Consider the following 71,734-nt stretch of genomic DNA (forward strand, 5'->3'; position numbering starts at 1 on the left):
AGATATCCAGATTGTGTGATTTTGGTGTTTTCCCATTGACTTGCAAGGGAAAACACAAACGGTCATAACATTTCCAGTTTTTATGATACAGGCATGAAATCTGGGGACCTCTCCACCCCCCCTGGAGAGGAGGCCAGCTGCCAAATTTCAGGCAGTTTGACTCAGGGGTTTATGTGCTACACGGAGTTAAAATCTGATCTAAAATCTGACAGCCCCACTGACACCAGAGCCACCAGCCTCCACGGCTCAGAGTTTGGGATCTTGTCGTCTTTCAACAGTTATGTCAATCCACTGGTACGAAGGTTACCCCCAGAAATCAAGCGGGGCTCCCCACTCTCTTCAGCAGGTGTGCCTTTGAATCTTGTTAGGACATGATTTTGCTGCAAGCTGACATCTAACCTTAGTTTGTCCACCATGCCCACTCCTCGCGCCAGCATTCAACAAAAGAGGCTTTATTTGCCTGCTCCACGGTGCACCCAGCCCTGCTTAGAAGGCTCTGAAATGAGCAGATTGAGGGAGCAAGGGGGCGAGGGAAGGGAACAGGCTGCTCAAGGCATGGAGGAAGAAGGCTGGCGGTAGATGTGGTGTGGAAGGAGCGGGAGACAGTGAAGAGCTGGAGTGAGGGAATCATAGCTGACAGAGAGGGAAGCTAAGGGAAGACTTCATGAGACGAAGAAGAAAGCAGTAAAAGAAGTCGAGAATCAGGACCTGAGACAGCAGAAGACTGAGCGTAAAAAATGTTAAAAATCTGACACAGAGAGAAGCAGTTCGTGTTAACAGAAGAAGCATTTGTTCCTGTTGGAACCAAAGATCTGTGCTTTGTGTCAGGCTTGGCTGAAGCAGAAGGGGCGACTTCTTGGGGGGTTGTGTTTCCTGAAGGGACACCCCCACAGCTTGGGCGATGGACAGACAGAAGTGCAACAGGCTCGCTGTGGTATAAATATCACCGCTTGCTGAAACTGCATTTAAATGCTGGAAGCACTTGTTTCTTCTGGCATCCTTATTACGCGTGCTGACTTCACTTCCTTTATTATCTGAATTGCATACTTATCCTTTCCTCTGTTTTATAAATTCGTGTTCATCTTGCCCAGTTGTTTAGATGTAATTACATTTCTAGGAACTGGAAGTTCGCTGCAGCCCCGACGCCAGCCTTGAGTTTAGGAAGCCACGTTATGCTGGCACAACCTTTTGTGGATTGGATGACAACATCTGACAGAACCACTTCTTCTGGCCCATGAAACACCCAGCCCACGAAAAGTGATGCCACAGTTCATCTGTTCAGAGACCAGCCCTGTGTCCCCTAGACAGCGCCTGGGGGAGATAGGATTTTTTGGTTTCCCAGCTCCAAGCTCGTAGCCGGGAAACCGTGCTCCCTGCCCTCTCCCCCTTGTAGCCAGGGCAGAGAGAACCATGGCAGCTGCCCCTCCATGCCTGCCCATGCTTGTAATGTGGAGTGCGGATAGGGCAAAAAGGGGGCGTTCCTGGGGCCAGGGAGGGGATGAGACAGAAGCTGCTCTAGACAGCTTCCTATGCAGTCTTCAGCCCCGGTCCCTCCCCGAAGTCGCTCTTAGACGCCCAAAATTGGGCATCTAAGGCCAACTGCAGGGCAGCCAGAGCACAGAAGGAATCCTGTCCTCCACGCTTCAGCTGCCCTGCACTGGATAAATGGTCGCCTCCAACTTCAGAGGGAGTCGGAGGCGACCATCTGTCTCAACAGGATTTGCGCCCTAAATCAGGGTGGGGGAGGCTGTGTTGAATCTTTAAGGTGTCACAAGCCCCCCTGTTATAGTAATGACTAAAAGCCAAACCTTTTCTCCACCTATGAGAAGCATTCTGTTTTCCTGCATGCCATTGATGCGCCATCTTTCATTTTTGTTAGCAGAGCTGGATTTATTTAAAACAAAGCAGCACTCTTGGGCTTTGCTTTCTCCATTTGTCAGCAAACCCCTTTCCGACACCACTGCAGCTTGAGTAGGTCCAGCATGCTGTCAAAGCAGGCCGCTCAGTTGAGACACCTGGCTGTGGTCCCCGTTACGTGCTGTGGGGGATCAGAACGCCAGAGTGAAAGAGGATCATTCTCGGCAGAGGCAGTAACGGGAAGGCAGTCCAGCAGATCTGGATACAAAAAGGGAAAAGCCACCCCTCATACACCAGCTACTTGGCATGCGAAGTGCAGAAGCAGACGTCGCTGGCTTCACCTCAGAGGCCATGTATGCATGCGTTTCACTCAAAGCATTTTCATCCCGCTCTTCAGTCAAAAGGCCTTCAGAGCAGTGTACAAGAACCAACAGACACTCCCTTCCCTCGGGGTTCAATCTAACAAGATACAAGACCCAAGGAAAGGCATTGGGAGGGAGGAGGGAAAAAGCATGACGGTGATAGGTGGGAATCCGTGGAGGCTGCTGGCTCCAATTTCAGGGGGGCTGTGAATCCATTCTTGGTTTTAGTCAGAACCAGATAGAACTCTAAAGGAGCAATCCAAGGTTCTGAACCCATTTTGGGGATAGGGTCCAGCACTCTGGATAGCTCCTTTAAAGTTCTGACTGAAACGCAGAATGGATCCACTCCACCGAAATCAGAGCCACCAGGTTCCACTGGTGGGAATATACCTATTTTGGAACCAACAGCACTCCAGTTTTGTTTGTTTGTTTGTTTGTTTATTCAATTTCTTAATCACCCATCTAGCCAGTCACCCGGCCACTCTGGGCAATGTTGTTGTTCAGTCATTCAGTCGTGTCCGACTCTTCGTGACCCCATGGACCATAGCACACCAGGCCTTCCTGTCCTCCGCTCCCTCCCGGAGTGTGCTCAAGTTCATATTCATTGCATCGGTGATGCTATCTAGCCATCTCATCCTCTGCTGTCCCCTTCTCCTTTTGCCTTCAATCTTTCCCAGCATCAGTGATTTTTCCAGTGACTTTTCTCTTTGCATTGATTTGGTGGCCAAAATATTTGAGCTTCAGCTTCAGTATCTGTCCTTCCAATGAGCAGTCAGGGTCGATTTCCTTTAGGATTGACTGATTTGACCTCCTTGCAGTCCAGGGGACTCATAAGAGTCTTCTCCAGCACCACAGTTTGAAAGCATCAATTATTCGGCGCTCAGCCTTCCTTATAGTCCAGCTCTCACAGCCATACGTCACTATTGGGGAAACCATAGCTTTGATTAGACGGACCTTTGTCGGCAAGGTGATGTCTCTGCTTCTTACTATGCTGTCTAGGTTGGCCATAGCTTTCCTCCCAAGGAGCAAGCGTCCTTTAATTTCATAGCTACAGTCACCGTCTGCGGTGATCTTGGAGCCCAAGAAAATAAAATCTGTCACTGCTTCCATTTCTTCCCCTTCTATATGCCAGGAAGTGATGGGGCCAGATGCCATGATCTTAGTTTTGTTAATGTTGAGTTTCAAACCAGCTTTTGCATTCTCCACTTTCACCTTCAACAAGAGGCTCTTTAGATCCTCTTTGCTTTCTGCCATTAGGGTGGTATCGTCTACGTATCTGAGGTTGTTGATAATTCTCCTGGCAATCTTAATTCCGAGCTGTGATTCATCCAACCCGGCGTTTCTCATGATATACTCTGCATATCAGTTAAATAAGCAGGGCAACAATATACAGCCTTGTCGTACTCCTTTCCCAATTTTGAACCACTCGGTTGTTCCATGTCCAGTTCTTACTGTTGCTTCTTGACCCTCGTACAGGTTTCTCAGGAGACAGGCAAGGTGGTCTGGTTCTCCCATCTTTTTAAGAATTTGCCACAGTTTGTTGTGATCCACACAATCAAAGGCTTTAGCGTAGTCAATGAAGCAGAAATAGACATTTTTCTGGAATTCTCTTGCTTTCTCCATGATCCAACGAATGTTGGCGATTTGATCTCGAGTTCCTCTGCCTCTTCGGAACCCAGCTTGTACTTCCGGTAGTTCTCAGTTCGCATGCTGCTGAAGCCTAGCTTGTAGGATTTTGAGCATCACCTTGCTGGCATGTGAAATGAGCGCAATTGTGCGGTAGTTTGAACACTCTTTGGCGTTGCCCTTCTTTGGAATTGGAATGTAAACTGACCTTTTCCAGTCTTGTGGCCACTGTTGAGTGTTCCAAATTTGTTGGCATATTGAGTGCAGCACTTTAACAGCATCATCTTTTAGGATCTTAAATAGCTCAGCTGGAAGACTGGCATCTCCGCTAGCTTTGTCGTTAGTAATGCTTTCTAAGGCCCACTTGACTTCACTCTCGAGGATGTCTGGCTCAAGTTCAGTGACCGCACTATCATGGCTATCAGGGAGATTAAGATCTTTCCTGTATAGTTCTTCTGTGTATTCTTCCCACCTCTTCTTAATCTCATCTGCTTCTGTTAGGTCCCTGCCTTCTTTGTCCGTTATCATGCCCGTCTTTGCACAAAATGTTCCCTTGATATCTCCGATTTTCTTGAAAAGATCTCTAGTCTTTCCCATTCTATTGTTTTCTTCGGTTTCTTTGCATTGTTCATTCATCTTGTCTTTCCTTGCTATTCTCTGGAACTCTGCATTCAGTTGGGTATATCTTCCCCTTTCTCCCTTGCTTTTTGCTTCCCTTCTTTCCTCAGCTACTTGTAAAGCCTCATCAGACAGCCACTTGGCTTTCTTGCATTTCTTTTTCTTTGGGATGGATTGAGTTGCTGCCTCTTGAACAATGTTACAGACCTCCGTCCATAGTTCCTCAGGCGCTCTGTCTATCAGGTCTAATCCCTGAAATCTATTCCTCACCTCCACTCTATATTCATAAGGGATATGATTTAGGTCCTACCTGAATGGTTTAGTGGGTTTCCCTTCAATTTAAGCCGGAATTTTGCAAGAAGCAGCTCATGATCTGAGCCACAGTCAGCTCCAGGTCTTGTTTTTACTGACTGTATAGAGCTTCTCCATCTTTGGCTGCAAAGGACATAATCAATCTGATTTCGATATTGACCATCTGGTGATGTCCATGTGTAGAGTCGCCTCTTGTGCTGTTGGAAAAGTGTGTTTGCTATGATCAGCATGTTCTCTTGGCAAAACTCTATTAGCCTTTGTCCTGCTTCATTTTGTACACCAAAGCCATGCCTGCCTGTTATCCTGGTGATTTCTTGACTTCCTACTTTAGCATTCCAATCCCCTCTAATGAAAAGGACATCTTTTTTGGTGTTAGTTCTAGAAGGTGTTGTAGGTCTTCATAGAACCGATCAACCTCAGCTTCTGTGGCCTCAGTGGTTGGAGCATACACTTGAATTACTGTGATGTTGAATGGTTTGCCTTGGATTCGTACTGAGATCATTCTGTCATTTTTGAGATTGTACCCCAGTACTGCTTTTCCCACCCTTTTATTGACTATGAGTGCTACTCCATTTCTTCTCAGGGATTCTTGCCCACAGCAGTAGATATAATGGTCACCTGAATTAAATTTGCCCATGCTTGTCCATTTTAGTTCACTGATTCCCAAGATGTTGATGTTCAATCTTGCCATCTCATGTTTGACCACCTCCAGCTTACCTTGATTCATTGACCTTACATTCCAGGTTCCTAAACAATATTGTTCTTTACAGCATCGGACTTTCTTTTCAGCACCAGACACATCCACAGCTGAGTGTCCTTTCGGCTTTGGCCCAGCCGCTTCACTCTTTCTGGCACTACTTGGAAATTCCCTCTGCTCTTCCCCAGTAGTATATTGGACACCTTCCGACCTGAGGGGCTCATCTTCCGGCGTCATCTCTTTTAGCCTTGTGATACGTTCCATGGGGTTTTCTTGGCAAGAATACTGGAGTGGGTTGCCGTTTCCTTCTCCAGTGGACCACATTTTGTCAGAACTCTCTGCCATGACCTGTCCGTCTTGGGTGGCCCTGCAGGGCATAGCTTATGGCTTCACTGAGTTACGCAAGCCCCTTCGCCACAACAAGGCAGTGATCCATGAAGGGAAAAAAAGGTTCCTCCTGTGCAAGCACCGGGTCATTACTGACCCCTAGAGGGACGCTGCTTGCGCTGGCGTTTTTGTGGCAGACTACAGCAGGGTGGTTTGCCATTACCTTCAGTAAAATTACACATTAAAACATATTTCTAAAATTACCCTAGCCCACCCCAAATGCCTGCCTGAACAAACACATTTTCAATGCGTGGTGGAAGCTCATTAAAGAGGGGGCATGGCGGGGTTCCCTAGGGAGGGAGTTCCACAGGGTGGGGGCCACCACAGAGAAGGCCCTCTCCCTTGTCCTCACCAGCCTAGCTGTCCTAGCTGATGGGGCAGGGAGAATGCCATCCGAGGCTGATCTTGTTGAGCAGCCTGTCTGGTGTTGCTGGAGGCGCTCCTTGAGATAGGCTGAGCTGGAACCATATAGGGTTTTAAAGGTCAAAACCAACACCTCGAATTTGGCCCGTAAAACAACTGGTAGCCAGTGCAACTCCTTCAGCCCCGGAGTGATGTGATCTCGCCGGCAGCTGCCTTTAATCAGGCGAGCCGCCGCGTTCTGCACCAGCTGCAGCTTCCGAACTGTCGTCAAGGATAATCCCACGTAGAGCGCATTACAGTAGTCCTCTGGTAGGCTTTTTAAACAATACAGCAACCTGCCAAACCTGTTTAACAGAGAGGAAACTGGGATGTGCATATACTCCACAAGCAACATTCCCTCTTTCAAACTTCATTCAAGTCTTAGGGGGTGGACTATTTTCTGCCTGCACCGTTTATTTTAATAATTCTTTGATCATCCTTGAAAGCTGATACTTTCCCTGTAATTGTCTGTTAGAACAATAGCCCAGCACACCAACACAGCAGAACCTAATTATTGAAACAATCAAGCATTAGCTACATTTTGTGAATTCCGCTGTTGTCATTTTCCCAACTCCACAGGAAGGAATATAAACATAGTTACACAAATCATGGCACTCGGAGGTGGCATGTGTAATTAATTTCCTTGCTGAATGTTAGCAATGATAAGGAGTTCTGCGCTTCATTATAAACCTCTTTCTCTTCTCACCAGAACAACATACACATTAATTAATTACTAGGCTTGTCTACCCTGGGTGACTGAAATTATGCATCTAGGACTGCAGTGGAACCTGAACCCTAGTTCAGAGTCTGGTTACACACCAAGCCCAGTGTGTGGCCGACCATCCAGCCTTGTGTGGTGAACCCAAGCCTGCAACGACTTCAGTAAGCCGCTGCTTCCCTAGGATTACAAAATGTTGCCCTGGGAGACGTAAAGCTGAAGGGAGGCATGCTCTGGCCCCTGCCACCAGCCAGGAGACTAAGAACCACTGCCTTCCAGGAAGAAGATTGTGGCAAGGGGGAGGCCAGAGAGGGAGAAGCTGCAAGGAGCTTGCTTCCCCCCTCCCCTCTAGAAAGAACATTTGGTTCCAACTGTAAGTGATCCAGGGATTGTTCTGAATCAGTGCCTGGGCATGGTAATGGACTGGATGAGGGCCAATAAACTGGAACTCAATCTAGACAAGACGGAAATATTGTGAATGGGGTAGTTTGTCTGCTGGGCTAGGTGATGTTCAACCTGTTCTGGAGGGGGTTGCACTCCCCCTAAAGGATCAGGTTTGTAATTTGGGGGTCCTCTGGGACCCAGAATTGTCACTTGAGGCACAAGTGAACTCAGTGGCACAGAGCACCCGTTATCAGTTTAGGCTGATAGACCAATTATTCCCTTATCTGGACAGAGATAGCCTAGCTACAGTTATCCATTGTCTCTCTCGTCTGGATTACTGCAATGCATTATATGTGGGGCTGCCTTTAAAAACGGTCCAGAAACTTCAGGTAGTTCAAAATAGGGCAGCAAGATTGTTAACAGGGAATGGCCAACGAGATCACATTATGCCAATACTTTTCCAGCTGCACTGGCTGCCAGTCCATTTCCAGGCCCAGTTCAAAGTGCTGGTATTAACATCCAAAACTCTTAATGGCTTGGGGTCAGGTTATCTGAAGGATCACCTCCTCCCATATGTACCTGCCTGAACCCTAAGATCATCTTCAGGGGTCCTTCTCTGGGAGCCCCTGCCAAAGGAAGTGAGGCAGGTGGCTAACAGGAAGAGGGCCTTTTCTGCTGTGGCACCCCAGCTGTGGAATGAGCTCCCTAGAGAGGTTCACCTGGCACCTACGTTGTACCCCTTCCAGTACCAGGTGAAGACCATTTTATTATTCCAGTATTTTGGCATTCTAGCTTCCTAGCCTTTTAGCTCTGGTGTTTTAAATTTGTTTCTTAAATCTCTGGATTGCTGCTAGGTTTTATTCTGGTTGTACTGTTATATTCCCCTTCAATGATCACTGCCTTGTTGTGGCGAAGGGGCTTGCGTAACTCAGTGAAGCCATAAGCTATGCTGTGCAGGGCCACCCAGGACGGACAGGTCATGGCAGAGAGTTCTGACAAAATGTGGTCCACTGGAGAAGGAAACGGCGACCCACTCCAGTATTCTTGCCAAGAAAACCCCATGGAACGTACCACAAGGCTAAAAGAGATGACGCCGGAAGATGAGCCCCTCAGGTCGGAAGGTGTCCAATATACTACTGGGGAAGAGCAGAGGGAATTTCCAAGTAGTGCCAGAAAGAGTGAAGCGGCTGGGCCAAAGCCGAAAGGACACTCAGCTGTGGATGTGTCTGGTGCTGAAAAGAAAGTCCGATGCTGTAAAGAACAATATTGTTTAGGAACCTGAAATGTAAGGTCAATGAATCAAGGTAAGCTGGAGGTGGTCAAACATGAGATGGCAAGATTGAACATCAACATCTTGGGAATCAGTGAACTAAAATGGACAAGCATGGGCAAATTTAATTCAGGTGACCATTATATCTACTGCTGTGGGCAAGAATCCCTGAGAAGAAATGGAGTAGCACTCATAGTCAATAAAAGGGTGGGAAAAGCAGTACTGGGGTACAATCTCAAAAATGACAGAATGATCTCAGTACGAATCCAAGGCAAACCATTCAACATCACAGTAATTCAAGTGTATGCTCCAACCACTGAGGCCACAGAAGCTGAGGTTGATCAGTTCTATGAAGACCTACAACACCTTCTAGAACTAACACCAAAAAAAGATGTCCTCTTCATCAGAGGGGATTGGAATGCTAAAGTAGGAAGTCAAGAAATCACCGGGATAACAGGCAGGCATGGCCTTGGTGTACAAAATGAAGCAGGACAAAAGCTAATAGAGTTTTGCCAAGAGAAAACGCTGATCATAGCAAACACTCTTTTCCAACAGCACAAGAGACGACTCTACACATGGACATCACCAGATGGTCAATATCAAAATCAGATTGATTATGTCCTTTGCAGCCAAAGATGGAGAAGCTCTATACAGTCAGTAAAAACAAGACCTGGAGCTGACTGCGGCTCAGATCATGAGCTTCTTGTTGCAAAATTTCGGCTTAAATTGAAGAACGTAGGGAAAACCATTAAACCATTCGGGTATGCCCTAAATCATATCCCTTATGAATATACAGTGGAGGTGAGGAATAGATTTCAAGGATTAGACCTGATAGACAGAGTGCCTGAGGAACTATGGACGGAGGTCCGTAACATTGTTCAGGAGGCAGCAACGAAATCCATCCCAAAGAAAAAGAAATGCAAGAAAGCCAAGTGGCTGTCTGAGGTGGCTTTACAAGTAGCTGACGAAAGAATGGAAGCGAAAAGCAAGGGAGAAAGGGGAAGATATATCCAACTGAATGCAGAGTTCCTGAGAATAGCAAGGGGAGACAAGAAGGCCTTCTTAAATGAACAATGCAAAGAAATCGAGGAAAACAACAGAATCGGAAAGACTAGAGATCTCTTCAAAAAAATCAGAGATCCCAAGGGAAGATCTCAAAACAAGTCTTTGTTTTGTGCAAAGACGGGCATGATAAAGGACAAAGAAGGCAGGGACCTAACAGAAGCAGATGAGATTAAGAAGAGGTGGAAAGAATACACAGAAGAACTATACAGGAAAGATCTTAATCTCCCTGATAGCCATGATAGTGCGGTCACTGAACTTGAGCTGGACATCCTCGAGAGTGAAGTCAAGTGGGCCTTAGGAAGCATTAGTAACAACAAAGCTAGCGGAGATGCCAGTCTTCCAGCTGAGCTATTTAAGATCCTAAAAGATTATGCTGTTAAAGTGCTGCATTCAATATGCCAACAAATTTGGAATACTCAACAATGGCCGGAAGACTGGAAAAGGTCAGTTTACATTCCACTTCCAAAGAAGGGCAACGCCAAAGAGTGTTCAAACTACCGCACAATTGCGCTCATTTCACATGCCAGCAAGGTGATGCTCAAAATCCTACAAGCTAGGCTTCAGCAGCATGCAAACCGAGAACTACCGGAAGTACAAGCTGGGTTTTGAAGAGGCAGAGGAACTAGAGATCAAATCGACAACATTCGCTGGATCATGGAGAAAGCAAGAGAATTCCAGAAAAATGTCTATTTCTGCTTCATTGACTACGCTAACGCCTTTGATTGTGTAGAACACAACAAACTGTGGCAAATTCTTAAAGTGATGGGAGTACCAGACCACCTTACCTGTCTCCTGAGAAACCTGTACGAGGGTCAAGAAGCAACAGTAAGAACCAGACATGGAACAACCAAGTGGTTCAAAATCGGGAAAGGAGTATGACAAGGCTGCATATTGTCACCCTGCTTATTTAACTTATATGCAGAGTACATCATGAGAAACGCCGGGTTGGATGAATCACAGCTCGGAATTAAGATTGCGGAGAGAATTATCAACAACCTCCGATATGCAGACGATACCACCCTAATGGCAGAAAGCGAAGAGGATCTAAAGAGCCTCTTGTTGAAGGTGAAAGAGGAGAGTGCAAAAGCTGGTTTGAAACTCAGCATTAAAAAAACGAAGATCATGGCATCTGGCCCCATCACTTCCTGGCATATAGAAAGGGAAGAAATGGAAGCAGTGACAGATTTTACTTTCTTGGGCTCCAAGATCACCGCAGACGGTGACTGTAGCCATGACATTTAAAGACACTTGCTCCTTGGGAGGAAAGCTATGGCAAACCTAGACAGCATAGTAAGAAGCAGAGACATCACCTTGCCGACAAAGGTCCATCTAATCAAAGCTATGGTTTTCCCAGTAGTAATGTATGGCTGTGAGAGCTGGACTATAAGGAAGGCTGAGCGCCGAAGAATTGATGCTTTCGAACTGTGGTGCTGGAGAAGACTCTTACGAGTCCCCTGGACTGCAAGGAGGTCCAATCAGTCAATCCTAAAGGAAATCAACCCTGAGTGCTCATTGGAAGGACAGATACTGAAGCTGAAGCTGAAATATTTTGGCCACTTAATGTGAAGAGAAAACTCTCTGGAAAAGACCCTGATGCTGGGAAAGACTGAAGGCAAAAGGAGAAGGGGACGGCAGAGGATGAGATGGCTAGATAGCATCACCGATGCAATGAATATGGACTTGAGCACACTCCGGGAGAGAGCGCAGGACAGGAAGGCCTGGCATGCTGTGGTCCATGGGGTCACGAAGAGTCAGACACGACTGAACGGCTCAACAACAACAACAACAAGTTATATTGTGGTTTTAAGCTTTCATGTTTTATATTGTTTTATGCTGGGCTTTGTGGTTTTAATGTCTGTGAACCCAGACAGCTTTGGCTATTGGGTGGTATAGAAATGAAATCAATAAATAAAATAAAGTTCTGCCAAATAAATAAATAAATAAATTTCTGCCCCCTCCATCAGCCAGGGGACTACGGGCTCCTGGGTTGTATGGGTTCTGTGTTGTGCCTGTGTGCATATTATTGCAATCTATTGTAAGCTGCCTTAGGGATCTTTTGATCAGAAGATGGGATACAAACAAATAAATACGGGCACAATCCTATGCATATTTAGACAGAAAAAAGTCCTACAACTCCCAGCATTTCCCAGCCAGTGGGAAAATGCTGGGAATTGTGTGACTTTTTCTGGCAAAACATGCATAGGATTGCAACTTAAATGTATTTATTTAAAAGAAGGGGGTGATAAGCACCTGACAGGATACAATACACAGCTGATGGGCTGTGTTTAGTTGTGTGCTTCTTGTGTAAAGCAGCTTTGCATTTTTTCATCCCCCATTTTCTTGTTCGACACATCAGCATGAAAAGCACAGAGATATTTGCTTTGAAGACCACCAGCTCTAAGCAGTTTCTTTTCTTTCCCCCAAACAGTACTCTAATCCCCTACTTGCAACATTTTTATCATCACCACAGTAACAAAGGTGCCTTTTCAGCATCCTCCCAGCCATATGGGAACTACTTACCCATGAGCAAACCCCATGTGGCTGTGTGGCTTCTGAACCACCTATCCACGTGAGAGAGACTTTCCCACGGAATAGACACTGGACTGGTTTGCATGACACGACAGCCTATCATGGGTTAATTTAGCCATGAGGAGCAGTGGCATGTGCTGGCTGCCATCATGAATATGTAACGCCAACCCTAAAACTTACAGTGGGTTATGCGAGGGTTGTTTAACCCTCAAATCACCCCCACTGGCTGAGTTCACATGACATGACAAGCCACAGCACACCCAGTTCGGGGTTGCATATTCTTATTTATTTATTCAAAACATTTCTTGTCCACCTTTCAGGGCAGAAGCCCTCCCAAGCTGGCTTACAGCAATAAAATACATAAAAACTATTAAAATATTAAAAGCGATAAAAACATAAACACAATAAAAACAACATCAAAACCAGCAACAATGTTAACAGCAGTAACAGCAACAATAGCAGTCATTTCAGGAGAAGGCCAAGGTAAAATAATATGTTCCCAAGGCCTTCTTAAAAGTCTGCGATGATGGAGTATGGCTGACCTCCAATGGCAGCTTGTTCCAAAGGCGTGGGGCCACTGCAGAGAAGGCCCTCTCACAAGTGGTCACCCACCTGACTGCTTTCAAGGGCGGGCAAATGAGAAGGGCCTCTCTTTCTGATCTTAAAGTGCGGGCAGGATGATATGGGTGAAGGCGGTCCTTCAAGTAACTTGGTCCCAAACAATTTAAGGCTTTAAAGGTCAAAACTGTGTAACTTCAAGAATTACTGCCTGTGTTTGTTTTCCTCTTCTCCCCCCATCTCTTTTCCCTTTTGTGTTGTGTCTTTTAGACTGTATGCCTGAACAAACTCAGGCACCAATTTTTCAAGTTCAATAACAGCTCTTGGAATGACCAGCTGGAAATTATGGAAACAGTTCGAGGAGAAGAGGAACCCAATGATGCTGGTTTTCCAGCAGAGCTGATGGAATGCTCCTGCAGTCAATGTCCCCCTGCTGCAGCCTGATGGGATGAATCTGGGGCCTTCTGCAAGAAAAGCATGTGCTCCACTTCTGAGCTATGGCCCCACAATGGGGCACATTCTTCTCACACAAAACCCCATTGGCAGGCCCAGCTTCAGGGGACAGCCAAGCACAGCATCCCCGCTGACCCCTCAGACCCTCCACTCACCACCACCGCCGCCACCTGTACTCTTGAGAGCCCTGCTGGCAGGAGAAAGTGGCCAGCATAGCTCTTCAGAGAGCCATCCAAATTCAAATGCCCCGTAAACTTTCTGGAAATTTTGAGACCATGTGGGGAAAAACGTGGTCATTGTGTGTTTTTCAGGAAAAAATAGAAATTTTGGGGAAATTGAAAAATAAGCAATACCTATTTTTTTAGCACTCTTTGCAGATTTCAAGTCACTTTGTTGCTTCAAGACAGCCTTCCCTAATCTGGTGCCCTCCAGATATTCTGGACTTCAGCTCCCATCAGCCTCAGGCAGCATGGCCAAACTTCAAGAATGCTGGGCACTGTAGTTCAAAACATCTGGAGGTCGCCAGGTTGGGGAGGGCTGCCTTAGGAACACAAAGCAGCCTTTCTGTGCCTAAAGTTATTTCATGTATGACTTAGTTTGCTCATAAAATTATCATTATATTTTAAACGTTTTAAAAACAAACTCAGCAAATTTGTAATTCTTGTCTGAATAGATTAGAACTACATGCAATGACTGCTACAGCATCAGAAACCCAGGACTCCATAGAACAAAACCCAAACTGTCAAGAATGCACCTTTACTGTCAAGAATGCACAACGGTGACTCTACTCACATGCTGAGCATAAATGTCTATCAGTAAAATATATTTCAGATCAATAATTGCAATAAAGAATGAAAGAACTAACTATGCTGGGAATCTTACAGAGAGGATTAAAAAATGTCTTCCCCCATGGCTTCATTATTTCCAGACATTTTACATCTCTAGACTTTCTATAAAAGTGTTCTTTTCATGTCATTTTTAGAATGCTTGCGGGAATGCCTGCGAGCCCTGGGATGGGCGTGCTCTTTTACGCTCTGTTTCCTTTCACGGAGACTTGCAGATGAGTGCTGCCCGTGGGTGAGAAAGGGTAGCGAAGATGAGAGCTGGCGTGGTGTGGTGGTGAGACTGCTGGACTGGGAGCCAGGAGATCCAGGTTCTAGTCCCCACTCGGCCGTGGAAGCTCACTGGGTGACTTTGGGCCAGTCACAGACTCTCAGCCCAACCTACCTCACAGGGTTGTTGTTGTGAGGATAAAATGGAGAGGAGGAGGAGGACGAGAATGTAAGCCGCCTTGGGTTCCTTGCAAGAGGAAAAAAGGCGGGATATAAATGCAATAAATAAACAAAGATCGGGGCTCACTCATGCCCCCACTGCCACCCTGTTCTCTTTCTTTCTCTTTCTTTCCTGGCTCAGTTACAGGAACATTCTGAAAACTGACCCTGAGAAAAGCTGCTGAGAGTTCTCCAGTCTCTCAAACAAGTGCAAACACCGCCATCTTGTGGTGAGGATGGCACTAAGCAAGGGGACTTGAGAAATCAGCTCACTTCACACCAGTCAGCGCATGCGAGGGCACCCCAAAAGCCGAATCCTCTGTGGTGTTGTGGTTACAGTGACAGATCGGGGCAACAAGAGAGCAACCTTCCGATATCGGAAGGGATGGCATTCGGAAGATGGAGCAGGCGTGTTCTCCGAGGGCAGGGCTCAAACCAGTGGATGGAGATTGCAAGGAAGCAGATTTCGGCTAAACATTACAAGAAACTTCCTAGTGGTGAGAGCTGCTCCTGCCTCAGGAGGCAACGGACTCTCCCTTGCTGGAGATCATTAAGTAGAAGCCGGAGAGCCATCTGTCAGAGACTCTGCAGTTGCATCCTCCATCATAGACCCTAGACTGAGCAGGGTTTGGGGCTAGATGACGTCCAAGGCCCCTTCCAACTCTGATCCTATCAAGACTTTGCTCAGCCGTGCAGCTCACTGGATGATCTTGGGCCAGTCTTAGCCTGACCTACGTTGCAGGGTTCTTGTGACCATAAAATGGAAAGGAAGGTATCCATCTTTGGAAAATCCAAAACCAAAATCAAGGATGCAACGGATGAAAACAAACAGACCCCGCAACATGCCCATCCCGCAGAAAACATGGACTCCTCTACAGCTACAAAGAGCGCAAGGAGCCAATGTGTCAAGGGGAGCAGGGAGAATGATTCGGGAGGCCTTTTGGATTGTGGGAGGAAATGGCCAGATGTGGGAAACTGATGAGACACTGATTTTGAATATGCATGAAGCGTCTCTGTGACAAAATCACCTGCTTGTTATGTCCTTCTGTTTTGTTGTACTAATACTGATGTGATTAGCTTGTGCAGGGAAGAGGAGGCTAACTGTGAGCAGGGCAGGGCGTGTGCATGACTGGCGGTTTCGGTTCTTCCCGAGGGGAGCGGGGACTGAGTGATGTCTGAGGCATGTTTTCAGTGTTGAGGGAGCTGGTTTTGGAGAGGAGAATTTAGAGGGGTAATGAGGTAGGGTTAGGGTAATTAGCAATATCTATGTAAGATAAATAACAACAGCTATAACACTGGAATAACACCTCGTAAATAATAAGCTTTTATTTTATTTTATTTTCCTGAGTTAAATCCATGTGCCAGCTTGGTCGACGTTTACACTACCTTATTCATAGAATCCTAGAATAGTAGGGTTGGAAGGGGCCTACAAGGCCATCGAGTCCAACCCCCTGCTCAGTGCAGGAATCCAAGTCAGAGCATCCCTGACAGGTGGCTGCCCAGCCTTGTCTTGAATGCCAGCACTCACGTCCCGAATTAGCAGTCACAGTAACAGCGATAGAATCAACATACGTTGGCATTGACTGTGGCTGGGTAGAAGAGCAGCCAAGTCAGCAGGTGCAGTTGACACGGCAGTGACGCCCCGCTTTGGGGGGGCGTATTATCCAAGGTGTGAAGGGATAATAGGGGAAAGCCTGAGTAAAGGAGCAGCAGATGTCACAGTCCCCAAGGGAGTTCATCACATATATTGACTCCTGCCCTGATACATGGTTCCAAAACAGCTGAATGGACCACTCTGTTGTAAAGTGAAGGGGAAGTGTGGGATGCAAGTTGGGATGTGTGGATTTTGTTAAATCTGTTCCATCTGTGTTTCATGGATTGTCCAGTGTCTTTTGTTCCATCATCTGTTCATTGATGGAATCAGATTTTTTAAATACAAAATGTGTTGCACTTCCACTATTTCGCATTAGCGCTAATGCTCACTTGTGAAAACGCACTAATCCACAGTAGTTCATGCTCATGAGAATTAGCACAAATGCCCCAGGTGAAAGAACAGCCTGCGGAATCAGCCTGACTCAGAAAAAAACGGTCCACTGAAGAATGCACAAGTCAGATGCATAAAAATCCAAATGTCTTTGAATCCCTTATGGATTTCTCCAACACCCCCAGATGTGAGGGGTGTGATATTGGATCAGAAACAATTGCTCTTTCGGACTGTAGGATTACTATACATAGGCACTTTGGGTGACTGTGCTTATTGTACATACAGTTAAACTTTAAATGTCACAGATGGTCTTTTTTGCAATTCATTTCCATCTCACCTCAGGTTATATTTTTGTTTTCTGAACCTGTGTGTTGATGTATACCTGCCAACTATACAACGTACATGCCAACAACGCTTCATGCATCTGATGAAGTGGACTCTAGTCCACAAATGTTCAGGCAGGAATCAGCATGTTGGTTCTTTAAGGTGCCGCAGCAAGACTTTCTTGTATGAACTTATGGAGTACTGATGGTGTTAATTATCTGGTTATACTTGATTGTTTTCAAGTGTGTTTGGTATATTTGGAATATTTTCAAATATTATAGTTCAGGTCAGGACTTCCAGTCAGAGCCAATGTCGCCCTTGCAGCATCCCGCGGGGTCTCCGTGGGACGCTATCTCAAACAGCTTTTTTAAAGGTTGAAAAACCTTTTTATCTCTCCCCTTGGAATCAAAGGGGGAGGCGGGAGCTCCTCTGGATGAAGTTTTGGAAGAACAGCTCTCTCGGTGTGGTAGCAGGGGGGCTGTACTCCCGGGCTAGTCTGCCAGAGCTTAATCATTGCTCAAAGCTGTTTGAACCTCCTAATTAATTAGGAGAAACTCGGGCTGACGTGCTCCATTGTGGTTTTTGGATTAAGAAACGCCAACAACATCTGAGGAATGGATTAAGAAATATCAACAATATTTGAAGACCTGCAAGACTTGTTTGAAGAGAAGGATGACTACACTAAGGCAAAGAAAAGGATATCTGCCCACCCACCCCCACACACACCTCCCTTGGCAAAGGCTTCGATAAGTGGAGATACAGAGGAGTTACTTGCTCTGATAAAAACTTTGTCCTTGCAATTTGCGGAACAGGCTAAGAGGCTGGATACCATCCAAAATTCCATCACTGCCCTGCAAGGGGCTGTGGATTTAATTAACACTTTTTGGCAAAAAATGGAGGCGAAGGTTAACGAGTTGCAAGATCGGCTGGCAGGGAATGAAACTACGTTACAAGCTTTTTTCAATAATTTTTCTGACACAATTTCTCAACAGGAGGCGTTAGCTCGCAGGGCAAATGTACGTATTACTGGTATTAAATATTTACCTACTGATGTAAATCTGTCCACTTTTGTAGATAAGTTCCTGCATGAGATACTCCCTGTACCATCTGATTATTCATTTGATATTGAGCAGGTATTCCGTGTGTCAAATGCCAAAGGGACTGGTTATACGATTATAATTCAATTTGCAAGAATCTCCACAAAAAATTATATCCTGCATTTGGCAAGAGAGGCTGGAAACAAGATAAATTTATGCTATTTCCATATTACATCAAAGAAAGTGTTGATAAAAGAAGGCAATTTACCAAGGCGAAAAATATGGCAAAGCAAATGAACTTACAATATCACTTAAAATATCCTGCTACATTTTGCATTTTTTCTGAAGGTCAGATGAAGAAGTTTCTAAACCATGAAATTGCAGAAGTGTGGCTAAATGGAAAATCAGATGAGATTTCTGTTCCAGCACCTTGAACTGAAATCTACAAACATGTTTTGCTAACTGACTATGTTTAGTCTAGAAGATACAGGTGAAGTCAGATTTTTTTTTCTTTTCCCTCTCTTATTTTTTCTCTTTTTCTCTTTTCTTTTAATCCTTTCTTTTTTAAAATGGATATGATATACTGTACAATGCATACACTCATTCATATAACTGGTACAAAATATATTACTGATTGTTGTGAGGTTGATTTTAAGCTTTATTATATAACATTATAAAATTTATTAGTGATTTGTTATTATATATCCTTTTAAATCTTTTTAAATTATTATTGCCCTTATTACTGGTTAGTAAGATTTTAGGCTGGTTAAATTGTTAAGCTTTATTACTACATGTTAGCTGAAGGGCAATATATGGTTACTGGAAATGAATTGTAGGCCTGCTGCCTTGTTACAAGGCTGATGATATGATATTGAAATGTAAGGTTCATTATCTACGCTGTACTGAATTGTAATATTGGCAATGTTATAGGTATAACTTTTAAGCAGAATGGGATTTGAAGTTTCTGTGTAATGGGGTTTAAATTTAATTTCTTTAAATAATTCTTTATATATTTTTCCTTTTTTTTTTTTCTTCCTTCTCCTTCCTGTTTTCTCTTTCTTTTCCGTTATTGCTGCGTCCTCTTAAGAATACTGTATTGTTGGAAAATTGTAGTTATTGATTAGGTTGTTGGTATTGTTTATTTCATTTATAAAGTTAAAAAATAGAATAAAAAGTATTTAAAAAAAAAGACAAAGGAAGTGGGATGGTTTCGTTTCAAATTGTATCTGCTGAAAAGGAGGTGGATGGTTTTAGATCTGCCCATCTCCCTCCAAGCTCTTACAAGAGTAAACGACACCAGGGATAAGCAAGCAGGCACACCCCCCCCCGATGTTTTGGACTACAACTCCCATAATCCCTCAGCAGTGACCATGCTGGCTTTGGCTGATGAGAACTGTAGTGCAAAACATCTGGAAGCTGCTTAACTCCATACCTGGGGGTTGACACTATGCTCAACATCTAAAACTCTCCTCCTACTGTCTACTCCAAGGGAAGCTCGGAAGGCAGCAACAAGGGAGAGGGCCTTCTCGGTGGTGACCCCCCAATTTTGGAATGATCTCCCCAACGAGGCCCGCCTGGCGCCAACATTGCTATCTTTTCGGCACCAGGTCAAGACCTTTCTCTTCTCCCAGGCATTTGGCAGCACATGACCAGTTTTAATGGATCTGTTATCTTATGATTGTTTGCTTGTTTGAAGTGTTTTAGATATCTGTTCTCTTGTGTGTATTGTCTGTTCGTGTGCTTTTTTATGGATATGGATTTTAATCTCTGTATGCTATATTTTTAATGTTTTTAATTTTTGTAAACTGCCCAAAGCTTTGGCTATGGGGCGGTATAGAAATGTAATTAATGATGATGAAGAAGAAGATGAAGATGACGACAACTTCTTTCAGTCCAAATGAACTCCATTTCGGAGACGCTCTCAGGGGCCACATTTGTGGTGGGTGGGGCTTGAAGGCAAAAGGGGTGGGACTAAAATACCAGTGTGGTGTAGTGGTTAGAGTGTTGGATTGGAGTTCCAGTCCCCACTCGGCCATGGAAGCTCACTGGGTGCCGCTTTGGGCCAGTCACAGACTCTCAGCCCAACCCACCTCACAGGGTGTTGTTGTGAGGATAAAATGGAGAGGAGGGGGACGGTGTACAAGGGTTCCTTGAGGAGGAAAAAAGGTGGGATGTAAATGTAATAACAAAATAAAAATTAAATAAGATTAAAATTAAAATACAAACATACAAAAATACTGGCCTATTTTAGCTTCAAGCACTCTCCCACACTGGAGGCATCCAAGATGAGGCTGGGCAGCCATCTGCCGGGGATGCTCTGACTTGGATTCCTGCACTGAGCAGGGGGTCGGACTCGACGGTCTTGTAGGCCCCTTCCAACCCTACTGTTCTATGATTCTGTCGGTAACTGAGCCTTTGGAGTGGCATTTTAACCTCTTAGAATGGGGAGGGGAACTGCACAAAAGCTGGAAAACCCCTAATCAGTGATTGGGGGAAGGGGTGGGGCCAAAGAAAAGGGGTGTGGCCATCTAGGGAATCCCAGAGGGGCAGGTCTGGCCCCTGTGCTTGAAGTCCAGCACCCCCTGCTCTGGGTCTACGTCTAATCACGCCTACATCGTAACAGAATGGTCTTTTTCCTCGTTCCGTGCGCTGTTTCACACATCCTTGACAAGTTAGGTGAAAAATCCACAGATCTAGTCCCACCACAGCCTCAAGCAGAGCTGAAATTACCCCCCTCCTTCACTTCCCAATTCACAGGCGGGAAGATGGAGGGGGCGTCCTGATGACCCTTGGGGGCACAGGGAGGGCTTTGCCAGGGGCGAGAGCACAGCTCCTCCGGGCAGCTGGCAGATGCTACTTTTACTTCCTACAAGCCACGATGTAGAATCATTCTCAAGGGACTTGTGGGACACTAAAATGGCAGTGGCCGCTGGCTGGGGGCAGGCCTGGCGCTCTCCAGAAGCAGAGCGAGGCAGCCTGTAAGGGATCCATTTATTCTTTGGGGGCTGGATCTGGTCCTAGCTTAAGTCCGATTCATTTCCATGGCTCTACTCAAAGTAGAGTTGGGGGGGGGCATTATGCCCACAGAAAGCTCCTCAGGCAGACCTCTGCCAGCGCCATTACTCCCACCTGTCATGGATCCCCAAATGGGACAGACCGGGGGTGAGGTGGGGCAAAGGTGGCCACGGGGTTGCTGGATCCAAGAGCCCTTTGTTCCCTCATGTGGGCCACACAGTTATTTACCCTCCTGTTGGGACCCACAGGAAGAACCCGCCCCCCAAATAAAGCCAGGAGAACCAACCAAAGCAGATTATCCACTGCTTTACTTCTCACCCCTTTATAGTGGCGATTATAGCACTGCTACCTTTTTGCTAAACTAGACCGCTCTCAAACATTTCAGGCTTTCCTTACAGCACAGATACCGAATCTCAGGCCTGTGGGCTGAATCCGACCTTCTAGGCAGGGGTATTTGGAGAACCCTGGCCCCGCCCCTTTCCCCTGGCCCCGCCCCTTTCTGCCACTGGCTTATGGTTTCCTGATTTTGCCACGTTTTTTTCTCCTCCTTTCACTTAAGAAATTTCACTCACCTTTCAGAGGCTGAACTGCCTCTCCTAAGGCTTCCGTACTGGCAGGAAAAGCTTTACGCTAAAAGACGTTGGTCTTTGTGGCCCCGTTTGCTTCTGCCCCGCCCATCAGTGGAACACCATGCCCAAGACCCTCCTCAAAACTGGATTTGGCCCCCGGACTGAGAGAGGTTCGGCGCCGCTGCCTTATAGCGACAGCACTCAGCCACCGTTACTCTAACCCCCCACTTCTTTCCTGAAATTACTTATTTTTAAATGCTATTTTGGATTGAGGGTCAAGCAGAAATTTCTCAAACTATTTTGAGCAAAATTGAGGGGGGAGTTACAGAGTGAGGGCGGGAGGTGTTGCCCTCGCTTGGACTGGCTTTGTGACATCACTCTGTAATCAGGAACCGTTGTTCCAAGTCATCAACCACCGAAGGGCAGTCAAGCCCCAAACGTGCTCAAGGCAGAAGGTTAGGGATGTTGGAGAAATCCGCCACGGATTCCAGTGAGGCCAGATTCTTTGGACTCTGGCCCCCCGGAGTCCGTGGCGGAAGAGACTACCCCCCCCCACCACCACCACCCCAAAATCCCCCCGGGACGGACCCTACCTGGCAGCAGATGCTCTGGGTCGGGTCATCCTCCTTCCGCAACCAGCCTGCGGAACGAAATGGCAGCCGTCGTAGTGGCCGCCATTTGCGTTCCTGCCCATGGCCATGATTGGCTAAGTAAATATTTATGTAGCCTATCACAGCAAAGAGCAGGGATGCAAATGGCGCCCTTACACCATTTGCGTCCCTGCTCTTTGCCGTGATAGGCTACGTAAATAATTACGTAGCCTATCACGGCCTAAGGCAGGGACGCAAATGGCGGCCGGCATAGCGGCCACCATTTGAGTCCGCAGCGCAGCAGCAGTGGCCAGAAGTCTGGCTGCAGCCAGCCCTGGGAGGATTCCAGGGGGGGGGATGGATCACCTCCCCCCCCCAAGCGGATGCCCCGACCAGAACCAGGTAAGGGATTCATACATCCCTATCAGAAGGTTAGCGAGTAGCATGTGAGTCTCTGAACCGCACAAGACACAGCTCACACACTTTCAGGCCTTTACAACCCTATGGGCTAGAAACCGGGTTTTATTTTTAAACGAAAACTGAGATTCTTGGGATGATGAATTCTGTACCCAATACCAGTCAGCAATAGCGTGGTAGTTATGTGCATAGAATTACAAAACACATAGCCCTGGATGTATACGCCTATTATCTGAACATTTATTTCTAAATATGGCACAACTTATTCAACTGATGTGCAAATAGGATGTTTCATTATGAGCAGCCATAGCTGAGTGGAGGAGCACACGTTTTGCCACATTCAGTCCTCACCCTGTCCAGCTTAGGGCGCCATTTTAGGCATGTTTAGACTGAAAAAAAAAAAATCCTACAACTCCCAGGTGGGGAAAGCTGGGAATTGTAGGACTTTTTTCTGTCTAAACATGTACAGAATTGCACCCTTAAAGGCTCACCAGAAGCAGAACTGGGAAAGGCTTTGGGGAAACTGCTGCCAGTTAGTGCAGACAACACTGGGTTAGATGGGCCAAGGCTTTGAGTCAATGCAAGCTAACTTCACCCAGTCATGTTCAAACTGTATCATAACAGACAATACAGATGCCTGTGTAGATCTGCCCATCAATTGGAACTAAGACTTGGTTGTTTCTGCTCCTGATGATTAGGAAAGAGCCTTATGGAATCTGCAAGACTAACAAATTCATTCTGACAGCTTTTGTGGGCGCTGTCCACTTCATCCGACGCAACAAATCTACACATCCAGGGGTGGGGGTGAGGAAACAGACACAAGCTGCATTGTCAGAAGGAACTGAAATAATCATTTATACTCTTTGCATTTCAATTCCCTCTGACAACACAGCCTACGTTCCCACCCCACCACCACCCCTGTGTGTATATAAATCCACCAATTTGAGGTTAACCCTTGGTGCATCAGATGAAGTGGGCAGTGTTCACAAAAGCTCATGCCAGAATAAACTGGATCTGTCTTTAAGGTGACACAAGACTCCTTGTCGTTTTTACTGCAACAGCCTAACACAGCTGCCCCTCTGAAAATGGTTAGAGCAGCAGCGCTACTAAGTGGCTGCAGGCGCTGTACTGTCTACTCAGGAGTAAGCCCCAGTGCAACAGCTCCCATGCCTCTGAGGCAGAGCTCAATTCTGTGCAGGTATTTAAAGTTTAAATGCCGTTAAAGTCGGCCTTATCTTGGATCAAAGACCACAGCAAAAGAAACTTGCCAGCCAGACAGGGAAGTCCCAGGACCCGCGTCCGGCCCGTAGGGTTCCCAAGCCCCGGTCTGGGCTGGCAATCAGGCTCCGCTGCCAACCATTGCCCTGTACTGGGTGCGACTGAATCGTTCAGTCACTTGCTCCCAATGCACAGGTGTGACAGAAGGACCCAAAGTGGGACCCCGGCCGCCCCGCTTCTACATGGGAGTCATTTGCTGGAGGGCTTGCCTGACTCCAATCGAGAGCCATGCAAAGATCTGCAATTAATACAGGGGGGAGGGGCTGTATTAATTAAATGATTCTTTGCCCTGACTCCCTTAAAGAGTAAACCATTTGGGGTTGAAAGGTGCGACGTGCTTCCAACTTAATTTGGGGGATTGGGGAGGAGGAGGATATACTCCGGCGATCAGATGTTCAGGAAATGGTGCATTGGCCCCAACGCAAGCCCTATCACAGCAGGACTCCTTCACTATTTCTGCCTATGGAATTGGCAGGGTGGGTAGCGCCCCACTGATTGGAGATGGAGCGTTCCTCCTCCTTGCTGAACACTGTAGCACTGGATTGAGCAAGCAGACAAAACTAAATGAGATTCAGATGAGGAAAGGGATCCTGGAATGGCAGAGATGTTTTACAGTACGAAGTGCAACCTGGAGATCCTCAGCAAACCTTGAAGTTCCCCTGCCGGAGAGGAGGAAACTATGGACTCTTCTGTCTGTTCCTCACCAGCCCTGGCTGTGCAGTGAATCAGCCCTAAGCGTAAGCTAAAATCACTCCCTGATCTCACTGATGATATACGGGCTGGGCTTATTATCTTTGTGCATCTGCAGGCCAGCTGGAGAGGAGATTATGTTCAGAGCACTCCTTGCTTGCCACTAAGCCAGCATTTACTTGCCAAGGCTTATGGCACCCCTTTGCACAAATGGAGCCCCCCACCCTGCCCTCGCACATTCCAACAACTTTTGTTGTGCCTAGAAAGTATGGATGAGTTGGAATGGAACCAGGTCCAGAACGACCAGATACAAATCTCTGTTTATGTGAACTTTGTTCCCTACTGAGGTTATTTTTTTTTAAGCATAAGTCATTTGCATACCACACCAAATACAAAGACAGTTCAAAGCTCAAGAGTTTCTTAAAAAAGATTATATGTTCCTGGTTGTAGCATCCTGCTGCTTTTCCCGGGGGGGGGGGGGGGGAGCGCATGCCTGAAAGTGGACAGTCAAAACACTGAAGTGCAGCACGGCTGCAGTTCAAACATTGTTTTGTGCCTTGTCCAAAACGTTACATGTCTCTGAAAGCCACGGAGGGTGGCTACAGCTTGGTGTTCCGGTGGAAGGCAGGCACGTGGGAAGAGGCGTAGGCTGGCTGGCTGTGCCATGTCGAGACTGGATATAGCCGATGGCGTAGCGCGCTGTCGTAAGACGTGGGGTAGTGGACTAGGGTTGTACCCAGGGGCTGGCAGAGGTCAGAGGGCTGAACAGATGCAGTCAGTAACGGGGTTGGAAAGGCGGGGATAATAAACGGGCTGATGGACAAAGATGGGATCAGCGAGGGCGGCTGTCCCTTTAAATGCTCCCCTGGGGTGCCAAAGTTCTCGGGCAGCCTCAGCATCGTCCCTTTGTACATGTCCTGAACCTGAGGCACAGGAGCAACCGGGAAGCCTGAAGTTGGCACTGCTGCCTTGGGTTTTGCCTGGCCGCCCGGGGAAGTCCCCTGCTCCAGCCCACTGTTGGATTCCACTTCCTTGACAAAAGGGGAAACGGCCTTTAGCTTCTTGCCGTGCAGGAAGAAGTCCTCTTCCAGGGCTCGTTTCTTCTGAACCGAACCACCAGCCTGGCCTTCAGGAGCGGACTGACCGCCATTCTTCGGGACCTGTGGGCTGACCTTCGCCAGGTTGGCCACTGGGGGCACCCAAGAGGCCTTGGCATGTGGAAAGGGGGAGGAGCCTCTCTTCCCGCCGGGACTACTTATCTGGAAGGCCGAGGGTGGCGGGGTGTCCCCTCTCCAGCAGGGCAGAGGCTGACTCGGCTTCCGGCGGAGATCTTCGGGCTGGTCTTCCGAGGCCTCCTGCCTTTTCTGCAGTAGGCTGCCCAACAGCGCATCCTTCCCAGGCTGCTGATAGGCAGAGGAGGATTCTGGGAAGTCCTTGAAACCAGGATAGTATTCTACCGGCCCACAGAGAGAGTGGCAGCTTTGGGGGTTCATGACGTTGCTTCTGGACGTATGGAAGTAGCCCCTGAAGATAAGTGGACCAGGTGACGGATGACCCCCAGAGCTTCCATCGTCCACTTTCTGGGGCACTTGGCTCTCCTTGAGGCTCGGATACACCTTAGGCATTCCTTCATTGGCTTTCGAGACCTGAGAGGACCCCGCTGGGCCTCTGGAGACCTCTGGCCTTGCGTTCTGCGTTTCCTGGTGATGGTGACTGACCAATGGATCCTTGGGTCTGGCCTCTGGGTCTAAGCCAGGACCGTCTCGGATTCGGACCTTCCTGTATTCCGGGCAGTGGCTGAGGTGCTTGTCGTGACAGTGTAAGGACTCGTCCTTGCTCACCTGGGCCAGCAGCTTCTTCTTCGCCAAGGGCGACATGATCCCGTGGTTCCCCTTGAAGTAGAAGCTGGAGAAGAGCCGCTTGTAGGCCTCGGAGCAGCCGTGGGCCCTGCAGTTGCCCTGGCAGCCATCAGGGGGCTGGCTCTCGGACACCTCCCTGCCGTTCGGAAGGGGAAGGCAGCCCTCGGCTTGTTCTTGGGGTTGATTCTGCTCAATGCCATTGCTGGGCTTGACCGTATCAGGCTTCAGTGTCTCCAACAGAACCTGCAACCAAAGAGACGTTCACCATACAGATGGAGACTGGGAAGAGGCATGGTCGAAAAAAGGGGGAGGAGCTGTGGGATAAAGCAGCTGCTTCCACTTATCTGCAAAGGGAAGGAAAATGGGACTCTTCTTTTCATCCCAGAAGGTTTCACCCCACTTCGGATACAAAGAATCTCCCTGCACGATCTCCCCATTACAAATAAACACAGGGCTGGGCATCTTAAATAGGTTTACCTAGGCTAGTAATTATTTTTATATCTGCATATATACACACATAACTCAGCATCTGCAAGTTTTGTGTCGGGCTCCACCCCTCACAAGCCTCCATTTTGCAACTATCTCTGGCTGGTGAACCTCAAGCCCCTGGAAAAAAAATAGAAATCCCACAAACCAAGCGTCTGGCCACCTCTGATCTAAACCCTTGGCTTGGATTCTCACCCCAAAGCACGGAAAGGTTATTTGACGATTGCCTGGTGCACAGTGTGAGCGGCACCAAGAGCTGCTGGGACATGCTTGGGAGAGGGGCGTCAACTCAAGCCCATCTCTTTCAACCCCCCACTCCTGTGCTTAACATCATCATCACTTTTAACCGCTTTGGCTGTAAAGCGACAGAGCTTGCAAATACGTTTGTTTTTTGCTTTTGATAAAACTGAGCATTGCTGAGAGGAACAGCAGCAGCTGTTGTTGTTATACAGTAAAGAGGAGAGAGAAGGAACTAAGGAATATTGGGCAAAACCATCAACTGGTTATTCTTGGTCAGCCACCAGAGGGCAGTCAAGCCCCCAAAGTGTTAAATGTTCTTGTTTGGTGGCTTTTAATAATAAAGCAAAATCATTGGCGGGGGGACTTTTCCCCGCAAACAAAGTTTTGTGCACCTGAACCGCCCCGCCCCCCAATCTGGGTGAGCACCGCCTTACCTGGTCCCTCACTTTCTCCTTCTTGGCTCTCTTTTTCTCTGCACCGCCACCCCCTTGGTCCCCTTTTGGCTCCCTGGGGACCTTATACTGCTTCCGGGGCTTGACGGGGGGCAGGGGCTTGTCATCTTCACCTTTCAGGTGCCGCACATACGGAAGGACCAGCCTGCAAAGCAAATGCCAAACCCGTGAGACGCCTCAACACCACAACAAAGCAGGCTTGTTTTCTGCAAATCTACACTTGAGAAATTTCACACGGTGGCAGCATCTGGACTCCTGAGAATCTCAGATGGCATTTTAAAGCCAGTGCCTCGTCCTGTGGGTTGTGAAAATGTGTTTGACACATGCAAGCTACATCTCAATCTAGTGGAGGCTGGTGGCTCTGATGTCACTGGCGCAGTGAATCCACTCCAGGTTCTGACTGAAGCCCAGAGCGGATTCACCGCCCCACTGCCATCAGAGCCACCAGCCTCCACTGTCTCAGTCCAAAGCGACCAGTGAAAACTCTGTTTTTGGCATGACCAACCCACCCTTTCTCTCACCCACCTTGCTGCATTATTCTCTCCACTAGGCTACTCCTTGCCAAAAATAAAACCAAAGACCTCCCAATATTGAAACCAAGATGAACCATGCTAAAAACTGAATAAGCCAAAGTGATATATTTCTGCATATGCTTTATCACAGAGCAGTCAGCTACTTTAACAGAGCAGTTAATTACATTTAAATAAAAATCAGCAGGTTGCCAGAAGATACTGAAGGAAATGCAAGATAGCTTGCAATCTCATAATTGATTTTAGGAGAAAGCAGGCCTCTGCAGTAGGCTCCTTTTCAAACACAACACCAGAAGCAAAACCACCTGACGATGAGCACAAAATGCATCCTTAACTCACAACCCCAACAATAAAGATCTGTCTTCATTCATTCATTAACATGCTCACAACCACTTAATCAACTAAGTTGGAGGCTTCCAAGATTCCTATGTCCTGCTGGGCTGAAGGCGGGAGGAACAGCAGAGACAATATTTGCCTCTCCATCCTCCAATCTAATTTTTGCTAGGTGGGCTTTTCAGCCCATCTAGTGAGGGCACATTGGAGGGAGAGGGAAGGAGGCTGGAAGTGTCTGAAAAAAAAATTGTATCACAGCCTCTATGGTCTCCTCCCCTCTCCACCCTCCGGAACGCCCCCTTTTCCCCCTCTCCGAGGTTGATTTTCCAACCTCAGAGAGGCAGCTGGCACGGTTCTCTCTACACCGGCTACAAGGGGCTAGATCTCCGGCTCCCCCTTCCGAGGTCAGCACACTGTCTCCGCTGTCGGGGGGTTGGATCTCCGACTCCCCTTTCCGAGGTCAGCACACTGTCTCCGATGTCGGGGGATTGGATCTCCGACTCCCCCTTCCGAGGTCAGCACACTGTCTCTGACGTCAGAGGGGTTGGATCTCCAACTCCCCCTTCTGAGGTCGGCACACTGTCTCCGATGTCGGAGTGACGGATCTCCGCCTCCCCCTTCTGAGGTCAGCACGCTGTCTCCGCTGTCGGGGGGTTGGATCTCCACCTCCCCCTTCCGAGGTCAGCACGCTGTCTCCGCTGTCGGGGGGTTGGATCTCCGCCTCCCCCTTCCGAGGTCAGCATGCTGTCTCCGCTGTCGGGGGGTTGGATCTCCGCCTCCCCCTTCCGAGGTCAGCACGCTGTCTGTGACATCGGAAGAGTTTTCCGAACTGTCCTATGGTCCCTGGGACGCTCGCCCAGGAACCATAGGATTGCTCTCTAAAGCATTACTTGATTAATCAAATACCTTTTAATCAGCAGATCAGAGGCTTTATTTAGTTGCGTAATTCATTTAAGTACAAAATTTGAGAGGAAGCCTTCTCAGGGCCACATTTGGATCCATCATCTTGCCCACCCCGCCCACCCCAAATAAAAGCCCGTGGCACCCATGGCGCTCCCTTTGCTGGCAGGACTGGCGTAAAGCGAGGAAGAAGCCCGGCACCTCTCGTAATGTCTCCGGGTGCAGGTAGCAGCACTGGTGCTCCCAGGGCTGCCCCCCAACATGTCGTACACGTTCTTCCAAAGACGTCTTCCTGTGACCTGTAACGAGGAACAGCGGGTGAACCCCCGAGACGCAGACTTGGGGTGCGGTAGAATCGCCCATAAGAATTCACACACATTCACAATTTAGAAGTAAGAAGTAGCTCTGAAACTCTTGGTCGGAGGAAGGAGGCGAGGAGAGAAAATATCCAAGGTTTGAGATTCAAAATGTCATTTGTAATTAAGGAGTTACTCTGATAGAACAAATGGAGTGGCATTATTCTGCGTTGGCCTCTTGGCCCATCCAGCCTGGTGTTGCCAGCTCCAACTGGCACCTGCTACGTGGGCTCATTTTAACTGGAGATTCTAGGACTGACTCTGAGCCTTTCCACCACCAGGTCCAGGCCCCTCCTTTCCCTTCCTTAGCTGCATCTTCTCAACCGGGACAACATCTTGGGGGATCCAAACACGCCACCTTTTGCAACAAGCACAAAACCACCTCTGGGATTAACTGACTCCACTACAGGATGAGAATCATTGCAAACAGCAGGGGTCTGTCTACCAATTGTGCTCATCTTGACCGTCCAGCACGTGGAGACTTCAGTCCTGTCCATCTATCCCCGAAGAAGGGCATAAACCAGGGGTGTCAAACCTCTTTCAGCCCGGGGGCCAAATTCAATTTCAGAGCAGCTCTTGAGGCCTGCATTCCAGTGGCGGGTGGGGCTGAAGGCCTGTTTTAGTGTAAAGCTCGTACTGCCAGTAACTAAGTCTCCGAAGAGGCATTTCGACCTTTTAGAAGGGAGGGGGGAAGCTACAAAACCCAGGAAAGTATCGGTGGTTGGAGGAGGGAAAGGGGGGTGGCCCTTGGGGAACCCCAGGAGGGCTGGATTTGGCCCATGGGCTTGAGGTTCAACACCCCTGGCATAAAGAAATCAGTCACAGAGAAGAAATTACCCCAATGCTGGTTACTTATACACCAGTGGAGGCTGGTGGCTCCGATGTCAGTGGGGCGGTGAATCCGCTCCGGGTTTCCATCAGAACTTTAAAGGAGCTATCCGATGTGCTTGGATAGCTCCTTTAGAGTTCAGACTGGTTCTGATGGAAACCCGGAGCAGATTCACTCCCCACTGACATCGGAGCCATCAGCCTCCACTGTTATACACTTCATCAGGGAGAAGCGACAGGATGTAGAACTCTACGCATCTTACAATCAAGCTCATCCTTGATGGCGTACAGATCTGCTCGCTGCGCAAGACCCTCTCCTCCCCCAATGGCTACTTTTAAACGAATGAACGAATAAAGACCCTGGGAGGCCTGATCACAGATCTCCCAGCTTGCATGTGGTCTGGCACTGACACCCCCCACACCCCCCCTCAAGGCTGCCGAGGAGCACAGGCCTGCGGAGAAGGAGAGAAGGCGGCCCACATTCTCCCCTGCTACCCAGTTAGTGATGGAAGTAGATTTAGGCCCCCAAGACTCAGTTCTCACAACTGGCCTGAGTTCGACCGACTTCCGCCTGAGGGATCCACACCTCTCCCAGGAACCGTTTGAAGAAGAGGCTGCAACGCTGCGCCTGCTTGAGGGGAGCTGACCTGAGGAAATTGGCTCTAGCAAGCTCACCTCAAGACAGCCAGAAAACACACGTTTTTCTTTGTCTGGGGTTGTCGTGCTGTTGGTCAAAAAACAATAAAAGTGTTTGCACTCAGATGTGCTGCGGCCTCCCACTCCCATTCTGAGCCTAAGAGGGAGCCCTCCCCGTGCACACAAGCACACAGGGAGGCACACACGCTTTTGCCCAGCACAGCCAGCCCCCCCCCCCCGCACACCCCGCGTGCCGCACGGATGTAGCCTCAGTCACTTCCTTGTCCCTCTCTTGGTAGGCAACCGATGGAAGGGGGAGCGGGCCACCCCACCGTCTCACGAATCTGCCAAGGGCAAGAAGAAGATGGGGGGTGTCCTGCCTCCACTCAAGAAGGTTCAGCCTCCTCCATAAGGTGCCAGCTCTGTTCACGCAGAGCCCCCGTCTCCAGTGCAGGACGGGGCTGCAGCTTTTTGGCGGCAAGCAAAGTGCAGCTGCAGAGACTGTAGGTCGACCTTCTCCAACCTGGTGCCTTCCAGATGTGTTGGGCTACAACTCCCAACATCCCCCAGCCAGGCACAGTGGCTGGGGGACTGCTGGGAACTGTAGTTCAACTAGGGATGTCCATCACTGGGAAATCCAGTTTTTTGGCTCGACGGAATTTCATGACGTGTTCAACTCACTTTGTGTCTGTGAGCCCAGCTGCGGGCTGTTCCCTAAACTCTGGAAATTCTTTTGCACATTTTTTAAGTTTCTGCACTTAGTGCAATTTCAGCTGTGCATTGCGCAACATGCGGCTGAAATTGCGCAATTTCAGCCATAACCTGCACAAACTGCAAAAAAAAAATGTGCGAAATTCCCAAAATATCCATGAACTGGCCTGACTCACTGCAAAGAGCTGGGCTCTGCAGTGGGAACCAAAATGAAGTCCAGGGAGCTGAGCCTAGGAAAACTCGTCAAACTTCACCCCCCAAATGGATTTCCCTGACATCCCTAAGTTCAACAAATCTGGAGGGCACCAGGTCAGCTAAAGCTGGAGTAGGTGACTCCAGATCAACATTTATTTCTGTATTTGGACATTTTATAAACAGCGCCTTCATCCCAAAAAGGATTTCCAGGCAGTGTACATAAAAAGACCTAAAACCAAATACAATAAATTTAGTTCAAGAAGAATGATCTAAAATCTACACATCAAAAACTACTATCAAGAAGCATGAAACTATTTCAACCAGCTAAAAAGGCACAAACCTGAATCTAAAAATGTATTTTAAAACGGTTTTCACCTGGCACTGAAAAGAGTGCAGCATTGGCACCAGACAGTCAGGAGGCCACCACAGAGAAGGCCCTTTCTTTTGTAGATGTTAAATGTACTTGTCTTATAGAAGGAGTTTGAGAAGGGCCTCTTCTGATGATGTTAACGCATGGGTATAGCACAGCAGCGAAAAGGGTCAGTCAGGACATCCCCAGTTCAAATCTTACCTCAGCCCTGAACTTGCTCAGGGGCTTCAGGCAACACCCCCCAACCTCATCTGCAATATGGGGCAGGGCAAGGATAATATTATCCTATCTTCCTAGAGTGATGTAAAGCTTTCCAAGATAAAGATATGATCTCTGGCCTCCATGACCCACCGAGTGAAACGCAGACATGCATCATGGCCTGCCACAAACTCGATAACACCTCATTTCCTCAGATGTAGGCAAGCAGCAAAAAGAGGGGTGGATAATAGCCCCTAAGGGACCATCACACACAGGGCTGGTATGCGGCGTTCGCCATTCAGCATGACGGATCATACATTGAGCAGTTCTGCATCAGATTATTATTATCCCTGATTCTCAGGACATTCCTGGGATGAGGGACGGAGGCACCTCCCTGCACCCTAGCCAGAACATGCCGGGACTGGGCCAGATATCAGAGTGGCAGCCCTTGCACTGCCCATTTGCAAACTGCCTTACAGTCTTTCACTGATTTTGCTCTCATGATAGTTAGATTGTAAGCTCCTTGGGGCTTACAAATGGGGGGGGGGTGGCTTTTTTTATCCTATAAAGTGCCACTTATATTGGCATAACAGCCTTAATACATTATTCAGCTGCAGCTTATTAAATTCAGAATGTGTTTCATTTTAATTGTTTTAACATGGTGTTTAATTCTTTTATCTTTGTTGTTCACTGCTCCAAAATCTTCTATGTGGAGCAGTATATAAATATTGTAAATAAAATTAAAATAAATACATTATTCTTTCCATTTTCCAGAAGGGAAACTGAAGTTACGAAACATTTTTAGGAGAGGTCTTCAACAAGTGTCAACCCCACTTGCAATAAGCTAGAATTTCTTTTTCCTTACCAGTTCATAGGCTCCAAGCTTTTCCACAACTTTGTAGATCTTAAACAGGTTAACTAAAAAAAAAAGAAGCAGCACAAGAAGGAATTAGAGTAGCAAGACACAAAACAGGCCTTTGGCCTAAGAACTATAATAGCGCTGCCTTTGGCTGTAAAAACACTGCCTTTCCACAGAAGCACAGAAAAGCAAAAGAATATAGGGCTGGGCACAGAGCCAGGCTTCTCAAGAATCCATTGTTTGATTTAAGCAAGCTGCTAGTCCTTATGGCTGCAAAGATATGCTTGAAAGTGTGCAATGGGGGAGAAAGGGAGAGAGAAAAAGTTCTTCTGTTTTCCAAGGAGGTCACTACAAGCAATCAAGCAATGCTAATATGCACATGGACCTGTCCTAAGAGATCACAAGGGAAGAAGGTGATCTGAAGGGAAGGTGTTCCATTTTCCAGGTGAACAGCCTCTCTTCCTCCCCTGTGGTAGCATCACCCACATCCCTACCCTCAAAGAATGGAAGGGGCCAGGATAACTGGCTCAGGGGACAGCAGGCTAGCCTGTCTTTTTGAGGAGGGGGGGCTGCTTTCTCAGCATGAAAAGGGCATTTGAGAAAGTGTGTGCACAAACTCCAAAACAGGCAGGGGGGAAGAGGTTTGGCAACAGAAGAATTACAAATTGGCCAGCCATTCAAAATGGCACTGTCAGCGTGCCTCATGGTTGCCCTTGATATTAGTTTCACTTCCATCCTCTCTCTCACCCTCTCTCTCACACACACCAGAGCTGGCCCAAGGCATTTCGCTACCTGAAGCAAAAATAAGATGGCACCCCCTCCCATTCCATGTACAAAAGCCAACTGGAACAGCAGAAGACTCTGACCAACACAGAATATGGGGCAGCCTCCTCCACTGCACCTGAACGCACCAGGCTAGTTCAGGGGGTACACGGAGGCCGCATGGTCCAGAGCTCTCTCCTCCACTGTGTTGCCGCCGCCTCCCGGCATCCATCGCCTGAAGCAATTACCTCATTCTGACTAATGATAGGGCTGGCCCTCACACACACACAGCCTGGAGAAAGAGGAGGGCATCTGAGAATGCAGGCCCCCACCCCAGAGAAGGCGGCACAGGACATACTCTGCTTGAAGCCGAGGTGAGGCACCCTCTCGATGGGCGTGTGACGTTCCTTCATGAACTTGTAGAGGCTGACCAGGAAAGACTGCTCCTCTTCCTTCTCGCTGCTCGGCGTCTGCTCATCTCCTGACTCCTCTGCAGGGCTCTTCTGCTCAATTTCGGAAGGGCTCTCCGGCTTCGTGGCTGGAGATTCCTGAGGGGAAAACGGCACACTGTCAGGCAATCCCCAACTGCAGAAGAGAAGCCCAGAAGGTGCAGCTAGGTGCTGCAGAAGCCCCAGCCGCTGAGCTGAAGACACACCCTGGCAGCAGTCCAAACTTCGGAGGACTCCAGCAAGAGCTCGCCCACACAAGCAAAGTACAAGGGCTTGTCTATGCTACAGACAGACACAGGTTTACGTCATCTGAGCGAGAGTCTGGGGGTGGCTCAGGCGAAGAGCACCCGCCTCGCATCCAGAAGGCCTCAGGTTCAATGCCCCACATCTCCTCTCAAAAGGATCTCGAGCACCGAGGATGGGAAAGAACCTTCTCTGCCTGGATTCTGGAAGATCCATCGCCACTCAGAGCAGACACTACCGGGTAGCAGGGATGTGCAGATTTTGTAAAACCCGTTCCATCTGCGTTTCCCGGATTGCTCGGTGCCTTTCATTCCATCATCTGCTTGCTGATGGAACTGGATTTTTCCCCAATTTCCTGAACTTACACAAATTCACACTTGCGCAAATTTGCAAATCCCTCCCAAAATACACCAATCCCCCCCCCCCCAAGCAAATGTGCATTTTCATGCATTAGGCTATGGGGAAAATGCACATTTTTGACCAGGTTTTTTTCATTTTATGTATTTTTTTCTATGGCTAAATTTGTATAAAATTCTGGAAAGTAAAACAAAAACAGTCCACAAGGCTGTGGAACCCACGCAGCTCAGGAAAAGCTGGTCCACTAAGGAATCTGTGGGTTGGATACACAGAAATTCGAACTCATCTGATTCTGTGGCAGGTTTCTCCAACATCCCTACTGGGTAGATGGATTGATGGTCTGGCTCCTAAGAAATCTCCAGTGGACAACTTCCCTTCACCTTCACCAAACTACAACTCCCAGGAGTCTTTGGGAGAAGCCATGACACTTAGAGTACAAAACTGATGCATCTTTGAAGTAGAAATGTGTCTCAAGTCTTAAGTGAAGAATACGTGGCATTCTAAATGCTTGGCCTGTAATCCTCTTCTAACCAACCTCAAACGTGTGGGTACCTGAGGCAGAAAATTTAGCTGGCCTTCTCCCAAACCTGGAAGAGGAGCACCTAAATGCATACGTTGCTGGGATGAGGTGAGCTATTCAAGCCGCCACAGAACCTGGGATGCTGCTTTACAGCAAGTCAGACCATTGATACATCTGGCACAGTACTGACACAGTACCAGCCTTCCCCAAGCTGGGGCCCTCCAGATGTGTTGGACTACAACTCTCATCACCCACATCCAGCATGCCCAGGCTGGATGTAGGTCATATCCGATACATCTGTAGGCACCAGGTTTTGGAAAGGTGGTGTACACACCAGGTTTGGGCAGACAGTAGGTCTCCAGAGGTTTGGGACTTCAATTCCCAGCATCCCATTGGCCATGCTGGCAGGGACTTCTGGGAGTTGATGTCCAAAAAATCTGGAGCTCTACCTTCTACCCAACCGGTCTACACTGACTGGCAGTGGCTCTCCAGGGCTTCAAACAGGGATCTTCTTTTCCAGCCCTGTCTGAAGATGCCTGGAACTGAACCTGGCAACTTCATTCATTTCATTCATTCATTACATTTCTATACCACCCAATAGCTGAAGCTCTCTGGGCAGTTTCCAAAGAGCAAAACCTTAAAAATACATTATAAAAACAATTTACATACAAACATATAAGCAGACAGCACGCGCGCATGCACACACACACACACACACACACACACCTAAAACAATTTTAATCAACAATAAGAAAAAATCATGGACCTGATTAAAACCTCATCATATGCTGCCAAATGCCCGAGAAAAGAAGGTCTTAACCTAGTGCCAAAAAGATAACAATACCGGTGCCAGGCAGTCATTCTATGGTCATTCCATAATTGGGGGGCCATCACCAAGAAGGCCCTCCTTCTCCTTGCTGCCGCCCTCCAAGCCTCCTTTGGAGGAGGCACCTGGAGGAGGGCTTGATCTTCTGCATACAAAGCAGGTGCTCTACCACTACACTACAGCCCTTCCCCTGCATCCCCTCTTCAAACATTGTAAAGTGCCAAAAAAGCAGTTTTAAAACCCAAACACACTGCAACATGCAGAGCTGAGAGTTAGGGTACATACAAGTATGCACAAATGCAACCAATGGGCAAAGCGAACAAAGAAAAGCCAAAAAGCTACTTGTTGCCATTTCACAGTGCCAGAGTTTTGCCTCCGGAGCCAGCTGTCTCACTCCATCAGAAATGGCCCTGCTGTTAACCATTAGACAGCATATACCTTAACCCCCCAGATCAGGGCTAGAAGTGTAAACTCAATGTCTGCCCACTCCCATTCCTGGTCCACCCGATCACCCCGTATCTGTAAAACAGCTTCAGAAGGGCCAGTTTTTAAGTCAGTTTCTAATTTTAAGAAATCTGCTTCTTATGGGACCAAAATCATCAGCTCTGGTAGAAACAGAAAACAGATGGAATCCTGTTTTCATTTTGAACAGCTGCATAAGCCAGAGCACTGGAACTCGTGACCTGCAACCCCTGAGTCAATTAGCAGGGGAAGGGAATAACAAGGAGCATGTTTCTCCAGACAGCACAGTGAGGGCTGCAACAGAAGTTTAACGCAGCCCGCAACCGTCTTCTTTTCCAACAACCTCAAGTGCATTTGGACTATTTCATGGGGAAGGACAACAGCTTGGCAGTAAAGCACCTGTTTTGCATGGAGACGGCCCCAGGTTCAGTCCCAATGTCTCCAGCTGAAAGCAGATCAGGTAGCAGGCCTGGAAGGGGCCAGAGAATTCAGAACTGGACTGTGGTAACGCTGCAGCGGTGGCGGTGAAATAAATTAAGCTGGGGGTGGGGGTGGAACAACAACAAACAACCCCCCCAGTAACTCTCAATTTTGAGCCGAAGTAACAGTTAATATATTTATACCCCACCTTCCATGGTAAAAAATCTCCTGAGGCAACTCACAAAATTTAGGAAACAATAAAGCACACAATATTTAGACTACAATTAGACCCAGTCACAACTACAAACAACAGCAGCTAACACGCCAACGTGCACAGAAAGTCATTAAAATGCAGAGCAAAACAAAATAGTTCAAGGTCTGCTTAAAGGAAATTACTGAACCCGTACTTTCAATTTGGTTTTCATTTTTAGGTTCTTTGCCACTTGTTTTATCGTGGCAGCATCAATTGTTTTTAATCAGGAACGGGGAGTGTGGGGGGGGACAGACGTGTGCCTAAACGTACATTCTGCATGCAAGACACGCTCTCTCCCCCAAGGTATGGCACTTGCCGAAGAAATGCCTCCACAGCTTGGATCGGTCTCCTTTCCCCCTCCATACAAAAAGACTGCGGCTGCTCAATCCCGTCAAGAGCTGTTTTGTGGTCGGAGGCAATTTATTAGCTACGAAGAGTAACCAGCTTGTTCAGCTTAAAGAGAGATGCTGAGTGTATTATGTTGGGTTGCTGGGCAGGCCTCCAACTTGGTCAGAGCGCTGGAGATGTGTGAGAACATGAGAGGCTGTTTCCAGGAAAACAGAGCAGCACAAATTCTCGCTCTCACACTCCCTCGGCTAAAAAAACGTTTTGCGTTTGTTTGTTCTAAATTTTCCAGAGTTATAAAACTTGTTGCTATTTTTGGTCAAGGCAGCTGCTCAGCTCCCAGAACTTCTGCTCCTTTCTATTATTTTCCCCGCTCACGATAGACGTGTTATTTTAGCTGTGGCGCTATTTATGGGACTGGTTTTCTTTTCAAACGAAGCTAATTCTGAACCAGCAAGACTGCCAAGCTGACAGCATTTGAAGTGCTCTTCCATGGTATATTTCCCACCGATGGGATGGGTGTATCCAGATTCTGCCCTTAGGAAATCTGGAGTCTGCAACTCGGCATAGATTATGAGAATTAGGAAGCGTTGCTGGAGAGAGAAAACAGTCCCTTTCCACCCCAGTCTATCAGAGGTAATATGATACAGGCTTCATTCCCACCATCAGCTCTGGTCAAACAGCTCTTGCAGGTGTTTCTATTGTTTCCAAAACCTGCTTGACCAGCGCTTCTGGCAGCTCAAAAGAAACATACATTCATGTGTACACTAAAGGCAAATATTCCTGCATCACACTACTTTCAACTCTTCTAAAATCACTGTCTGCTATGAACCACGCTGATCTAACAATGACACTCAGTGTGGCCCAGGGGACGACTGGGTCACAGTATTCCAGGGTCCAACTCCTGCTCAGGCATGAAGCTCACTGGGTGACCTTGGTTCTGCAATCAGCAGAACAGAAAAGCACTGGATGCTGCACAAAAACAAGAGAGAAGCATTTCTCAAAGTGCCCAAAATACTTATTATTCTGCCCAACACATTTCGGAAATGCAATTCCTTCTTCAGGGGCTTTCACTCACCCTCCCACAAATAGGCAGGAATGAGCCCTTCTGTTCCTTCCTTTGTTGAAACTAATTCAAGGAGGAGTTCCCCTGAAGAAGGAATTGTATTTCTGAAACATGTTGAGCAGAATAAATATTTCAGGCACTTTCAGAATCACTTCTCTCTTCTTTTTTGTGTGCGCTTGGTTCCAGTCACTGTCTCCCAGCTTAACCTACCTCACAGGATTATTGTGAGGATAAAACAGGTGGGGAGGGGGGTGATGCCACCCTCAACTGCTTGAACAAAAGGTACTATACAACTGCGAGGTGAGAGATGAATTCTGCAGTACCTTCCTAGGCCTGGATCGTTATAAATGGACGCTAAGACAGGAATCTTATGGACCTGAGAGAATGACCTCGGGAGGGGGATTCTGGGTTCTGAGCCCTCCCCCTGTCCCCTTGCAGCTGTTGCTGAAAGAATGGCTACTCGAGTGGCTACTTCCCAAAGCTGCAAACTTGGCTTCGGGAAGAAAGAAAAAAGGGCATTCTGGTGGGCGAGGAGAGGCCGGGATCTGAAGTACCGTGGCACCTCTCTGTCACACGCCCCTGCTCACCACAAGTAAGCAAGCTAGATAGGCTCAGGAGCCCATCTAGAGTTTGATTTTATTTATGGAAGAGCAAGAGGTGAAATCACCTCCATCTTCCTCCCATCCTGCCAGCATCAGCCCGGCAGGGCATGCCTTCTTCAGAAGCCTCGGAGCCTTCCGTCTTACTGGCTGCAATCGCACAGGATTGCACCCTAAGTGGCAATTTGGTGGGTTCTGTTTGAGCTGGACCTCAAGCCAGTTTTGCTTGGCAGGGTGGATATGTCAAGACTGCTGGGCAGAAGACACAGAAGCAATTATGGGAGATTCCCAGGTGCTTAGATGGGACCACCACCACCAGCCTCTGTCCCGTTTTCTATGCCTTCTCCATGCCCCATGCCTGTGTTCCAAATGAAATTTGACTCCACATTTATTATTCAGGTTGTCAAACCATTTAGATTTTATTTTTATTTTCTTGAATTGAGGAAGGGAGAGCGATCAAGGAGAAGATTAGGCATCAACAGCTAGAAATGTCAGCCACAATAGCTGTGGAAGAGTATGCCCTGCTCCTCACCAAAGCAATCCAAATTCTGCACAATTCATTTGGTGCAGATTCTCTTTGCCCAGGGGGTCACGGTGAGACAAAGAAGAGAGGATTTTCCCCAATAACCTATTTCTCAGGAGAGAGTGTTATTTCTTGGCAACAGAGAACTCATTTCTGAAGTGCACAAAGGTTTTTTCTCCCCAACATACAAAACACTTGCATTTTCAGTTTCATGTTAACACCTCTGGCTTGGAAATTTTGACAGTTTTCCTCCATTTCTTACTTAAACCCACCTGCAGCCCTGGGCAAAAAACACAAAAACACTCACTGCCAACACAGACATTTCTAAATGCCACAACAATAGGAGTGGTGTCACAAACCCCTAATTGTACCAGGGAACTTAGAGCTGCTTTGAACGATCCATGCATGCAACCCCTCTGCTCCTCCCTTCACATGAGCCACAATTAAACCAGGAAGTCTCTAATTAACCATAGTTTCACAGATTGGGTGAAACAGGAATCTATGGTTACCAGCTTCAGAACAAGCCAGGATCTTAAGCCATGGTTGGTTTATGATCCTGGCTTGTTCCAAAGCTAACAACCTTAGCTTCTCAGCTTGTTAAGATATGTTTGAACTGGTTTGCTCATCAACTTGCTTCAACTTCAAAATCACACCTACAATAAGTCAACAATTTAGAAGATGAAGTTCCAGAACTGTTATCCCAGGATAAGTGATCATGGAAGCAGGCCCAAAATGAAGGAGCAAGGAGCAAATACATATACATTTCTAGTGCAGATGTTAAGGTTGGCTTCCTACCATCCATTTGCTCTGGGAGCCAGCTTCAACAACACAGGCTTCATCCTCCCCCCACTTCCCTTGTTAGTCTTAACCATGATTTAGCAACACATCTGCACCAACGTTAATTAATCATGGTCAGTGCTAACCAGGATTCCCATCTTAACAGAGATTTGTAAACTCCAGTTAAGATGGGCACTCTGGTTAGCATGAACCACAGATTGCATTAGTGCTGATCTAATGCTGAACCATGGTTAATGTAGACAAGGAAAGAAAAGGGAGAAGAGGAAGGGGAGGGGAGAATGCATCCCCCAACTAGCTCCCAATTTGCAAAATGCCGTTTGAAGGAAGCCAGCATTACTGGGCCAAATGTAACTTTTTGCCATTTCATGTCACCAGGATTCTACACCAGTTGTCTTCAGCTGATGGGTCACAGCGCAACTTCAGGCAGATCACCTCAATGGAGCAACCATTCCTTCCTTTCCTTTTTATATCACTCACCATCACCTGCTAGTTATTGCCATCGAAGAAACAGAATGCAAAGGGGAGAGGAAGCTCCCGTTCGTGTTTGTAGGAATACAAAATACATCATGCGCAAATCAGCAACTGGCACTCCAGGAATCTAGATTCCAATCGTGCTTGGAAGGATTGTCTTATGGTGCAGATTTGTGTCAGAACTCCTGGGTCCTAATGCCAGCCCTTCTACAGGATTCTAGGACCTTTAATTTCACACTTGCTGTGCCAAAGTTTACCCATCTTTAACATGAGTCTCAAGGAGGGAGCATGTTGCTAGTTTTTCCTAGGCTGAAACAAAATATAGGCAAAATTCAAAATCTGGTACTAGATATAAATGTGAAGAGATGTAAATTTAAATTTGGAATTTCTGAAATTCCATGTTTTCCTCCAACTCCAATTTTGTTGCCACTGAAATTCAGTCACAACCAGACATACAACCCATTCCATTAAAAGGGGGGGAAATGCTGGTTGGGTTCAGACATAACATGAATTCACTGAGCCTTGATAAACCACAGTTAGAGCCATCACTCCATCTCAAGGGCTACTGCACCATGGAGATGGGGATGAACATATAAAGTTGAGGGCTGAAAAGATGGGTGGGGGGGAAGCAAAGAAGCAGCTCTAAGTGATGGATTGCCTGCTCTATGGCAGGAAGCTCAAACTACAGTTACCCTACGGTTTCACATTATCCCTAAACTAGCGATTGGGGAGAAATTTGTTCAGTTCACATTTCTCTCTTTCAACCCAATATGCAAACGAACTCAGATATCCTTAAAAATTTGCAGTTCTCCAAATGCTGCAATGGAATTCTCCAATCTGAAAATGCATAGAAAATGTGTATATTCAGAAATCATGCATGCAAAAATGCATATATTTGTGAAAATTACAATAAAATGCATTATCTTAGCAAAGAAATGAGTATCTTAGGTGAACTTCCATACTAAACCCATGTATTAGGGGGAATGTTTTGGACCAGGGGTGGGCAACTTGAAGTCCAAAACAAATGCAAGGCCACAACTCCCATCAGGCCAGGCCAGCATGACCAGTGGGTCAGGAATATTAGGAGATGTAGTTCAACTGGAAGGTGCCAGGTTGGGAAAGGCTGTGCTATAGCATGGTTTAGCACAGCAGTGGGCCTTCCAGATGTTTTGGCCTACAACTCCATTGGCTATGGTGACTAGAGCTGATGGTAGTTGTAGTCCAGTACATCAGGAGGGCCAGAAGTTGTCTGCTTTGGTATAGCATTATATGCATATGCAGCCTTAGTGTGCCAGATTTAGACCCAAAGACCCAGCTTCAAATCTGCACCCAACCATGACGCCCACTGGGTGAGCTTGGGCCTGTCACTAACCTTCCACACAGGGTTGTTGTAAAGTTATGAGTAGAGGGGCAGGACCATTGCATTCTCTGCCCCCATGATACTTGGCGGAAAGGTGGGATTGAAGTGTAACTAACTAACTGCATCAGTACACATTCTTCCTATCACGCCACTTTCTCTGTTGTCCCCACTGTTGTTGAAATTTAGATTTTATAGTGCTCAAAGCTGAGATCTATTTTTGTCCCCACCCCACCCCACACACACCTTATGTTAGCTTGTAAATTGCCATGGTCATTCATGGCACTAAGTCAGCCGTCCCCAACTTGGGACCTCCAGATGTTTAGGACTGCAACTCCCCCATCATTTCCATCCAGCCTGACCATCGGAATGATAGGAGCTGCAGTCTAACAATAAGATGTACCCAAATCACCTAGAGATTGGCCTAAAACCTAGATATGAGATGCAGAGGCCAAGATCTAAAACGTGGAAGGAACACATCATCTGTTAAGATTCAACCCTTTGCTTTCATCGTGACTTTATCATTATTTTCACTCACCGCTTGGTCCGGCTTCTCCGGAGCGCCTTGATGCTCCTCCTCACCAGGACTTCCCCCTGCAGGTTCTTCTGCTGGGTACAGTCCCCAGGTGTTCTCAGATTCGCTCTCTGCCATGGGGATGCTCTTCTTTTTCCGCTTGCCTTTAAGGCTGGGTGCTGCATCAAGGGAGAAGAACAGAAAGCTGTTGTGAGCCAAAGACTCAGACGAGGGGTGTCATGGACCCAGCCCCTCAGGTCTGGAGATCTTGAGCCAGAGGGACCCAAACCCAAATTCCTGCAGGGTCCAAATCCATCTGAGGGAGACTGAGGAGGAGAAACCCCCTGAAGCCCTCTGCGAGGCAAAGGGTAGGTTGCCAGATGCTGATCTTTCTGCACTGCTTAGCCCATCACCTACAGCTCTCTGCTCCCTTGGGGAAGGGCACCAGCTGAAGTGGCAGAGTGATGCTTTGCACACAGAAGGTTCCAGGTTCAATCCCTCAGCACTGATGGACAAAGAGCCTGGCCTAGCGTAAAGCAGCTTCTTATGCTCCCCTAGAGGCGTCTGGCTGAGGCCAGCAAAAGCCTCCCTGAGGCCTCCCAGCAAATTCATAGCACCCATCTCAAAGATTGAATTCTGCCCCTTTTCAATCTCTTGCAACTCCTGCTCAAGACATGGAAGGGCTCGTCTGAGATCTAGCGGCTGCTGAAGCAACGTTTCTGCTGTTCCAGATGCTACAGACCTCAGTCCCTGCTACCAGGCTTCTCAAATACCATTTCCCCCCATTGCACAGCCCCCGGCTCATCCCAGCACACTCCTGCTTTCAGCTGCTGGTTGCCTCTTCAGGAACCAAGGTGACAACTCAAAGCCCTGTCCTCGAGGCTTTTTGCACCCCACGAATCAGCTCCGTTCATCTCCCACTCCTTTGGCCTCAGTGGAACCCAAACTCTCTAACTCTGGCTGCTACGGACCACACCTGGTGGTAAGTGTGACACTGTTCGCAACAAGAAATCCCAGCCAGGCCTGTGAGAGGAGGTAGTGTTTGGCTCCAAGAAGGGCCCTCCGGCGAAGACGTAGGCACCCCGGCAACAGGAGTGGCTTTCCTAGAAGAGATGCCTGCTTTGACGTATGTAGCTCACCAGTTTCCTGTTTGGAGATGCATCTCCACGCAGACAAGAGCGTATTCTGGCAGACGGGCAGGACTGCCGAGCTTCCGCTTTCACTTTCGAGGTGGTTTCCTGAATAGTGTGAACCGCACCCCCAGCAACCACATCCTTCCCTCCTAGACGCTGCTCGACCAACTGCCGCGATCAAGCCCTCCGAGGCCCCACTCCCAACACAAAATTCTCTTCTCTTGTATTTGGGAACGCATGTAGCCTCTGGCGCCTGTTCCAAGTATGGTCAGGCCTAAGTCCGGGACACGCATTCACCAGAGTTGACTCCCATGTGCAATGGAGGGCAGAGCAGTGGGGGCTGGTGGCTCTGACATCAGTGGGGTAGTGAATACGCTTCAGGTTTCAGAGGAGCTACCCAAGGTGTGGCGCCAACAGCCTCCACTGGAGCACAGTGAAGCAAAGACAAAGATGTGGCGTGCGGGGGGCAACAGCCAGGACTGGCCCAAGACCATTCGCTTCCTGAGGCAATGGGAAAGATGGCGCCCCCTCTCCTTTCCATATACAGAAGCCAGCTGGACTGGAAGTTGAATCTTACTTCAACACTGCCAATGGGGTAATGTCTACCACCACAGCTGAAGCTAATTTTGGGGGCCTGGGACAAGCTGTATGGCATACACAACTCCATCCTCAAACAGGAGATTAGCTGGGGAGTTCAGGTGGCTGCCGCCCCACAACATCTGCTGCGGGAGGCGATGGCCTCATTCTGCCTAATAGCAGAGCTGGCCCTGGCAAGAACAGGTCTCCTTGCTACTCGGGCCAGTGAGAAAGCTTGACTCGAAGCTTTTATAGAAGACAAGGAATATCACCAGACCGACTCAGGCCTATAGGTGCAAGGAGTTTCCTTAACAGCCTGGTCTCCTTAGAGGTTCCACCCAGCCAGAGGTGGCCCGAGACAATTTGCCAGAGCTGGGTGGTTGGTAGTACACAGGCTGAATCCCCCAGCAGACAGAAATCTATTACATAGCCATCCCATCTCTCCCAAAAATGTCTGAGGCCACTTACAAAAATGAATATATCAGAGGTGACTGCAGAGGACTGCAACTCCCATAAACCCCAGTCAGCATGGCCAATGGTCAGGGATTATGAGAGTTGTAGTCCAACATATCTGGAGGGCACCAGGTTGGGGAGGACTGCACTACGGGGTACAGGCCCCGTCCACATCACCTCCAACAATAAAATCCCTGTCAGTTCATTGGATTGCGTGACCCTGGTGTCCGTGGCTGTGTGTTCTCACCATCTTATGTTAATCTGGCCTTTCATTCCATACTGATTTTAGAAGGAGGACCACTGAAACAAGGAGAAATGTCAAAAATTAAACTCAAGAGTAAGCGCACACTTTTACCTCAGCACTTCAAACATGGGGACATCTTGTCTTGTTTTTGGCAAGTGTGAAATATGAAAGTCACAGCTGTCAACTGTCAAGTACTGAATTCCACTGAATATCAGCAGTCCAATACCATCGCACGCCAACAGTCAAAAACGCCATTTCGTGTCAGTTATCAAATGCTGCCAAATGGCAATTACTGAACTCAAACATCACCACATGTCAAATACAGGCATCAAGTATTTGATGAATATTAAGTACTCACAGAGTATCTGGGGGAATATTCAAACACCAAGATTTGCAGAGGAGAATTCCTGGATTTTAATCTTACCTCGGCCACAATCTCATTGTACCCCTGAGGTGACCCACACTCTACCTTCCTCAGTTTCTCATCTGCAATATGAGGACAGCAATACTGACATACCGTACAGGATTGTTGAGAGGATCACTGAGGTAATATTTGTGGAGAGCTTTGTATATTCAAAATGCTCATGATCACCATCCAAAACAAAACAGCACTGGGCGATATTATAAGGTGCCTTCTGCACCCTTCACCAGCCTTTTCTTAACTCCATTTGCATCTTCTCCAAGAAAGCCAAATTCAGCTGTTCTCAGAAAGCGGAAAGCCTGGAAGCCATTATACGGACCTTGAACCTTCTCAAGAATAAGCAACTTCAGATTGATTCCCAAAGTCAATTCACTTTCTGCATTGATAGCGCTACATGCAGGTATCTTGTTTACAGGGGAGAGGGTGGAAAGGAGGAGAGCGGGCATAGCCACTGAAGAAAGAAGATAAATTAAGAGACGCTGTTATTTAGAGGGGGCTACAAAAATATTATTTGTATCAGGACGAGCATCAGGGGTCAGCATGATTGGGCAGCTGCCAAGGGCCCACCTGCTCCCTGACTATGCTGATCCCGTGGCACAGACATGTTTCCCTAGTGGGCAGCAGCACCTTTGGGGGAGTCAAGCCGCTCAACTCCATGCTGGGCTGCCATCTAAGATTATGTTGGCATTTGAGGTAAACTAAGATGGCAGCTGGCCAATGCAGAAGCCAAAGCAGCCAGCCACTCACCTCACCAGCCCTCACACAACATGTTTCTACGCCGGGAGGCTGTGCGTCCGAATGGGAGCAGAGCTGGCAGTCAGCTATGCTCCCATCAAACATTGTCACCGCTTGCCCCGGAAAATACCATTGGATGAGGCCCTGCTCGGTCGGCGAACGATATGGCCAGTGCGGGCAAAAGTTTGACAGCGGGAGGACACGTCGACAGTGCCGTGCCTGAGGGCCCACCAAAGTCTGGTGCCGGCCCCAACTTCTATATGGTCATCACTCTACATAGTTACTCAGCCGAGTTACATAAACTGGTGACTCATGTTGCTACCCCAATGAGTTTGCAATCTAAATTCTGATGAACTTTCCTCCCAATAGGAAAATAAGGCTGTGTCTGACAACATATGACAGAGAGGAGGTGATGGGGGGGGGTGATGGGGGGGGTGTTGCGGGGGGGGGTGGAAGGAAGAGGGTAGAAGTGCCCAATGTACTCATCTCACTGTTTCCCCTTCGTCTTCCCCCATATTTCTAGCCACCCATGTCCTTTTCGTGAAACGTCAGTCCCTTACTTGAGCCAGTCACAAAACATCCTACCACAGCTTAAGGAATTACATGCCAACAGTGAGGGGAGATTAGTAATGGGGCACAGGAGGCCTTCATCTGTCCAGGTCACCAGCCTGAACCTTGCATGGGTCAGCGGTAACCGGGAACCCAAGCAAGGAGCAGGGGAGGGGGGGACCAGCAGCTGATTCTTCACATCTCCACCACAGAATCCACTGCATGGCGGGGGCTGCCTTAGCCTTCTCCCCCAGCCCCATCCTTTTCCTGACTGCACTTCAGAGAAGCTGAGGACCGCATGAGTCATGGTGGCAACAAAATTCTTTTCTCCTCCATATAAGCAGCCCGCAGAGAGATCAGGATTAGGGGGTTACCAGCAGGTCAGGCCAGACCGTAGGACAAAGTTCCAACTGTGCCATCCACCAGCACTGTTAAATACAGAATTTCACATCCTAACGAAACAAAACACCGGGGAGGAACTTTCACAGATAGTAGCTGCGGAAGGGGTGGGGATGAAGGAAGCAATTCATGGCCTCACTTTAGCCAGCCGTGAAGGAATGCACAACAGTGGATTCGAGGCACCATTAAGAGGGGAAGATGGACCAATCGGACACATGCAGCATAGATCTCCCCCGATCAAAAGAAACAGTAAGCAATTCCAGATTTATTGTTTTCAGTTTGGGGTACACCAATCTGATCACATGCATATTTCACTGCTGCTCATGAAAATATTGTCCTATTTAATCTAGCTTTCAAAAATTAGCAGGTTAGAGTGCACTCCTATGCAGGTTTAGACAGAAAAAAGTCCTATAACTCCCAGCATCCCCCAGCCAACCATGCTGGTGAGGAAATGCTGGGAGTTGTACGCCTTTTTTCTGCCTAAACATGCATAGGATTGCACCCTGAATCAACTATCCTACTGATTAATATGGTACATATCTGTACCGACTTAAAACACTGTCGTTTCGATGGTATCAGATAGGGATACAGCCAGGACGCTATCTGGCCAAGTTGTTTTGGATATCTTTCAGCTTGTGCAACTTGAGAATGTGGACAAGCCGCTTGGAAGTTTGAGACCTATCACCTGCGATCTAGACCCTTGCCCTTCCTGGCTCCTAAAGACTGCCAGGGTTACTGCCCAGGCCTGTGAAGTAAAGAAAGCTTCATTAAGGGCAAGGGCTCATGCCGACCACTCTTAAAGGGGTGCTGCCAAGACTTGTGCTGCAGAGCAAAAATCAAGCTTGGATCCTATGGTTCTGGACAAGTATCACCCAGTGTGGAATGTTCCATTCCTAAGCAAGGTTATGGAGAGGGTAGTGGCATCTCAAAGCCAGGCAGTCTGGGGGGTTACTGATTATGTGGCTTCTGGCCTAGTTACAGGGGAAGACAGCTCTGGTCACCCTGGTTGACGAGTTGTACCGGGGAAGTGATTCAGGGAGTGTGATCATGTTAGTTCTCCTGGACCTCTAGGCATCTTTCAGCACCATTGACCATGGGATCCTTCTGGGCTGCCTGGTTGGACTGGAGCTGAGAAGCACAGTGTTACCTTTGTGGTGGGACATACCCATTTGGTGGTGTGGGGGGACTTCTACTTCATGCCCATCAGCCTTTGAGTATCACAGGGTTCCATCCTGTCCCCCATGCTGATTAACACCTACATGAAGCTGCTGGGAAAAGTCATCCAGAGGTTTGACCTAATGTAGCAACAGGGGACATGTCACCCTCCAGTTGTTGCTGGACTGCAACTCCCATCAGTCCCTGGCCAATGGTGATGGATCATAGGAGCTGTAGTCCAACAACATCTGGAGGGCCACACATTCCCCACCCCTAGGCTAAACTGTCATCAATGTGTGGATGACACACACAGTTCTACCTCTCAGTTCCATCTACTGATCCCAGGGAGGCTGTGAAACTTCTGAACAGGGGTCTGGAGGCTGTTCTGGGATGGATGAGGGGAAACAAGCTGAAGGTTAATCCAGGCAAGTGCTATGGGTGGGGCAGCAGATGAATCGGGACAGAAGTGCTGTTGGGGATGTTGCTGCGTTGGTGTCCTGCTTGTGGGTTTCCTGTGGGCAGCTGGTTGGCTACTGTGTGAACAGAACGCTGGACTAGATGGACGCTCGGTCTGATCCAGCAGGGCTCTTCCGATGTTCAACTGCTGCTCTTTTGCTTATTCCATTTTATGGAACAGTAGCATGGCTTTAATGTGCTGTTCTTTGGTATTATATTTGTAATCTTGCAGTTTGTAAGCTGCTTTGGGAGAACCTTTTAGTTCTGAAATGCAACACAGAAATCCTTAGTTGATCCATTGGTGGGAACCAGCCAATTGCAGAGATAAATCTTAATGAGACAGGGCTGCAAATCAGTGTTGCACACTTGCTTATCTTGAAGCTGTTCTGGCCTACTCAGGGCATGAGTGGGCACCTTGTAGCCCTCAAAATGTTTTAATCTACAACACCCATCATCCCTCACCCTGGGCTATGCTGGCTAGGGCTGATGCAAGTTTCAGGTCAAAACACCTGAAGGGCTACTTAGAGTTTGACTCAAAGCTTCAGCCTCCTTCTCAAGGTCTCTGGTGGGAAAGAGAACATCTCAGGGTGTGGGGCGAGAACTATCAAGGAGGCAGGGGGCTATTTTCTGCTTGGCACAAGAGCTCTGCTATTAGTCACACACACACACTTTAACCAGGATACATCAGTAGGACACCATTCACAGCCAGGTTCTTCTCCTGACCAGGTGTCCTTCTCTGCCCATTCCAGGCCCCAATAAGCTCCGCCCTTATCCCACCAAATTCTGCTCCAGGATCTGCCTGGCACCACCTCCTATCTTCCAAGCTCCACCCCCTGTATTTCAGGATCTGAGCCTCAGGAGTTCTAGTAACGCTAGCCTTTGATAAGATATGGAGTTCTTTTGCTTGGAGTGCTTTTCAGTGGCACAGTGGTATATTCTGGCGGGCAGGCACTCATCATGACAGTCTCTACAGCCCCCCCCCCCACCAAAGAATCCAAAAATGCAGGCAGAGGTGTTGATCTATATCAACAAACCACTTCTAGCAGTTAGGTCTCCACCAGGAGCAAGTTTTTTGTAACACTCATGGGTCTTAATTGCTCATTCAGGAGCAAGCTAGACCCAAATACTTCGCATGACAACAAGGAACAATATATTGTTCCTAGGGAAATTCATTTCCCCCTAGCTACTGCCTTGTTTGCAGCTAAGCTGAGAGGGAACAGGAAATTCTGAGGGGAGGTGGCAGATGACATCAGAGTCCCTGCTAATTAAAAAAAAATGCCAGGGCTGCATCCCTGTGAGCGGCCATTACACTGCTGATGCTTTTGCTATTTGCTCTACCTCCCACGTTCATCAGGCTCAACTTCAATTGGCCACGTGCCATCCTCTGCCCCTAACAGGTACCCCTAGACTCCACCCCTATTTCACCTGCTGTTGCTGCCAAGACTAAGCTCCACCCCATTCCATCAGACTCCACTCTCTGATTTGCCAGGCACAGCTCTTTACTTCCCAGGTTCTGAGCCTCAAAAGACCTGGCAAAAGGATTGGACCAGAACATGTTAAAGAAGGCCTTTCCTTTTTTACCAACAAGGAACAGCTTTTGTTCACTGAACTATAAGCTCTCACACTTCCTTCAGTACCTCGATAAGGCAGTCTATACTGGGGAGTTTGGCAATATGCAATTCTAAATGTAACCAATCGACCAGAAGACAGAACAGTCATCCAAGACTTCTTAAATCAGTCATCAGCCCAACTTAAGAGTTGCTTGGGCTGGCCCCAGTGTCACCAACCCCTTCTGCATTCGTGGGATTAATTCCATATTGCTTCATATAGATAATTGCCCTGTTCACACAACAAGGAAAGGAAACCAATAATTTATTTATTTGTTTGTTTATTTATTTATTGCATTTATACCCCGCCTTTTTTCCTCTTGCAAGGAACCCAAGGCGGCTTACATTATCCTCCTCCTCTCCGTTTTATCCTCACAACAACAACCCTGTGAGGTGGGTTGGGCTGAGAGTCTGTGACTGGCCCAAAGTCACCCAGTGAGCTTCCATGGCCGAGTGGGGACTGGAACCCAGATCTCCCAGCTCCTAGTCCAACACTCTTGCCACTACACCACACTGGCTCTCTCAATAAAAGACACCCACAATCACAGCTACATTCTCAGCTTAAACAGCAGGGTCCCAGCACCTGACATGCCCAGAGCCCTTTAAAAGAGAGTGCGAGGTGAGCAAGAACTGAGAATCTGAGAGGACCACTTTGGTCCATGAGTAGAGGAAGAATCAGTCTCTCTCCAGAAAAAGAAAAAAGGCCAAGCATTGGATTGTTTCTAGCCATCTCTGCCCCCAACATCCACTTCCAGCTCATGTTTGCTAAATCGGTTTGTATGTCATTCTCCCTCCCTGTGGGGTCAGTGAGCTCATACAAAACACTCACATACTGTACAAAGAGGCAGTGGGGGGGGGGGATTTTTTAAAAAGAAGGAGGGAAAAATCTTCCCAGTTTAGTGTTCTCTGAGTATGAGATCATGGCACACGGCAGCCAAAACAAGTCCAGCTTCTGAGAGGATTACTGGACATGATGACAACTTCAGGAAACAAAAGCGGGGGGGGGGGAATCTGCTTGGCCTCTTTCGCAAGGCTCACAACAGAAATTCAGAAGGCAGGAGGGGAGGGGGCACTGGCAACCCACTCCTCTCGATGCCAGGGGGCACATCGGAAGGAAAAACAACAAGAGATGTGAACAGATTTGGGGAGTGGAGGCAGAAAAGACACCCATAAAACCCAAACAAGTTAGATTAGAAACAGAGCTGGGGAAATGCTCAGGAAGGAAGACACGCAGTGGATCTTCAGCAGTTGATTCTGTCTGTCTGCCTGGGGCTGGACTTGCCTTTCTAATGATTCCCAACAAATATTAGTAAAAGACAGCAGAGAGCATCTGTTGCTCACCATTCCCCAACCCCCAAAATTTGATTTATGAATAGTGTTCAAGCCCTGGACAACCTTAGAGGGTTTGGAAGGTGCGTTCTGGCCAACAGAGTAGAAACTGGCCCCAAATTACATGCTCCCATTGCTATAAGAAAAGTGGGTGGCATAATTGCTTACAGGTGCTCTTGTCCTTTTAGCCACACCCCATGTCCCTTAGCCACACCCATTTAGCTCCCCCTCTTCTCCTCCCCCCTCCATATTTTACTGTCTCTGCTACAACTTCACACACGATTCATATTCTCAAGATCATCATACCAAGCCCCTTCCTCAAAGGAACAGCTGGGATATCAGAAAGATATAATAAGCCTCCAAGCATATACAGAGTGCTTCCCTTCTCAGCATGGCGCCAGTGCCACACTTTTAGAAAAAGCTGGGGAAATGGGGGAGGGCACATGCCTCTCTTTTCAGACCTGTCTTAATGCCACAGCCTTATGATAAGTTTGTCAAAATTTCAAATCTAACAGCTGGACTCCACAAAATAATACAGTGGCTTTCCCCAACCTAGTGCCCTCCAGATGTGTTGGACTACAACCCCCATCAGCCCTGGCCAGCATGGGGCCAGTGGGAGTTTTAGCCCAACAGATCTGGAGGGTGCCAGGGTGGGGAAAATTATACTGTGCCACCCCTGTCCATACTGGGCTGCTTTTTATGGCTGTATCTTCCTAGCTCTTACAAATCCAGGAGAACAACATGCGTGCAAAGGGAAAACATGAAAACACCACAGCAAAGTGTGCCTGCAGGAATCTGTCCCTTTGCTTTGCATGGTTTATGGAGTGCATTTAGTGACCCGGGTGAATTAGTGGGGTGCCAAGGGGAGGAGGGAGAGAGAACTGACCTTCCCTTTGCCTCCCTACCTCTCCTATGTAAAGATTTAAATCAGAAACCACAGCTCTGTATTTCATGCAGTTGGGATACTTCAGGGCTTTCTTCACTCAGAGCTTTTATCCTGCGACTGAGAGGGCTCCCTCGTGGGAGTTTGTGGGCTCTTTAGACTCCTGCACCAAATGCCCTTTGTTCCGTTTTTAAATAGATTGCAGATAATGAGCTATCAAATTGCCCCTGTTGTGTCCCGCTTGAGTTCCCTCCCTGAAAAGAGGAAAAGTGGCAAGAAGAGGAGCAAGATCAATGGAAGATAATGAATGGAAGACTCAGATACGGGGAGAAGGGGGGGGAGGAAGCGCATATAAAGGGAGTGGTTGTGATCCTACATTTAAAACGGAAACAGAAAGCCCCGTTTTAAATGCAGGATTTTAGGCTGGTGTGGAGATGCCCCAAATCTCTGTCAGAGTCTCAAAAGCACCTGTTCTTACAAAGTTTGTTTGTTTTTTTAAAGCACAGCTTCCCCCTCCCCCAGACCCAAGCCCCTTTTGTAAAATGGCTGCTCATGGGACTCTGTGGCAGTTTGGTGGCTTCAATAGAAACAATTGTTTTCCATGCACAGTTGTGGAATTGACACATGGACAGGGTATTCGCCTGTTCCTCCCTCTGCAACCCCAGCAAAGAGAGTGGAATGTGCTGACCTCAACCCAATTATTTGTCCTTCCCTCTGGGATAATTTATTTATTATTTATTAATTTATTGCATTTATATCCTGCCGTTTCTCCTCTTGCAAGGAACCCAAGGCAGTTTACATTATCCTCCTCCTCTCCATGTTATCCTCACAACAACACCCCTGTGAGGTAGGCTGGGCTGAGACGCAGTGACTGCCCCAAAGTCACCCAGTGAGCTTCCATGGCCAAGTGGGGACTAGAACCCGGATCTCCCAGCTCCCAGTCCAACACTCTCACCACTACACCACGCTGGCTCTCTTTAAATCTTTGGGGCTACGAGCCCTTCCCCAAGGGCTAGCAGCACTACTATCAAGCCCATTTCAGAGATGGGGAAACCAAGTCTCAGATCATGGGAATAAAACAATAATGTGGAAAGAAGGAACTTTTGTCGCCCCTAAAACTCAGAGGTCGCCCAGTGAAGCTGAGCAGCAGCGGATCCAGAACAGCCAAGGAAGAAAAACTTCTTCATACAATGCCCAATTAACTTATGGAACTCATTGCCACAAGGTAAGGAAATCTGCTTAGATGGCTTTATAAAGTGGATTAGACAAATTCATGGGGACCAGGTATCTCTATGGTTCATTGCCACAAAGATAAATGGAACCTCCATGTTCAGGGATCATCTCGCTCTGAATAGCAGATGCCAGGAACAAACTACACAGGGACTCATGCCCTGCTTCTGGCTGGCTGCTGACAGAAACAGTATACTGGGCTAGAAGGATCTTTGGTCAGATCCACAAAGGCAATTTTTATGGAGCAAGCAGTCCGAGGAAAGATCACAGAACTGCAGTCTGCGGTCTGTTAAAAACAAAAGCACACTGTTCTTCCACAAAAAGCCACTTTGAGAACAAAGAAAGCCCCAAGAAACATACCAAAACATCAGGGGATGAGATGGGGAAATGAAGTTGTCAGTGCCAGTAAGTTACACAAAAAGAGTTGTAATAACCACACACAATTAAGGAGAAGTGCCACAGATCAGTTTCAAAACTTCAGGGTGAATCATAGGAATCAGATGCGCCACGGAGGCGATGAGCTCATTGTATCTGTTCCCAAAGTTGGGGGGGGGACCCCTCTCTGCCCAAGCCATTCTTTAGAGAAGGGAGATCTATGGCCCACTCACAACAGCTTTATTTGGCTTCCAACCCATTTTTAATCAAGGTGCAGTTAGAAGTATTAAACACAGTTCCACTTATAAGGAAGTGAAACAATGAGACCGTGATATTCCACAGAAATGGGTGTTGCAATGCCGCCTGGAAAGTTAGAAGACCATCATGCCAATTTGCCTCTCCACAGAACTTTCCAGGAAGCACACTCATTCCTCAGCGCACACACACGCCCCTGTGCGATTGACCTCATCCCGTTCAAGAGCACATGGTAAATTTAGGAAGCACAGTTTACCCCTGAATGCCCATACCTGTGCAGCTCTTACTGCTAGGGGATGCCAACTTTACTATACAGAAATGGGTGAATACAGTGATTCCATAGGAGCACAAGAATTGAAAGCGCACAGTGTTTGGCAGTTGCATGAGAAATCTCGGGGGGGGGGCAGATGGGGGGGAGGGTTATCTTTTTAAGAAAGAAAAGCAAGTTTCTAGTCCTTAAAGCTGCAACAATATCCTCGAAAGCATGTGGACTGTGGGTTCTTCTGTAATCTCAGGAGAGTGGCTAAAAATACTTCCAGTAATTGGTGTGTGGCTTCAGCGCCCTTGCCCTTCCCATGCAGAAGAGATGACGCCAAAATTTGGATGGCTCTAAAAGGGGGTTGGACCAATTCCTAGAGAAAAAGGCTATCAATGGCTACTAGCTTTGATCACTATGTGCTACCTCCAGTACCAGAGGCAGTGAGCCTATGTACACCAGTGGCTGGGGAACATGGGCAGGAGGGTGCTGTTGCGCTCATGCCCTGCTTGTGGGTTCCCAGTCGGCAGCTGGTTGGCCACTGTGTGAACAGAACGCTGGACTAGGTGGACCCTTGGTCTGATCCAGCAGGGCTATTTTTATGTTCTTAAAATGGCAGAATAGAGCAAAAACACCACAATTAAGTTATGCAGAGTAAGAGAGAAGTTCCACAAACTCTCCAGATGTATAATTTATACAGGCTGCAAAACGCAGTTATCCTCAGGGCCAAATCTGAAATGTTGTTGTTGTTCAGTCGTGTCCGACTCTTCGTGACCCCATGGACCATAGCACGCCAGGCCTTCCTGTCCTAAATCTGAAATACCTGGTCACAAAATTTAGAAAGGAAGAACAGAGAGAGAGCACACACCTCCCTGATAACACAGCCTAAGTATCCATGGGGAGTCAGACAGTTCCAGGGCAGCACCCAGAGAACACAAAAAATGAGCGCCTAAGAAAGAAAGGCAGAGCATGTGTACGTGTGAACCCGGGCAATTTCATTAAACAACCCCCCCACCCCCCACCCCGCAATGCCATTCTAAACTGGAACAGACGGGCCCTGCTGGCTTTTCAGAATTCCCTGGCTTCTGGTCAACTCTGACTCTGCCAACAATGACAGTATGTGGTTGTGTTTCACTGCGATTTGTATCTCTCTTTCGTTCTCACACAAGCATCAAACGTTTCTCTCACTCAGGCTTCCAGGGTATGCTGATAGGAGCAGAGGAAAGTAAGAGTGGGAATATTTGCTCAATTCCTCCAGGCAGATACACTATTCATTAAAAAAAAATTCAGCGGCGGGGAGGCGTGGGGGAAGAGAGAGAAGGTCAACAACCTACAGAAATATTTCTTGGCTTATGCGGAAGCAGCAAAGCCTTTAGGATCTTCAAAGAATGTAGATCAAGCCACTTACAGGAAATGACAGAGTACAATGGAACCAGAACTGTGTGTACACACTTCATTCAATATCATATTTTTTAACTCTTCAGAGGCTGGGCAAGTGTGGGAAGAGGCAACCAGTGAGTCTTCTGGGAACTGGGGGGGCGAAGGGGGAAGAGAAGAGTGGCTTTTGCTAATAGCTGACACAATAAATTAGCTGAGAGCAGCGAGAGATTAAAAACCACAACAGGAAGATGGATGACAAAATCAGAGTGCTGAAATTTACTCAATTGGAAAGGGGGGGAGAAGGGAAGGAGAAATAAGATCTAAATTACCAGGAAGCCCCTGCTAGCCAAGAAAAGATGGGGGGGGGGCTTTTAAGTACTGGGAAAAAACGCGAGAAAACTTCAGAGAAAGTTTGAGTTACTTCTGGCACTGTTAAATAAAGGTCTGGTCACGTGAATGGAGTTGACATACACGATGTTCCGAATACCAAGTGTGTGTTTGTTGGAGGGGAGGGGGGGGCTTGTTTTGTGTTAACACCAAGACAGTTTCCAAAAAAAATTGGCTAGCTGACAGAGCACACTCCCTCTGCCGCCTTCTGTTCTTTCCTCGACCTGCTCTGAAATGCAAACTCGGTGACTTTTACAACTTAATCGCAGATCATCCTTGCCAATAATTATATGCTGAGCCACACAGAACGGGAAAGAGATTTGCATAGAGGCCGGCCAGATTATTTCCACTGCAAAAAAAAGTTTAAAGAAATCACAACGTTTGAAAACACACGCACCCACATCCATCCTCTTCTCAAGAGTACAACCGCTGAAAATAACCCTCGCCTGGAAATAGAAAATAAAACACCCGCTTCCTCTTCCCTCCCTAAGGAAGGTGCCGGGGATAAAAAGCAGATCTACACGGACGCACTTGAATTCGGAGTAGTTTCCCATGACTTAAGACCTCCAAGGGCGACTCATGGAAAGCCGGAACTTTATTGGGTTTCTAGAAGGTTGCAACCTGCTTTGAGTCATCCGGCTACGAGGGCTCAAACCGACTGAATAAAGAACTATGAATACACATCAAAGGGGGGGGGAGGTTATGCCCCCATAAATGTGCAGAAGCATCTCTCCGTTCCCTCCCCCCCCCCCTTTTTTTCCTTTTCTTTTTTAAGATCACACTGAACAGAAATCTTCGTTCCAACCAAGTTTGGGCACCTTAACGCCAATAAGAGTTTAGAGATAGTTTAGGGGGGAGAACAAAAAAAAGCCAACGACGACCTCCCAGACTCCCCCTCTTTCCCCTGTTGTCCCCTTTCCTCACTTCCACCGTGATCCCTTCTTTACGAAGTTGTGCCAGCGAAAAGAATACGTCTCCAAACAAGTTCCTAGTCCTCAGCACGCCTTGACTTCCAATTCCCAACTCCCGGTGCCCAAATGCGCACAGAACGCAAAACAGCAGCGCTCGCTCACCCATCGCCCGGAGCGCAGATCCTGCCCGGCTCAGCACCAGAAACTCCCATGTGATACTAAGTCCACCGCGCAACTAAGGGAGCAGCTCCCTCGCCCCACTAAACTCTCGCCCGGCGCCTCGTTCCGCGCGCTGATAGGGCAAATCCAGGCGCTGGGCTCGAACAATTAGCGAAAGCGGCCATCACTCAAACGAGAAATCTCCGCCTACTCTATCCTAGTGGCTTCTGGGAAGTGTGGTTCTAACAGAGAACAGCTGCAGATATAGTTACCTACAAAAAAGAAACCAATAATTACTATACTCTTATTATTTTTCATGCATAGAGAAATATTACAGAACATTTAAAGTAAAAGCATAAATTAAATTAATCAAATGAAAAATTAAAAGAGCCTATTACAGTGATTTCAATAATGTCGACAGGGGTGGCCCAGCCACTGACGCGTTGGCAAAGAGGATGCAGATTTGCATAAAATGTGCATATGCTGATTTATATGTATAGCTGAAAATATAGAAATACTTACTAGAATTTAAACAAAAATACTATACATCTCACCATACCTGCTCACTTTGCTGTGCAGGTGCTAACATTTAAGGGGCAACTTCAAGGCCCCTGCTCTGCTCTCCCTTCTGATGGTTCTTTGCCTTTAAACTGGACTGGGCAGCCTTTGAAATAGAGAACACATGCAAAATAGAGGCCTGTCCTGGGTAAAACACGACACAAGGCCACCCTGGGCCATGTCAGCAGCAAAGCCAACAGAGTGCTACAAGGCTCTTTAAGGCTCAGTCCTACACTGGAGATTCACCTGCTGAGGGGCTATAGGGTCTGGGGAAGCCCCACTACACTGGCAGAACACCAAATACACAGCTACTGGGTACATTGGCAGAGGACACCTATGGGACAGCTGGAACAGGGCAAAGCCTTGGGGTGAACACAGTTGCACAGGGAAAGAACAAACTCATCCTGTACCCTGTAATCCTCCAGTCCATTGCCACAGTCCCGCCAACAGGACTTTTTATACCCACCCCAGGCGTGGCACACACGTTGACTTCAATGGGAGGGGGACTAAAAAAAATAGCTCTCCCTTGTATCAAAAACCACCCCGCCCACATCACACGACTGAACATCGGATATGGTATAACTCAGTGCCCAGTCACAACGCACTGCCACCAGGATATGAATCCCATGAAGGGATTGGAACCTGGGACACACATACCCCTGCATGTAAAATGTGAGCCTTTGCACCTGACCAGGGCTCCTCCTACTGCTGATGTGGTCCTGGGATGTATGGATGGGTGTTACAGCTGGGAGAAAGACAAATGCCCCATGACATCTGCAACTCCTGTCTCCTGCTGTGACTGAGTGGTATCTGATCTGTAGAGTTTGCAGGGTGGGTTTGAGCCAAACATGTAAAAAGTGAGAGCAGGCCACGTCCGTCCGTCCCCCTGGTGGAGTGCAAATGACCTGGGTCCCAGCCCCGAGCCCTGTGCCGTGAGGCAATCAAAGTGGCTGCCGTCAGGATGTGTCTGTAGCTGCCCTGTTGCACGTCCTCCCCTTTGGCTGCTTCAGTACAGAGTCTTCTTCCTCCCAGGGCAGGTCTTAAACCCTTGTCTCGAGCAGGCTGCATGTGTGCGCTCCGCAGCCATCCTGGCCAGGAAGACATGTGGGTTCTGTGCCGTGTGACTTCTCGCTAGGTGCATATCTCCACAACGATGAGTTCATTGGCTGCCTTTGTGTGTGGGCGGCACGAGGGCATTTTTGCCAGCACACCCCTGATGGCTTGCCACTAATGGTGCTTCCAGGCATGCTGTGGGCATTTGTCGTTTTTATGCCTTTTCCATATTCCCTAGTTGTGAATTTTTCCTCTTCCCTCCTCAGCTGAACACACACTGGATACAGTGGCTGTTCCGGTGGCACAGTAGCAGCGTATTTCTGGTCCCGGCACAACGGGACTATAAGATTGCTCTGCCTGCGTTTTAAGTGCTGATCCTTTCTGACATTTGCATGCCATCGTTTCAAGAAGCTCAGGGCCAATTCAGATGTGCAGGTTCATTGCTTGATGCTTGAGGGGTGGCTTGAATGTGTGAATGAGCCACCCGAGATCAAACAAGAATAGCAATAATAACCTCATATCGCTCATTTCAAACAGCTTCAAAAATATTACCTTGGTAATCTGCACAGCAGCCCTGGAAGGTAGATCATAAATCAAGGATGGGGAAGGGATGGCCCTTCAGACGTTGCTGGGCAGCAACTCCCATTGGCTATGCTGGATAGGGCTGACGCGACTTGCGGTCCAACAACATCCAGACTGTTCCCCACCACTGTCATGAATGGTGGGAGATTCAGGACAGATACAAGAAGGATGTCTCCACACAGCACACAGTCAAACTATGGAATTTGCTACCACAAGCCATAGTGATGGCCACCCATGTGGATGGCTTTAAAAGGGGGTTGGGCCAATTCCTAGAGGAGAAGGCTTTCAGTGGCTACTAGTCGTGATGACTATGTGCTACCTCCCATATCAGAGGCAGTGAGCCTCTGTACACCAGTGGCTGGGGAACATGGGTGGGAGGGTGCTGTTGCACTCATGCCCTGCTTGTGGGTTCCTAGTCGACAGCTGGTTGGCCACTGTGTGAACAGAATGCTGGACTAGGTGGTACTTTGGTCTGATGCAGCATGGCTCTTCTTATGTTCTTATGATGTTTTCTTTCATTAGTGACAGAACCAATGTCCTTGGTCATCAAATTATATTTACAGAGGAATGGATGGGTCTGACAATCAGATATCCATGCTTTCAGGTTAGTTGGGGGGTTCTGAAGAAGAGAGATTTAGGGCACTAGTCGTGATGACTATGTGCTACCTCCCGTACCAGAGGCAGTGAGCCTCTGTACACCAGTGGCTGGGGAACATGGGTGGGAGGGTGCTGTTGCACTCATGCCCTGCTTGTGGGTTCCTAGCTGACAGCTGGTTGGCCACTGTGTGAACAGAATGCTGGACTAGGTGGAACCTTGGTCTGATGCAGCATGGCTCTTCTTATGTTCTTATGATGATTTCTTTCACTAGTGACAGAACCAATGTCCTTGGTCATCAAATTACATTTACAGAGGAATGGATGGGTCTGACAATCAGATATCCATGCTTTCAGGTTAGTTGGGGGGTTCTGAAGAAGAGAGATTTAGGGCACAACCCTCCGCATGTTTAGACAAAAAAATATCCTACAACTTCCAGCAGTCTTCAGCTAGCATGGCTGGCTGGGGCATGCTGAGAGTTGTAGGACATTTTTCTGCCTACGCATACATAGGATTGAACCCAAAGAGGCTTGCTTACATTCGTGGCGAGGCAAAACGCAAACGCAGGACTTCCTGGCTCCCACTCTTAGCCACTACCCTAAACTTGGACTCAACACCTCAGATAGAACTTCCATATTTCCACCAACGCGCTCTGCCTCTCTCTGTCTCTCTTTCTCTCTGTCTCTCTCTGTCTCTCTCTCTCCTGAGTTTGTTCACACATTTGGTATACACAGAGATTATTGGCGTATTACAGGATGGAGCTTGTGGGAGGGCTGTAGCAAGCTCTCTTGCCACCTGAGGCAAGGAGGGCTCTCTTGCCACCTGAGGCAAGAGAGAAGATGCACTGCCACTGTGCCTCCTTCCATCCTGGGCCCCCTTTACATTTGCCACAGCCACGTTGGCTCCACACAGGGCTGCACGGCTGGAAGAAGCGGCTGTGGGGCTCCCACGGGACTCCCATAGGTGTTTGCACATGGCTTGCGAGAGCTTCACAGCCGTGTCTTCTGACCATGTGTGGCAAAAGAAGGAGAGGGCAGGTGGTTGCTCCAGAGAGCCTCACTAGCCACTCTCTTGCTGTGGTAAATGCCATGATGGGAGAGCGGCTGGCAGGGCTCTCCTGAGCACCTGGCACAATTCACTGCTCCTCCCACCCCATGGCCTGATGCCTCACCCTGCTTCATGGGTGGGCCAGCCCTGGGCTGTAGCTCAGTGGTAAAGCTTTGTATGAAGAAAGCCTATCCATGGCACCTCCAGGTCAGTCCGGGAAAGAGACCCTGGACAGCCAGCATAGACCAGCCTCCCCAATTGTTTTACAATGACAATCACAAAATGACACACACACACACACCTGTCCTAGCTTATACTGCTGAAATGAAGAAAACTTGGGGTAACCGGGAATGGATTTTTTTGTAGAGAGACGATGAGCTCTGTTCAGTTCAGGTACTCAGAATAAATTATTGGGCTTGGAATTCTTTAATTCTAAGTATGTGTATGGGATTCTAGTAAAACAATGAAGTAGTCCCTGCAAGCGGGAGGTCTGCTCAGCCCAATTTTAAACCAAAGGTGCACCTACGTGCAAAATATCTGTTCTACCCCTGAGCAACGTTCTCTGTATTGGGTTACCTTCTTCCTTTCCGATAACACTTATGAATCACCTTTCGTCAGAAAAAGTGCCCACGGTTTAGTCAGCATTTCAGTAAATAAATGGGAAGTTTATTTCTTAGAAACACTTATCTCCTTTGATCAGGGCGAGCCCAAATATTTGGTACCATTTCATGCATACCTTTGACCACCACGGAGGGCGCCCTGTGGTTTCTCTGCCTCTGGCACCTCTGCCTTAAATGTAAACATACTACATTTCCCAGAATGCAGTGCCACAACGTGGGGCAGGCTTAGGTGTTGAAAAACACATGAGTGTAAATTTCTTGGATTTAAAAAAAAAAAACAGCCACCAAAGGGCGGGGGGAGGCGCGGGAGAAGAATCAAAGCCTCGAGCGTCATGTCTAGGAATAGAAACGGGAGCGCTGCCAAGTTATTACAGAAGATGAGTAATCCACTTAAGTCATTCCTCTAAACACCATTCCTTGTAAGAGAATTAAAATATCATCTTACATCACCAAATGCAGCTCACAGGCTGGATGAGATTTGTGCAGGCATTACGCCTGGATTGCAAGCATGAGTAAGATCTGGAGGGCAAACGAACAGACTGTCCAGGACACAGAGGATGGGGTTTGAGCCCTTTCCAAGCAATAATAGCTGGCCATAAAAATGCTATCAAGAGATCTCGCTGAGAAATTAGAAACAGAGAGGACAGAGAGAGCAAGGACGAGATTCCAACACTGAGCTGGAAAACACTGTTGCATGTTTTAAGCTGGAAAATGCCACTGCATGTTTTAATCACTGTCCCAGTAACATCTCTAGGGCAGAATTTCCCGAACTTCAGGCACCCAAGGAACCATTTTTAAAGTTCTGGATTGTAATAACTAGAGGCTCGCGTCATGCCTAAAAATGTTTACTTTTAGGGGTGAAACTTCATAGGACAAGGGAAATTCCTGGTATGGCCCAGTGGCGCCGCTAGGCCGGGACCTCAGGGCTGAAGCCCGCAGGGGCTGGGGGCAGAGAAATCATCACCCAGAGAGCAGCAGCTATTGTGGCATCAGCATTAGCATCAGTTGTTTTTTTTAAACAGAGATCTCCAGCCTGTCCGGGACAAGATTCTTTCTCTCTTTCCCTTACCTGGACAATGTATAAAATTATTATGATTATACTTGTATTGGTGTCAGCCGCTTACTCGGAGCTAGCTCCAGGTTTGTGGGGAGGCATTCTGCAAAGTGGACCTTGGTGGACCCCTTCATCTGCAGGTGAGCCCCCTTTGCAGCTTACCTTATAGCAGGGGTGCACAACCTCTTTCAGCCTGAGGGCCAGTTCAGTTTCAGAGAAGTTCTTCGCAGCATTCCAGTGGTGGGTGTGGCCAAAGGCAAAAGGGTGGGGCCAAAAATGCCAGCATATTTTAGCTTAAAGTGCTTACTGCTAGTAAGTAAGTCCTACGGGAGGAATTTCAGCCTTTTAGAATGGGGGGAAATGCACAATAGCTGGAAAACCACCAAGCAATCAGTGGTGGAGGGGAAGGGGGCTGGTTTTCTAGGGAACTCCTAGGCCTTCGGTTCTGCCCCCCTGCCTTACAGCATGGCAGAGCGGCAGACTTTTCTACTTTTTTTTCACCATAAGGGGGACATCAAACATCCTGAGAGACAGCTGCTGGTGGCCGCCATTTTATCTTTCCCACAATGCAACAGATGCTGCGTGGATCTCATGAATTGTGGGGAAAGCAACATGGCGGCTGCCAGCTGAATTACAACTCAATCAATCCTTTCAGCAAGAGCAGACTGCAGCCAGTCCGAGGGGCCACTGCAAATGCCCAGTGATGTTGTGTGTTGATGCCAGGCCTGCTTTCAATCATTCTAGCCCTCACAAAGAAAGAGAGAGAAGGCTGGGACCCTGGAAATTTGCATTTGGGGGTGGGGGGTTAAGGCAGTCTACTATTCTACTAAACAAAATGTAATTCGAAAGGAAGCAACACTGTATTGAAAGACTTCAGTGTGTGACTCTTACAGAATGGCAGAGGAACTAAATGCTCGGGGTCTGGCCTCTTCAGTCTTCACTGTCGACTTCAGCTGTGGGTGTCTCCACAAATTATAGCCCAATGGAAGCATTATGCCCGAATAGGGTACAGGAACACATGTAATAGGCAATGGAGGCTGGTAGCTTCAGTGCTAGTGGGGCGGTGGATCCGCTCCTGGTTTCAACCAGAACCAGTCAGAACTCGCACCTTGGACAGCTCCTTTAGAGTTCTGGCTAGTTCTGCCTGAAACCCAGGGTGGATTCACTGCCCCCACTGACATCAGAGCCTCCAGCCTCCACTGGGATCTACCTAGTCCTGGCACAATGCTCCAACCACTTAATTTACTTCTCACCACCCATGAGCACTTCTCTCATGGGACGTGGTTTGGGAAGGACTACTCTACCTCGGTCATCCATCAGCCGTCTCCAAATAAAGGTTTCCATGTATGAGATATCTGAAGGTTGCCATGTTTGTTTTTGGCTCTGCTGCTGTGCCTTTAACACAGGTGTGTTGAACCTCAGATATGTGGGCCATATCCAGACCCAGGGTCCCAATCCAGCCCACACCTCTTTCCCCTGACCACTGATCGTTTGATGGTTTTTGTGTGGTTTTTTCCCCCATTCGCAAAGGCTGAAGTGCCCCTTGTCCCAAGGCTGAGTTCCATGCCAGTCAGGGCTTTAAGCGGAATTCTGCCCCACCCACCACTGGGACGCAAGTGGAATTCAGTTCTTGGGCTGAAATTGGTTCAAGCCCACTCCTTTAGCAGAGAGTTATTTAGCAAGTGAAGCTCCCCTCCCCTTCAATATTAATTCCATGGCAGGCAAAGCTTCACCTGCTGAATTTCTGCATGTCAGGCACCGGGACATAGCTAATTATGCAAACAGTTGGCAAGTCTAGAGTGCTGCCAAGATAGGGCATAAAGAGTCATTTTTTCTGACTGTGCCCCAGTTCTGAAACTCCATTCCGCTGGAGGTTTCAATGCCCATAACCCAGCATCTTTGGTCGGCCCCTGGCACTAAAAAGGTTTCTTCTGAATATCAGTTAGGCTTGGCACCGAGCCCCAGTCATTCAGATATTTCATTTCTGTCTGTATTATTGTAATGGGGCAAGTTGCTATTTCAGCCACAAAACCATCTGTTAGACATGCACCAGGATGGGCTCTGTCTCGCTCATGTGCGAGCGCACGCCTCCAGGTGTGTGGCTGAGCCAGCTGTTCCAGTGAGGCGCCCTTCCGCTAATTAACATGGGCACTCACATGAAATCCAGTTGGCCCCATTAACCAGGGACAGCCCCAGATTTCTATTCCCTCCCCTGGCAAGCCACAGTTTCTCTTCTGCCTTAGGGGGAGATTTGCAGGAAGGTGCCTTTGCAGATGTGTGAGTGTGCACTGGTTTCAGCACCCTCCCCTGGGTCACTAGAGCAGCCTTCACCTAACCTGATCCCCTCCAGATGTGTTGGACCGCACCTCCCAGCATTCCCAGTGGTACAGGCGATCTCCTAGGACACCCTTCCCACAATGCCTGGCTCTGGGGAAGGACCCCCTCAGAGCCAGGACTTGGGGCCTGGCTGGCACTCCAAAGAGCTGCGCCAGCCACTTTCTCTGGCTGACACGTCTCTATGGAGAGCCCACCTGCCCTCTGGCTCGCTCTGTGATTTCCACAGCGAGCCAGAGGGCTGGTGGCTGCTCTGGAGAGCCCCTCCTGCAGCATTCGCCGTAGTGGGAAAGCACGGCTGGCGGGGCTCTCTGGAGCTGGTGCCCGCCCGACGGCACTACAGTGGATGTTCTGGGTGGGCAGCAGCTCTGGAGAGCCCCGTTGGCCTCGTTTTCCCACTGCAGCAAATTCCACAGCGGGAGCAGTCCAGCAGCCCCATCCGCTGCCTGTAGTGCCACCTGGCTGGAGCGAGGTGGCAGTGGGGGAGGCACCCTGGCGGATGGGATAATGCTGTTCCCCCCACCGCATGAGAGGACAAGCTACATCTGCTGAAAAGTGCAGGTGCCCTGCTCTCTTTTATATCATGGGCCCTGGCATTTACCCAACTATGCCGGGGGCTAACGCCAGGCCTGGTAGGACTGGTTGCCTGCCAGGTGATCCAGACGGCCACTTAGGGTTTGGGGAGGGGGCTCCAGGCCTGAGGTTCCTGACATAGGCTGTATTTTCGACTCTCCGTTCAGCAGCCGAACAAAGAGTCCAAACAGCTATTCTCCCACCATGAAGCCAGCAGCACTGAACTACATAGCCAGCTTTGAGTTAATGTTCTCTCTCTCGCTTTTAATTCATGGAAAAAATTACAACCTCAGCACGCACTCAACAAGTGGTGTGCCCGTGAGTGATTGCAATCAAATCCAAGCATGTAAATATATTACTTTATAAGACGGGGTAAGTCTTGCATGCAAATTGTGCTTCAAAGTTGTGAAATGAGCTGCAAGTGCAATCAGAAATAAGGTATTGACAAGTTGAATCAATGGAGGGGTGCTAAAGACATCCCATGCCCAGGCCGCTCTTCGTTCTAGAGCTCTGACTATGCCACACCGCGTATGGAGAATGCAGCGGAGGCTGGTGGCTCTGATGCCAGTGGGGCGGTGAATCCACTCCGGGTTTCAGGCAGAACTCTAAAGGAGCTATCCAAGCAGCTTTGCCATTGGTTTGGGATGATCTGAGGCAGGTGGAAATTAACTGAGCATTTTTTTAAATCTGAGATCATTTGGATGAGAAATTAATCAGCTTGCTTTGCCCACTGTGAAATTTAAATAAATCTAAGTAATTATTTCTGCTTTTGCATATATAGATATAAATCAACGTGTGCAAATTTAATGCAGCTTGGTTAGGGGCTAGCAATGCCCATGGCCCTTTTGCCTGGCTTCCCTGGCCAGCTGTGCAACACCTCTGTGGTCCTCCTCGCTAGAGCAGGTGAAGAAGGAGGGTGGATGAAATATCCAGGGCAGGAAACTGAGCAGGACTGGGAGAAGTTGTGCAGGATACATCTCCCACTTCACTGGGGGATTTAAAGTTAACCAGAGAATCACTAGGTTGTAACCTGACAACCTTAACTGTGACCACAATAGGCCTCTTAAATCCTGCTTGTTTTGCCCTACAGATGTAGCAAATGGCTGGACTGTTTTGTCTATAATCTGCCAGGTTAAAAGGCAGGGTTGCTAACTGACCAGAAAAATTGCTCCAGACTGCTCCTGTGTCCTCAACAGCAGCCAGTCTGCAGACATCAGCAGCAGAAGCATTTCCCAGCATGGAGATGAGCACTCTCATCCGCTCATGTCTGCTACATGTTGAGCTCCTGTTAAAAGTGCAAGAGGAGCAACTTTTTTAAAAAGTTGGTAACCGTACAAAAAAGTGTCAGGTTAAAAGGTTGTAATCAGCACAAATGAAAGCTGCTCAGACCATCGTGGGATATTCAGCGGGGTTGGCTCACCTTAACTGCTAAGACTTTAAAAATTCAGCCTATGGTTTGGCTGTATTTTCTACCCCAGGTCAAAGGGGTCAGGATATGATTCATTTTTTACTTGTTCATTTCCAAAAGACCCTGGGCTTTCCGGAGCTATTTTAATTGTGGTTTTGTGGTATCTGACCAAATGAGTGCACGGTACTTTCCAATATCAAAATGAAAGCTCCAGTTTTGCAAGTGGCAGAACTGGCTCGCAGTAATATTAGGGTTCTTGCATGAGAATGCCTCAGCAGTCAGCACAGGTTAGAAGAAGCAGTGAAAAGCTATTTACGCAAGTGTACTTGGAACACCTAGACTTGCTGCTTCGGCTCCTAGAACAGCAGCCTGGTGTGCAGAAATTAAGCAGTCAATGCCTCCTCCTTCATTTTATCTCAATTCCTGGCAAAGCTTAAATTTCTGCACATAGGGCTGAAGTGAAAGGCACAGGAGCAGGGCTATCAAAAAAGCTGGCAACCCTAGCAGAAGTAAATACACCACTCTGTATATTTGAATACAAAAGCAAACCATGATCCCTAGGCCAGATAGGATTAGGACTATGAGGGCACATTCCTATGCATGCTTAGACAGAAAAAAGCCTCACAACTGCCAGCATGGCTGGCTGGGGAATGCTGGGAGTTGTAGGGCTTTTTTCTATCTAAACATGCATAGGATTGCACCCTTAACATTTTTCCCCCTGGCTTTGCTCTTGGCCAATGACTTGTAGAAATTTATCCGGCAAAAACTTTCCCTAGCATGTAGAAAAGTGTTTGGAAAATCTTCTTTTCCCATTTCATACAGTGATGGCTGTGCAAGAGAACATCACAATAGATCAATTTTCACCAACAGGCAGAAGCATCAGGGAGTGTGGAGTAAACAGCGGTTGTCTGACAGCCTCCAACATCTCACAGAGAAAAATCAGGACATTCTTGGGCGTTTGAAACACAGACTCACCATTCATTTCTCACCCCAAGGATCCCTAACTGAGTATCCTCATCACCACCAGCAGTGCCATGCCTCTTCCACACTGCAGAAGCTTGTCTCTTCCTAGTGTAGGCTGCATTTCCTTTCCTGCAACAAGCTGTGCCCTTCTTTGACTTAAAAGCCAGGAGAATGCTTGTTCTTTTGATTAAAGGTATGCTGTCCTATAATATCCAAAATCCACAGTAGGGCAATGTGGCAAAGTTATGTATAGGATGTAACTGGAAGTCCCCAAAGCAGTGGTTTAATAAAAATTTGGGAGACTATGAATATGTATAAACTTACTCAGCAAGTGCAGAAAGCAAGGAATCCCAGCTTGAAGAATATTACGGCACCATGAGTTCCATTGATTTCCTATGTTGAGGCACTTCAAAAGTCTGATAAAGTTCCAACAAAGTACAGTTGTCTGTATTTGTTCTGATTAACATGCACAAACACACAAAATGAGACACACTTACGCACACTCCTTTTATAAGTTGTATTTTTTACTTTCCTTAGATATTGAGCTCCTACTTAAGTCGTTTTATCATAGACGTTCCATGAGCATATCTGTTATGGACTAAGATTTATAATTAGTGAATTCCTTTGTTTCTTCAGTGATTTTGATTATTATGTACGTTCTTCTTCTTTTTGTTGCCTTTATTTTGTTAACTTTATTTTGAAATAAAATAAAATTTATTGAGAAAAAAAGTAGGGCAATACTTTTATCAGGACCAGCCAAAGTGTACAAAATAATGGTGAGCAAGCTTTCAGGTTCTCCAGAATTCTTCAGCAGGCTGAAGACTGTGGTAGGGGAGGTCAGAGGTTGAGAGAGCGAGAAAATGCTGGGATGATGTTAAAGCCACAAGATCTGCAGACTCAAAGAGTCAGAGTGCCAGATGCAAAAAGACAACAGGGTTACTGCACCATTAATAGCTGTGTGGTAGAGGGCATTTCCGCAAGTGTGACTCGCATGATATCTGCAAGCTATACCCTAGTCTCAAAATGGTTTGCAGGAGTTGGCGTGCGGATATCATAAGACCAGAGCTAATGATCAGCACCAAGGGCTGTGGGGGCAAAGAAGAAAAATGGTGGACCCCCATTTTTGAAAGTGTAACATTTAACAATTACTTGGCGCTGCCTAGAGCTCTAATCGGAACACGCCCGGGTCCTTTGGCAGGCAGAGAACAGAAGTAAAGAGAAACATGGTAGCAGCTATATTAGCAAAGCTGGGCATTAATTTTAGGTGGTCACAAAGTAGAATTCAATAGAAGCCAAGCCAGGTAGCATTACTTAGTGGTTGGAGGGCACATCTCTCTCCACGCACCCCCCGCCCCAAAATAAAGTCCCATCTCCCTCTAATATGTTACCCAGAGTTCAAAGGGAGCCGTGCCAGCTGTGATGTGTGGTACCTTCACCTCCATAAGTGCACACAAGCAACAAGATGCATCTGTTCCCAGTGCTCAGAGACTTGAGGAAGGAGGCTGGGAAAAAAACAAAACTCCAGAGATGACAACTCCTGTGTGCACACAAAGAACATTTTAAGGAGGCATCTCCAAATATCCCTAAAAGGCAAAGCGAGGTTGCTGTAAAGCTGGAAAAGGCGCAGAAAAGGGCAACCCAAATGATCCAGGTGTTAGAGCAACTGCTGGCCTCTGCTTTGGGGCACAGAGGGACTTGAACTCACAGCCCTCCGGTTCCAAGACGAAATTAATTACCACCACAGCGTACCTGACTCGTGCCTGAAGAATCTGAGACCACTGGGAGTCCCATGCAAGTGGCTCAGTTTTCTAAACAAAGAGCCGATTCAAGTAACAGCTGGATTTTATATTTTGAAAAATGGGACATTAAGCATTGTGTGTTTAACTTTGTCCTAGCAATCCCAGATGCAATCTGAAAGCAGCACCTAGCAGGGCCTAATCCAAAAGTCTGCAATCTCCTCCTACATTCCCTCTTAAGACTGTGACTAAATGCAGACTTTATGGCTTTTTTCTCTCACACTGCTACGTCTTGCTTTGCTTAACATCCCACCTGAGTATGAGTTCTAGAGAATTTGAAAGCTTGCTCGCTATTCTGTGACAACTGAGTTGCTCCTGATAACGATGTTGCCCCACTGTGGATTTTGCCATTTTTCTTATGGACCGATAGGGTTTGCTTTGTGTTTTACAGGATATGAGTATGAGAGACAGAGAGTTTGGATCTATAAATTAAGCAACCGAAGTGTTAGTTGATTAAAATTGGCTTCCCTCCCATCAGTTAATTTGTGGGGCCTGAAACCCTATTAGATCCACGTAGCAGGTCTGATGAGAGCTATGCCATTATATGGAGGAAACACTATTCTTTTTATACCCAAGAATCCCCTTGATTTTCTGTCAAAGTTTTTGAAACGGTTGAAAAAAATCCCCCTTTGTGACTCAAAGCCAGTTGAAACATCAAACAAGCTATATTAAAAAAAAAATCTATGAAAGGCAGCATAAACGGGTAAGAAATGAGTGAACAAAAGCACTAGATTAAGCTCTCGTAATAGAAGCAAACCAGGGTAGAACCAGTATTGTTACATCAGTGCTCCATTCTGTGTTTCTCCTAGCTCCCACGCACTGGAGAATTTAGCACCCAGTGCTTATTTAGCATTTAAATAAGAATCTCTGCAGGGCAAGTCTCAGATTTGCCCACTGAGCAGACCGAGGAGCCAATCTACATTACAA

At 47.7% G+C, this 71,734-nt stretch overlaps 1 protein-coding gene across 2 annotated transcripts; it reads right to left on the reverse strand.

The window, feature by feature from the left end:
- Nucleotides 1-24,720: 24,720 nt before the first annotated feature.
- On the reverse strand, nucleotides 24,721-58,302 carry ARID5A (AT-rich interaction domain 5A). Of its 2 annotated transcripts, XM_084804132.1 has the most exons (7): nucleotides 58,228-58,302; nucleotides 43,356-43,510; nucleotides 34,487-34,676; nucleotides 33,373-33,425; nucleotides 29,415-29,512; nucleotides 27,433-27,595; nucleotides 24,721-26,515 (listed from the first exon to the last, which is right to left on the reverse strand). In XM_084804132.1, the coding sequence occupies exons 1-7, from the start codon at nucleotides 58,229-58,231 to the stop codon at nucleotides 25,013-25,015; spliced, it is 2,166 nt and encodes a 721-aa protein (XP_084660258.1). In that variant the 5' UTR covers nucleotides 58,232-58,302; the 3' UTR covers nucleotides 24,721-25,012. The 2 variants fall into 2 exon arrangements, with proteins under 2 accessions (XP_084660258.1, XP_084660259.1); XM_084804133.1 differs by lacking the exons at nucleotides 33,373-33,425; nucleotides 34,487-34,676; nucleotides 43,356-43,510; nucleotides 58,228-58,302 and adding an exon at nucleotides 31,073-31,204.
- Between the last annotated feature and the right edge of the window lie 13,432 nt (nucleotides 58,303-71,734).

Source organism: Heloderma suspectum, chromosome 6 (genome assembly GCF_057233095.1).
Source record: "Heloderma suspectum isolate Gila_16-S chromosome 6, 16-S_ref, whole genome shotgun sequence".
Taxonomy (NCBI): Eukaryota; Metazoa; Chordata; class Lepidosauria; order Squamata; family Helodermatidae; genus Heloderma; species Heloderma suspectum.

Bases quoted from the DNA above. Each gene is read 5' to 3' on its own strand.
- ARID5A (XM_084804132.1), bottom strand. The intron at 34,677-43,355 runs GTGAGTGAAAAT...TTTTCCCCTCAG, and splicing joins CGGAGAAGCCGGACCAAGCG to GAATCTCCAGCCACGAAGCC. The intron at 33,426-34,486 runs GTATGTCCTGTG...TTTTTTTTTTAG, and splicing joins TCACCTCGGCTTCAAGCAGA to TTAACCTGTTTAAGATCTAC.